Source organism: Phragmites australis, chromosome 10 (genome assembly GCF_958298935.1).
Source record: "Phragmites australis chromosome 10, lpPhrAust1.1, whole genome shotgun sequence".
Taxonomy (NCBI): Eukaryota; Viridiplantae; Streptophyta; class Magnoliopsida; order Poales; family Poaceae; genus Phragmites; species Phragmites australis.
Genome location: NC_084930.1, coordinates 17974732 through 18046820, shown reverse-complemented (window position 1 = coordinate 18046820; position 72089 = coordinate 17974732). Strand labels below are relative to the sequence as shown.

Here is a 72089-nt window from a genome sequence, read left to right as displayed (position 1 = left end):
AAGCTTCCAATTGATAAATGCAACACGGTTGGGTTTCAAAGATGGTAGAACAGGCGGTCTAGCCGACACGCACGTTGACATGGTAAAGTAGCAATGGTTAAACTTTAATCTAAACAAAACCCGAGAAGCCTAGAGGGCTGCCTAGCTATTTATGAGGATGGGATGATGGCCAAGGGGAACCCTAAGTCATCCTCCACCTGGTTGGGGCACACACACCTTGGGCCCCACTTGGGCCTAGGTCCCAAACAAATTTACAAGGCCCAAGGTACATTATACATGGTGCAGCACCTTTTTTCTTTAATTCCAGATAGCTCAAGATGAACTTTGAGGTGTGGCTAGATCCGTTACAAAGATAACGAGATAGGCTTCCGTGAAGTCGAAGAACATCCAAAATGGAGCTCGTATGCAAAAGCTACGGCCATTTGAAGTCAACGCTGTCCTGGGAGGTAGAATTATACTCAAAAACATGAAGCACTTTATCTTTAGATCAACTTTGGCCATAAACGACGTGGTGGCTTTGAAGAATAGTTGGAGAAGGTTCAGACTCGGTCCGTAGTCAATTTCATTCATCCTCCATGCATGTCCTCCTTCCTTTACATTAATCCATGCCAACACTTCTGAAAATGAAAACATACACAACTCAAGGACATACACAACTCAAGGTGCAACACCCATTGCTCAAATATATAAAAGGTAAATCTAACATAGAATGCATGCACCTTAGTTTCGTTGTTGTATAACATATGCATGGTCATATTTGAGCCAGTGATGTCCTCATCGTTCTTCCCTTCTTGATTGGAAACTGTCCTCGGTTTTGATTTGTCTTTAAGCTCAGTGTAGCTCAGAAGAAAAGAAATATCATTGTGCAGCATCACTTGTTCTTATGAAAAATTTACAACTGGAGGAAACCAACTCACTCTAGCGTTAGCTAGCACAAGAGATGGTGAGGCAGATTTCAGCGCGAAAGAATGGTTTAATTCTAATAGTTTTGCACAAGGAGAACATATTGTGGTATTTGGCTGCCCACAACACTCCCCTTCTTGAGAACAAACTTGTAGCTCATTTGCACAAATAGAGGAACTAGAGAAAGAATTATTAGCACTATTATGATCCTCTACACAACACATCTCATTATGAAAAAGCGGTATCTTCAAATTTAAATAAATATATACTCTATGCACAAGATACACTCCTTTATAATTATAGTTGCCAATGATATGGAAAATCGTATTAGCAGGACATCGCAAATTAGACCTAGCAAATAATTTCTCCTTTAAATTATTGAGCTCATAAAGATCAGCAAATTCAATATAGCCCCAAGTATTTAAAGAAGATAGTAATTCTAGTTCTTTCTTATCAAAAATGTGAACATGCTTATCTTCAGCAGCAACAGAAGATTCAAAAATAGGACTAACATGTTCATTCACTAATTTTGGCATGGATATAAGTGAAGCATCACAAAACTCTTCTTTATCACAAGGAATAGCAACCAAATCAACTTGTGACAAAGGAAATTTAGTAGGGATGATGATTGCTCAAAAATAGCATGAGTAGTGGATATTGATAGTTCATAGCAAACAAACTCACCTTTTGCTCAACTAGCTCATTCTCCTTCTTCGGATTATTCTTCACTTCCTGAAAACTGTTAGTGATAGAAGGAGACACAAACATATGTTTCATAGATTTTTGTTCTCTCATGTCTATTCCAATTCGACTTTGAGCTTCACAAGCAAGCTGTAGCAAATGAGAGAGAGCTATATGTTTCATGAAGAAGCATGTGGTGAATTTCTTTATTAAGTCCTCTTATCAGATCTTCGTAGCCTCTCCACATTCATCTCTTCCACAATGTAACAAACAATTACGCAAGTCTTGATAGTATGCTCTAGCAGTTTTACTACCTTGTTTTAAACATTGTAGTTTCTTGAAAAGGATATCAGAATAATACGTGGGAACATAAATATTCCTCAAATATCTTTTCATGGTTTTCCAAGATTGAGGTACCTTATCTTGTCTACAAGCATGTTGTCACTCAGTTACAGCATATTTACTAGAGGCAACCATAACTTTTTGCTTTTCACACAGGTCATATTTCTCAAATTCTCTACCATCCGCTAGCTCCTATTCAATATATGCGCCGACATTGACGACATTATCATCCTCCGAATCAGCGGTGTAGTTTTTGGAGTTGTCACCGTTGGAAGGTCCCGGGGCAGCAGCTGCAAGCATATCAAGTCTAGACAAAATGGTGGCAAGGGTAGTGCTAGCAACTCCCTGCACGGTCTCGATGGACCGGAGGCGGTCTTCTTGCAGCGACATAAGCTCATCCTTGCTAAGGCCCTTGGTGGTGATCCTCGTCATCCTCTCAAAGTGAGAAATAATACCCTTCGTGCGTGGAGAGTGTTGCTGCGGACTCTCGTTACCTGACATTGTTAGTAGAAGACAAAAAATACAAAGATAATGTTCCTATCACTACGTAGGATGTGGTGAAAAATGGCTTGACTCTCAAGCTTTAACTAAAGCTCTTACAAGTTGTTACTGTGCAGCAAGTGTTGTCGGCCGTTGGCGGTGTCAAAAGTTCTTCGAAGCTTGGATAGAGCGATTGACAAGGGACCGAACGAACGTACTGGGTAGAATGTAGAGATTGGATATAGTTTTCTCACGCTCACAATTTAGTGGCACAATATATAAAATAGTAATACACACTGAAAAGATGCTCAACCATTAGCCTAGTTGCTGATCAAGTGAAAAAGTGAAGAGTAGACAGCAACACACACACACACACAAAGATAATGGGACTATTGCAATCAATGGATGAGCTATATAAAAAAATGAGAGTGTCATCGAAGCTCGTATTGCAACAATTCAAAGAGAGACACTAGCAATTGCTCAAATTCGAAATAAGAGGGCACAAGATTGCTCAAAGACTAGCACGCCAAACAAAACTTGATGAACTACAACCCCAAACAAAATATACTTGATATAGAAAAACTTTTGTTCTCCTTTTTTTTCGATATATATTTTTCAGTTTTTTTCATTCTTTTTTGGTTTTTTTTTTGGCCAACACAAACTTGCAAAACAGTAGTGATCCTGAACACGTGATGATATCACAACTTGATGAAACAAAAACTTGTGGCGCACAACCTAGTCTCAAATAGGATCAAAGTTGTCGCAAAGAACAGATGGGTTAACAAAGAAAATGTGCAACTCAGTAGATATAAGTGATGTTTTGTTGTACAATCAGCAAAAACTAGCCAGTCCCACCAAACAACAAGATGATTGCTATACAATTTAGGGTGCACAAAACAGCAGCTAATAAGAGGATGAAAATTTTTGTGGCACTATTTTTGGTATTTTCTGGTATTGGAGGATACAACTAGATAGAAGATGACACAAGCTTTCCAACGGATCAAGAAACACTAGATTCCGATAACAAAACATGAACGAAACAACGAAACAGATTGGAACAAAAGGCGACGGCTTAAGTGACGCAAAAAGGAACAAGACTAGCAACTTCTAGATGGATGCAGCACAAATTCAACAATGCAAATACTAGATGATAAAATTCCTAATGGCTAAAACAATGGTTCGGTTGTTATGATCTAACCTAATTTTTTTTGGCTTTTTCTGGACTTTAGGGATGAAACAATCAACTAGTAATAAAAACAGGAAACTTCTCACCGATCAACCTAGAAATCTGATACCACTTGATAAGGGGAGTGGTCCCAATCTTTTGATGAGAGATTCTTTCGATTTGGTGGAAGTGACTTTGACGATCTGACTACATCGTACGATGACCATGCGCCTTAGAAATCGCTAAACCAACTCCGGAGGGTTGTTGACCTTGCCGTGAGCACGATCAACCTGAACACGAGGTTCAATTCCTGCGAGCAATCGAAGAACAAGCAAGAACTCAAGCAAAAGTAATCCGAAATTGCAAAGATATTAAAAAATAAACAAAGTGGGGTTCTATTGATGATCTTGATAAAGTGGCTGTCCAACACAACTCGAAGACTCAAAGTTTGCATGTAGCTAAACCAATCTAACAAAACTTATAAGGGTAGAGGGTGACCAAGAGTTGTTGGGGTCGTAATCCTACCCTAGGACGCACCCCCCATGGGCTCTACTTGATACAAGGCCCATCGGACCTAAATAAGGTGGCGCAGCACGTGTATGTAGAAACAGACTCGGTTTTAAATTGATAATAGCGATTGACTCGGGCTGAATTTGGGGATGAGGCCGAATCTGTTGGAAAGTAGACTTGATAAGCTTTCCATGAAGTCCTAGAACGTCCCAAACGGAGTCCGGATGAAGTCAGTATGGCCGAACTAAATTGATGTTGTCATGTAGCCGAATCTGAATCGAACTCGTGGATAGGACTTGTTTTACGCTTGGTGACTCCACTTCTGCACTTGGGCATGTTCAGCTCCTCTCCCTGGTTCCTAAGGACAGGGAAATTATCACAAGAATTAAATACTATCATGTTCTTTGAAATATTTGTATGCATCCCTAGGAACGTATTCACCTGATGATTAAGTTGATGAGCACAAGTTCTAGTGAGTGGTCCTTGTATTGTTGGAGAAGTGGTAGCAGAACTTGGTGTAGTGGGTGTAATAGTAGTGGAGATGTCCTCATCATACGCTCTTGCAAGAGTTCTTATCAATCACAGTAGTTAGCACTATCGGTGGCCGGTTCGTGATACTTTATCGGGTGCGAGTGAGGTAGTTGCAAGGGAAGAAACCGTTCTAATCGAGAGAAGATGTAGCTTGGATAAGAAATATTCAGTAGCAAGGAATATAAATAATTGAAATCAGATTAGCAAAGCTGAATAAGAGTCCAGAGTACTCGTCACAATTGCTGGCCTGAACACGTTCCTAGAACTAGCTCAAGTAAGCCGGAAACTATAACAGACACAACCACAATGGAACAAAATTCGCAATATAGACTATTTTTTTTAATTCTCTCTTTTTTATAAGCTCTTTGCTTCTTCTTTTTTTGAATGTGACACAAATTCAAAACTCTTCTACTGTCTTTTCGAAGACCTGCGAGGGATGTGGGTCACAAACTTTTTTCGGAGAGTAGGTATAAATGTAATAAAAAAAATACTCTCTCTCTCTGAACTTTGGCTACCTCTGTTTCGGCTATGGTGGTCGGATCTGAGAAGGTGGGTGACTCCGACTAAGTGGTCGCAGCGACTAGATGGTCGGACCCCGAGTGGGTGATCGCGGTGACTAGATGGTCGAACCCTGAGTGGGTAGTTAGAGGGACTACTCGGCTATAACAGATAAGGACTCGACGCTTGAAAAATAGGACATGATGACTTGACCAGCAACAAAGACATTGATGATTGACTCGAACTCAACAACGCAAAAACTAAAAACAAAATTACGAAGGGCACAAAGTGGTTTGGACAGCGGAATAACTATGATTTAAATCTTTTTGTGGGGCTATTTTCTGGACTCTAGGTAATGGAATAAAACTAAACAAAGGGGATAACTTAGAATATCTAACAGGCAACTGAAGCTCTGATACCACTTGCTGCAGGGATGTCTTATCTTTCGTAGGTAATATGATAAGTCAATTTGGTGGAGCTTCGATGTTGATGATCGAAAAGCTCCGACCAGAATAGATCGAGAACCCTCGCAATCACTACACCACTATGTGGTTATCGACCGTGCCAAGACGCGGTTGACCTCACTAAGAAATCTTTTCCTGTCAGTGAATCGAGAACACAAGCAAGAACAAGTAGATGCAATCTGAATATTGCTGATTACCAATAAAGTACTCTAATTGGGATTCAACAAACTGATAAATAGTAAAACTATCTAAAATAGAATAATCTAAGCTAAATCCAAGCCTAAACTATGACGACTACTGTATATTTATAGGGGGTGTGTGTGGAGGTTGACCTGGGGTTGTGTAGCCATGGAAAGAGGCGTACATAACTTGGACTTCGACCCCGACATGATTGCAAGACCCAACTAGGTCCAAAATGATGGTATATCACCTTATTCTTTGATTCTAACTGAAATCTAACTAAACTATAAGGAATATTTGATCTAGCTCATATCCATTGGAAAGAGATCATCGTAAGCTTTTCAGAATGTCCAAGATCGCTTAAAACGACTTGCTATGAGAGAGTTATGCCCGTTTTACTGACGTGTTATCCTAAGACTCGACCACAATCACGACTTCGACCACGACTATGACCACAACTAGAGCTCATCCTCGAGTCCAAGTAGACTTAGCCTTCGAGGGGTGACGTTCGAGTAAGTTTGTGGTGCTTCTCCTACGTTCCTAAGCAATAAAATATCCTAAGAATTTAGTAGTAATCCATCCAATAAAGTATGAATAGTGAGAGACGAGTTCACCTAGTGGTCTAATTGTCGTGCACGTGCTCTTATAATTGGACATTGTATGATTTGAGGATTATTGACAGTATTGATCGTATCTGAAGGAGTCATGGGCTCATTAATACGCCACATTCGTTGATTCTTCCCACGTGGCTTTTGAAACGGTAGTGATGCCTCATCACTACCGGCCCATTAGAACCTAGCAGTGATGGGCCAGCATATAAGCCTGGTTTGTAGTAGTGAGATATCTTGGTATTCCTATGCATCATAGGAAGATAACTAATACATATTGGTAATTAATTAAGGAATGCTTCCAAAAGAAATTGAGCAGTTGAAAAAGGAAACACTTGACTGTTGGAGGTTGACTTCTGCTAATTAACTCGATGTTAAGTAGTCTTTTGATGTACATGTTGTCCTTTTTTGAGGTTCCTCATGACGTACTTAAAAATTGGATTATTATAACTCCATATTATTTTGGTAGAGTGATGAGCACAAGAAAATTATCACCTAGCGAAATAGGAATCTTATATAACTCCATATTATTTTGGTAGAGTGATGAGCACAAGAAAAATTATCACCTAGCGAAATAGGAATCTTATATAGTCCCAAAGACTAGGACGGACTAGGTCACTACAATAGAAATAGTGAAAGTACATAGAGTATCATAGACAGTTTCCTTCGACCCGTCACTGATACAAATACATAGAGACAATTACTAAGGAGATGTGTTTGTAACATGACCTCCTGTCTGTGTGTGCCAGAACTGTGTATATGAAAATGCATCTGTGTATATGAAAAATGCACAAATGGTTTGAGGAAAACCCGTCTGTGCTAGTGTCACAGACGGGTTTTATCTTAACCCTTCTGTGTGTTTGGGCACAAGACACAGACAGTGTTGAGAAAAACCTGTTGGTGAAACGATCATAGATGGGTTTTATCTAAAATCATCTATGTATTCAAGAACAAGACACAAATGGTGTTAAGGAAAACCCGTCTGTGTTATTGTCATAGACGGTGTCTTCTAAGATTCATCTATAGTTAAAGACCCAGATAACTGTTCAAATGTGACCCCTTGCTTCCAACTACCCCCACTAAAGTGACGATAAGTTCAAGAGACCACTCATCTCCCTCACTCTCCTCACGGAACCACTCGTCTCCGTCGCTCTCATGCTCTAGTCTCCAAGTGCTAGTATGATTCGATCTGTGTAATACATTGTAGTGTAAGGTAAGGGATTGATTCGATTTGTGCGTAGTGTAGTGTAGTGAATAGTTAACTTGTAGGGTTTGATTCCTGGTTTGCTTCAATCTGTGTGTAATGTTGTTGTTGTGTGTGTCGCAGATCTCCAAACAATGTCTGGATCACTTTTTAGTGATATCAAGCGCTGGGAGGATAGAGTCGTTCCTATGCCTACTTCGACTGTCCGGATGCTTGGCGTCGATGTTGGTCTTGTGGAGCATGTGTTCTTCACTGCTGTGAAGGGCGACAACATGGACCGAGTTTATGTTCTAAATCACGTTCTTGTATCTTTTATGCTTGATAGAAATTTCTCTATTGGTGTTCGTCACAATAGAGATCATTTCGTCAACTGCAAGACTCCGTTGAACCGTCATCTCTTACATCACAAGGACAAGAGATTTGGAACCAATATTGTTTGGTTCTGGTACATCCAAGAGTTAGTCAGGATGGAGCCTGATCTGGATGACAGCAAGGTGTTGTATGAAGACAATTCTTTTGTTCATGCTTTGAGGATGCCGAAATGCAAGCGTCATTATATTTCTAATATTGGCCAGTCATCCTCAAAGGCGACCAAAGGATCTAAGTAGATTGTGTACAATGTGCTACTGATGGGGTTTAATTTACTTTTTGTGATGGTGTAAATTCTAAACAATGTGCTACTGGTGGGGTCTAATTACTTTTTAGTTTACGTTTGCTTATGTCTATTGTGGATTTTAAACAATGTGATGTTGCACGCTGAGACAATGTGTTATTATGTGTTATATATGTGTGTGTTGTTCTTATGAATATGCATGTGATGTTCTTATATGTGTGATGTATATTTTCCTGTGATGTTTTTAGGGTTCAATTATATATCATATCTGTGTTGAAATTGTGAAGAGAAATTCTGGACATATAGCAATTCTAAACATAAAATGTCTTCTGCAATGTGTCATAAGACACAAATGGGTTTCTTACAGCAACCGTCTGTGTCATAAGTCACAAGCGGTTACCTACGAAAAACCGTCTCTGAGTTTTTAAGACAGAGGCGCACATTTTTTATGTTGAGCAACCAATGTTGTCACAGATAGTGCCTTCTAAATCCATCTGTAGCCTTTACACAGATAAATTTGACCCTTTGCCTCCCATAAAGCGACAAGAAGTTCAAGGGACATCGCTCGTCTCCTCACTTGCGCAACCACTCGTCCTCACCCTTGTCTCCCTCGCTTGCGCAAATCGCTCATCACTGGCCGCTAGTCTCCAAATCCTTCGCTCTCCTTCGATAGAGGTACGTTCATCATCGATCCCTCCCTGCTAGTCTCCGGCCAAATCTCGGTGTGTAGTATATAGTAGGGTATAGGTTTAATTCGACATCTACGATAGTGTATGATAGCTAGGGTCACTGATCTGCATATAGAATGGCTTATTGGGTAGGATCGTGGATTGTTTCATGTTGTTCTTTGCAAATGATGATCATGGATAGTTTCATATTGCTCGCCATCTCTGTATTGGAGTGTAGAAGACACTTAATGTAATAATGGCACTTAGTATCTTGTGCACTCCATTGCGGAAGAGTGGATTGCTTTTGCTGCTGCATTACGTTCCTATCCATATTCTGATGCTATTATTGTTTGGTTTATTAAGTATTTTTTATCTAACAATTTAATTTTTATTTCTGAGATATTTTCGGTTTTGATGGCATGACAGAAACAGTAAGTTGGAGATAATGGAGAATTGTTTGCTTTATTCAGTGTTTTATATCAAGATGTAGAATGCTAGCACATACATAAACATAGGTTTTACCAGGTTGCTTTACAAATTAGGGAATAACAATACTTCTTACATGCTACTATTATACCTTGCAGGACAATGACTAATTTTGGTCCAGCATCATTCATCAAGATCTTCACTTCTTACAACATCCTTAAGATAGTAACTATATATCTACTTCTTGGAAACTTGCATAACCGAATAAGATGGTGGGCCTTCGAAACCCCAAAGAGATCCGAAGGCTCACCCACTCCCCATTACAGTTTATGACATTGTCCTTCTAACTACCACATTCTCAGTATATTCGTGGGTAATTCGGTACTTTCCTAATTACAACCAGCTTATTTACAATTCTATCACTTGTTGTCTTTAGGTGTCAGCAATGGTCACTCTTTGCTCGAGCTCTCGAAGGCCCACGCTTGGTGACGCCTTTGACCTCTCTTCACTCATCCTCCTGGTAGCACCAAGCGATGGTCTTCGACTAAGTATCGAAGACCCGAGGAAGGCTCTGCCTGCGATGACACCTTCGATGCCCATTTAGCTGATTCCCTCATGACACTAAGCGAAGGCCCTCAGTTGGCACCCAAAGGCCCGTGGAGAGGTTCCTGCGGTTCCAATCCGAATACTACCTTCAGGGTGTCGAACAATTCCTGCAAAATGACTAACCCACGACAACTATAAGCTCTGCCAGTAAACAGTGGCCACAGAGTTTTTGACCCAAGATCCGAAGGGGGCCTGTGAGACCATTACCCAACACTACTCCGTCACAAATCCTACATAACATTCTATTAAAACTTATAACATTTTATCGCAGGAATTCCCTTCTATATTTACATATTCCTTTGAAGGAGATATTCCACGCTTTGTCAAGGTTACCTCAAGGAGCGATGAGATTTTCCATGTGTACCTGACACAACGAGGTAGGACACTAGTTCTTAGGAATGGATGGATGGTATTTGTAAATAGGCACAAGCTCGAACCAGAAGAAATGTTGCTCTTTCAATACAAGAGACCTGATGACTTCAGCATACTGGTATTTGACAAGGATGTATCTAAGAAGCTTTTCTCGACCTATCTTTAGCAACCTCCACCATCACCACCTACCATAGAGCCTTTTGACCATTTAGAAAATACCATTTGAAAAGGTACGTATACCTTATACAGCCTTTGTTTCATACGAAGTGTAATTTGCATTATTAGACCAATAAGGTACATATGTCCACATGGTACAATCCTAAACTTCAAGTAGATGGTTACAGTGCAGAGGTGTATCAAGCACAAATTCTCTTCTGTGCCCCTCTACATTTCTACTATTCAAAAAAGCAACCTGCATACAAACAATCGTTGTCTGGTGAGTACAAACCTTTTCATAATGCAACTACATGTCTAATTGCATGACTAACAACACCTTAATATACATAGACAGAACATCTTTGAAGAATACGCTAGTGTCTATTTACCGTCCAATGAGAGAACTATGATTTTGAAACACAATAATGTTTAGTGGGCTGTTGAGTGTTAGGTCAGAGGGCAGTGCAGGTCCAAAAGGTTGGTCAAAGGATGGAAAGAATTTGCAAATGACAATGGTCTAAGACTTCAAAAGACTTCGTGTATCTCAAAGTATCACCGATAAGAGGTCTACACAGATTCAAGGTCAAAGACAAGCTTTCACCTCGGTTTATTGGTCCATACAAGATATTGGGAAGATGAGGATATGTAGCTTACCAGCTTGAGTTACTATAGGAGATCTCTGCATGCTCAATCTCCAAGGTTATGACAGCAACGTTATGATTGTTCACATAACACGTAGTCAGGTACATAATGTTGATAACACCCATGTAATACATCTCCTATGCATTTCTAAAGCAGCGCCAAGTATGAAGGACATCCTAACGTGCCGTCTTCTTCTAGCCCTGACATGCCATCTTCTTCTAGACATGACATGTCGTCTTCTTCCAGACCAAGGTTTATGTAATATATTTAGCATATGTACTATTTTCAGTTTATACTTTCCATCTATCTAAACTCTTTGTTTACGTCATACTAAGATTATGTAATGTCTAGAAAGTAGCCAGAAAGCAAAATGGCAGCTGGTGGGGAGGAACACACAGATGGTTTTTAAAGAAATTTGTTTGTGTAATTTGGCTGAAAGGTAATCTGTGTCATGTGACATAGATGGTTTCTTACAACAACCATTTGTTACTCTCTTTTGGTCATAGACAAATTGTTAACAACAACCATCTAAGACGTGTCCCACACACAGACGGTTCCTTAACAAAATCTGACTATGAGACGTCTAGAGCTGACACGTGTTCAGCTATATTACAGACGAAGTTCTTATGTAGAACCATCTGTGTGGAGGAATGTTATAGACGAAGTGATACCCATATGTGAGAAGATTGAGATCACAGACACTTTTGCAGAGACGGAACCAAAACTCGTCTAATAGGGTTTAAGAACTGTCTATGATAACTGATGAGGACATCACTCCTTCGGTTACACGCACCACAAATATTCCTCCTCCCGCTGCTGTAATTCAAGATCCTTTGACAAGAGCTCGTGCACGAGAACTTAATTATCAGGTGAACTCGTTCCTCGTTGTCCATACAAATGTTTCTAAGGATTGGATGCTACTAACTTATTGCGATGATTTTATTATCCTTAGGAACCTGAGAGAAGATCCATATAAGCACAAGTGTAACCGGAGGGCTACCGCGCATAAATCCAGTTCTGTCCCTAAGATCAATTCGGAATCGGAATTACAGACAGCACCAAATTCAAACGACCATAACTCTTGATTCCGAAAGGTGGTCGAGGCCCATGAGTACTTGTTGGAAAGGTCGCGGAGTCTACTTTCATACGGATCCGACCTCATCTCCAAATACCTTCTATGCTTTCCGGAATCGGCAAAACAAGTCGCGTTGCTCTTCCAGTCCGAATTAGTTTGGGCCTTGAGCCTTGTAATTGAGTTGTATTCGAGCTCCATCAGTTGTGGCCGAATCCTTTCTCCTCCTAGCTTATAAATAGATAGCCGCCCCCTCTTCTAGGGTTTAGTGTTTTGCTTAGATTACAACTAGACAATTTATCAGTTTTTCGCCGTTCATCGATTTGTGGAACCCCAACTTGTGTGCTTCATCTTTATTAGCAATTCAGATTGCATCTTCCTTGTTCTTGTGAGTTGCTTCGATTGCTTGCAGGAACTATAACCCTCATGGTAAGGTCGATTGCGTGCGAGCGTGGTTGATAACTACAGTTGTGCGGGTGTAACGAATTGCGAGGTGACAATCTGCGGGTTGAAAGCCTCCAAGCGTCAACGTCCTCATGACGAAATCAATCGAACCTATCGGAAGATCGGGCCACTGTTCTCATCATGTGGTACCAGAGCCTCAGTTGCCCGATAGGTAACTTTGTATCCCCTTTTGTTAGATTAAATTTGCCATCGTCCTAGAATCCAGAAAATTAGCCCCCCCCCCCCGCTGTCCTACAACCCCTTTGTGCTGTGCAATTTTCAGTTTGGTTTGCTTTTCTGAATTTTAGTCCCTCGTTGTGTTGTTGTGTTCGTTGTGTCTAGATCTTGTTCTTGGTCTCTAGTTTCGAGTTTTGCTGCCATTAACTTCTGCCTCTGATAAGTGCTTCATGTTCGTGCGAATTATTGTTCATACAGAGACAGAGAAAGCCGAATCATAGCAGGCTAGTTTGTCTTGTCTAGTCAATAGCGCTGAACGGAAAGGAAATTTTGCCTTTTTTTTATTGCTGATTTCGAGCAGGAAGTGCCAAGACCATTTTGCTATTCCTGTTATTTTGGTTCCTAAGAAAGATGGTAGTTGGCGAATGTGTGTTGATTGTAGAGCCATTAATAATATCACAATTAGGTATCGTCATCCTATTTTTAGGCTAGACGACATGCTTGATGAGTTGAGTGGTGCTATAATTTTCACTAAAATTGACTTGCGGAGTGGATACCACCAAATTAGAATGAAACTTGGAGATGAATGGAAGACCGCATTTAAGACTAAGTTTGGGTTTTATGAGTGGTTAGTGATGCCTTTTGGGTTAACTAATGCACCTAGTACCTTCATGCGATTAATGAATGAAGTTTTACGTGCTTTTATTGGAAAATTTGTGGTGGTTTATTTTGATGATATCTTGATTTATAGCAAGTCACATGATCTACATTTTGATCACATACGTGTTATTTTTAATGCTTTAAGAGATGCACGTTTGTTTGGTAACCTTGAGAAGTGCATCTTTTGCACCGATCGAGTTGCGTTTCTTGGTTATGTTGTGACACCACAGGGAATTGAGGTGGATGAGGCAAAGATTGAAGCCATCCAAAACTGGCCGACGCCTACTACTGTGTCACAGGTGCGGAGCTTCCATGGTCTTGCTAGATTCTATCGTCGTTTGTACGGGATTTCAGTACCATTGCCGCACCATTGAATGAATTGACAAAGAAAGGAGTGCCTTTGCAATGGGGTCCTGCACAAGTGAAGGCATTCAACCTTTTGAAATAGAAGCTCACTCAAGCACCACTACTCCAACTCCCTGATTTTGGTAAGACTTTTGAAATTGAGTGTGATGCTAGTGGAATTGGGATAGGTGGTGTATTGATTCAAGAAAGTAAGCCTGTTGCATATTTTAGTGAGAAATTAAATGGGCCTATTCTTAATTACTCTAATTATGATAAGGAATTATATGCTTTAGTTCGTGTTCTTGAAACATGGCAACATTATTTATGGCCCAAGGAGTTTGTTATACATTCAGATCATGAATCACTTAAACATATTAAAAGTCAAGCAAAATTGAATAGACATCATGCTAAATGGGTAGAATTTGTTGAGTCATTTCCTTATGTCATTAAACACAAGAAAGGTAAAGAAAATGGCATTGCTGATGCCTTATCTAGACGATATATCATGTTGTCCCAATTGGATCATAGAATTTTCGGTTTGGAGACAATAAAAAATTTGTATGCTACTGATTTGGACTTTAAAGAAGTGATAGAAAATTGTAAAGAAAGAAGAGAATGGAATAAATATGTGTTGAATGATGGTTTGCTCTATCGTACTAACAAGCTATGCATTCCAGCTAGCTCTGTTCATCTTTTGTTGTTGCAGAAGGCACATGGAGGAGGTTTGATGGTGCATTTTGGAGCAAAGAAGACTGAAGATGTGTTGGCCGCCCACTTCTTTTGGCCAAAGATGAGACGTGACGTCGAGCGCTACGTGTCACACTGCACTACTTGCAATAAAGCTAAGTCTCGCTTAAATCCATATGGTCTTTATATACCTCTTCCTATTCCTAGTGTACCTTGGGAGGATATTTCTATGGACTTTATTTTAGGGTTGCCTAGAACAAAGAGGGGGAGGGATAGTATTTTTGTGGTTATGGATCATTTTTCAAAAATAGCACATTTTATACCTTGTCACAAGAGCGATGATGCTACAAACATAGCGGATTTGTTTTTCAGGGAAATTATTCGCCTACATGGAGTGCCCAATACCATTGTCTCAGATCGCGATGTGAAATTTTTGAGTCACTTTTGGAGATCACTTTGGAATAAATTAGGAACGAAGCTACTGTTTTCTACTACATATCATCCCCAAACCGATGGACAAACGGAGGTCGTTAACCGCACGTTATCTACCATGTTGCGGGCTGTTTTGAAGAAAAACATGAAGCTGTGGGAAGAGTGTTTACCTCATATAGAGTTTGCTTACAATAGGTCCGTCCACTCCACCACCAAGGTAAGTCCGTTTTAGGTTGTACATGGTTTTAATCCACGTGCTCCTATTGATTTGCTACCTTTGTCTACTTCTGAAAGGTTGAATTTTGTTGCTAAGACACGTGTTGAACTGATTCTTAAAATGCATGAATTAACTAAAGAAAATATTGAGAAGATGAATGAAAAATATCATGCTTATGGTAGCCAGGGTAGGAAACATTTAACTTTTGAACCGGGTGATCTTGTTTGGTTACACTTGCGTAAAGATCATTTTCCCGAGTTTAGGAAATCTAAATTGATGCCTCGAGCTGATGGTCCTTTTAAAATACTCGAGAAGATTAATGATAATGCATATAAGCTTGAGTTGCCTGTAGATTTTAGGGTTAGTCCCACATTTAACGTTTCAGACTTAAAGCCGTATGTGGGAGAAGAAGATGAGATTGAGTCGAGGACGACTCCAATTCAAAAGGGGGAGGATGATGAGGACATCACTCCTTCGGTTACAAGCACCACAAATATTCCTCCTCCCGCTGCTGTAATTCAAGATCCTTTGACAAGAGCTCGTGCATGAGAACTTAATTATCAGGTGAACTCGTTCCTCGCTATCCATACAAATATTTCTAAGGATTGGATGCTACTAACTTATTGCGATGATTTTATTATCCGTAGGAACCTGAGAGAAGATCCATATAAGCACAAGTGTAACCGGAGGGCTACCGCACATAAATCCAGTTCTGTCCCTAAGATCAATTCAGAATCGGAATTACAGACAGCACCAATTTCAAACGATCATAACTCTTGATTCCGAAAGGTGGTCGAGGCCCATGAGTACTTGTTGGAAAGGTCGCAGAGTCTACTTTCATACGGATCCGACCTCATCTCCAAATACCTTCTGTGCTTTCCGAAATCGGCAAAACAACTCGTGTCGCTCTTCCAGTCCGAATCAGTTTAGGCCTTGGGCCTTGTAATTGAGTTGTATTCGAGCTCCATCAGTTGTGGCCGAATCCTTTCTCCTCCTAGCTTATAAATAGATAGTCGCCCCCTCTTCTAGGGTTTGGGGTTTTGCTTAGATTACAACTAGACAATTTGTCAGTTTTTCGCCGTTCATTGGTTTGTGAAACCCCAACTTGTGTGCTTCATCTTTATTAGCAATTCAGATTGCATCTTCCTTGTTCCTGTGAGTTGCTTCGATTGCTTGCAGGAACAATAACCCTCGTGGTAAGGTCGATCGCGTGCGAGCGTGGTTGATAACGACAGTCGTGCAAGTGTAACGAATTGCGAGGTGACAATCTGCGGGTTGAAAGCCTCCAAGCGTCAACGTCCTCATGACGAAATCAATCGAACCTATTGGAAGATCGGGCCGCTGCTCTCATCAATAACCTGATCTGAGGTAGTGGGTATCCAAGATTTAAATATTTAGCATAGTAAATGACTCCTACTGCTAAATGAAGATGGTGTGTGGAAGCAGTTACTTCAAAATAAGTATTTAACAAATAAAATGATAGGTGAGATGTGATGGAAACGGGATGATTCACACTTTTGGTTGGGCCTTATGAAGGTCAAAGACCAATTCTTGAATTTAGGAGCATTCCATTTGAATAATGGCACCCAAATAAGATTTTAGGAAGATAGATGGCTCGGCACACCCACCTTACAAGAGCATAACCCATCTCTTTATTGTGTTATAAGGAATAAAAATGTAACGGTTGTGGAAGCCATAAGATTGGACCCCTGAATATTTCCTTTCATTAGGCAATAATATGGAGGAAACTAACCGAATGGAATGATTTGGTAGCTAAAGTGACATTTGTGCAGCTTAATGACAAACATGATCCTTTTAAATGGTCCTTACATATAACTCGATTGTTCTCTGTTCATCCTATGTACAAGGTGTTAATGAATCATGACATTATTTGTCCAATCCATATTTTGTCGAAATCAAAGTTGCCATTAATAAAGATCCTTTTGTGGTATTTGATTAAAGGGGTTATTCTAATGCACAACTTAATTAAATGAAATTGGCAAAGTAGTGCTCGGTGTTGTTTGTGTTATAACTACAAGAATATCCAACATTTGTTTTTTCATTGCCAGTTTACTAAATTTATTTGGAGAGCTGTTTAGATTGCTTTAGGCATGAACCACCAAGAAGTGTAATACATATGTTTGGAGATTGATTATGCAAGATTGACCCAAAAATGATACCCCAAGTTCTGGTTGGGGCAAGTGCATTTGTTGGGTTATGTGGCTATCTAGGAATGATATTATTTTTGATAAAGCATAACTGCATTCTTACATGCAGGTGTTCTTGAGAGGACCTCACTAGATTAAATTATGGATCCTACTGCAAAAGGAGGAGGCAAGGGATCAGTGAAGTGGGCATGGCGTATACTGGAGACAACGATCATGGAGATATTTGGCAAACATGGGTAGATGTCTACTAATAGGCTTTATGTCCAAAGTTAGCTTTCCATCATATTTATGTTTTGCGAATCTTTGTTGGCCATTTGTTGGCATTTTATTTTCGCCCTTTTCTAAAAAGCATATGGGAATTTAAACTCACCTAAAGATTAATATTTTTCTATGCTACTTACATAAAGGAATTATCCTCACAAAGGACAATTTAGTGAAACGAAATTGTAAGGGTAGTGAAAAATGTTATCCCTTATTTATTTTTCCAAATTCATTTTGCTAGGTTCATTTGAAGAATAGTACAAATATCCTTTAGTTGAAATCCTCAACAAAGTGTCAAACACAAATTTGGATCATGACTTGATGGAATAATTGATGTCAATATCAAGAAATAAATTTTGGTTGGAGCAAGTGCTCTTTATTGAGTTCTTTGGCTCAGCCAAAGTAATGTGGTCTTTGATAAATCAAAAGTTCATTCTTCTTCACAATCTACAGGGGCACATATTGGATCAGATTCTAGACGTTGTCTCAAAAGGAGAGGGAGAAAATGGGATGGGTTTGCCGAGTCCTAGATACGATAACAATAGAAATCTCCTCCAAACCGCATGATGCTACCGCAATTTGATTTTGATGGAGAACCTTGCTATTTGTTACATCTTTTTTGTAGCCAGTGGCTATAACTTTGTATTAATTATTGTCTGCGTACATGCGTACATCCATGTAAAACGTAGAAGCTAGAATATGTTGAATCTTATTTCATTGTCTAAAAATAAAATGAAAACACTTTTTTCCCTATTCCCTGAGCATCCGGAGCACCTGCTGCAACGTTGGAGCAAATCTTGTGACGTTGAGCCTGATGTCCTGCTCTATCCAGTAATACCTCATTCCGAATTGCCACCCTTGCTTGTGTATGGACTCTGGGTCGCTGATCACCGGGTGGTCCTTGCCGTACTTGTCGTAGAGCGTGCTCTCCTCGGCGGCGATGCTGTACTCGACGTCCCGCAGCCGCATCTCCCTCGCCGGCCCGCCATAGAACACCATGGATGGGTGCTCCATGTACCCCCACGGCACCACCTGCAGCATTACCGCGTTGGTGCGGAGGAACAAGAAGTTGGTCAACCCGGCCCCGTGCGCGCCCATGAGCACGTCGCACGAGTCCACGACCTGGGAGAACTCCTCCAAGCTGAGGTCCCTGCGCGGCTCAACGGGAATGACCACGAATCCGGCATCCCGGACCGCCGCCACGATCTCCGGGAAGTTGACGAACTTCCTTGTCCGCCCGCGGTTGATAAGCATAAGCCGTGGCTTCCGTTGCTCCATGGCGCCGGCGGCGACGTTGTTCGCCTCCTTGTACGGGATATCGACGCTAGCGGGCGGCAGCGAGTAGATGTTGCGGATGTAGTGCCGGAAGTCAAGCATGCTGTAGTTCCTCGGCGCTTGGGCGGGGTCGATGCCAAGGTCGCGGTGGCTGCGAAGGCCGACGACGACGTGCGGGTAGCACCGAACGCCGTCGTCCTGATTGAAGTCAACGATGTCGTAGCGGGACAGGTTCTTGAGGATGAGCCTGTACTTGTCCACGAACCACGGCTGGAGGTCGGAGACGAGGAACTGGATCTCACCGTCTAAGGCTCGCGTGGTGACGAAGAGGGGGATGAGCACGTCGCTGAAGTCGTGCCACGGGTTGGACGTGAGCCCGTTCATCGCGAACACGACGGCCGGGACGGCGTGCCGGGAGGTGCACTCCGGCGCCGCCTGGGAGGAGTTCAACGACTTGACCGTGACCTTGTTGACGTACTCCAGGTACTTGCGGGACTGGTCCCGTATGTTCCATTCCTGGCTGTCCTCGCCGAGGTCGCCGGCGGGCGGGACGTAGATGACGGTGCGGTTCATTCCGATGGTACGCGCGTCGCCGGAGATCTCGCAAATGTCGTATCTGGGGTTGGAGAGATCGCAGATTGGCTTGCGTGGCGCATCTGCGGCAAAGGTTTACTGATTCAGATGATGAATAAGCATGCGCAGAAAATAGTTCATGGTGGAAGCACCACGAACCTGGTTCCATGTTGGAATCATTCTTGCTGGTGCCTTGATCGATTTCTTGCCGGATAAGCTCTTCCTCCATCGTGTCGCTATCATCGTTCGTTGGTTGACTTGGCTGCTCTGCATTTTCCCTTTGCACGCCATCTGTTTGACAGTTGGTCAATAAGTCAACAAGTTTAACATGGATATAGCTACATGATATACAATTATGCATACTACTCAACCAAATGTTGGATCAGTTCGGTACAGAAAGAGTCTCGAAACAAAACCGGTAGAGAATGGTCGATTTACCGAATTTGGCTTCGGTGCGGTTATTCTTGTCGGTTCCATGTCCATCGTATTGGGCACGTTCTTGCATCTTCTTAGTTGCATCGCTCTTCGGCCTGTCATCTTGCTCCATATCATTCCCATTCCCTACTACATGTACAACACCTATCAACAATTTGGTAAAGCTAGCTCTTGCAAATAGTGTTAACCGATCATCAGAGGAAACCTAGATCTCTTGATCGCCATATATAATCTCCTAGAGTGGGGTTGACTAATAGTGAAATGTCTGAAAATTTGTTTTCTTTCAGTCACCTTTTTCTTCGCCTTGGGATGTTGATCAAATAGCTTTTTATTTTAAATGCCACAGTGATTTTGCTGCTATCGGGTGGCAAGTCCTACAGCAAAAAATTCGTCTGAAGCATAAGTACTCATCAACTCTGTAAAACGTGTTTTTTTTACGTTTTGAAGTCAGTACGGTGTCACTTTGGCACTTCAAATATGTTGCCAGATAAACCTGTGAAACTGATTGTTTTTCAAAGCGTTTTGTAAAACATTACTCTCACATTCCATACATATAAATCACAAATTCAAACAATATTTTATGGAAAAATTAATATATTTAGGGTGTGTTTAGTTACTCCCATGTTTGAGCCTAGACCGTATATGTGAGCTAGACTTACCTCAGTCATGCTGAGTGTATCTAGTAGCAATTTATTTAGTTGGCTGTATAGGTTCAGTCTGGCTGAAAAAAGATTGTGTTTAGTTGCTCGTACACAGACATATTACATGAGATAAAAATATACAAACAAATGTTATTATGATATTTATTTTATATCATTATATTGTTATAGTTCTTAGTTTATCCTATTAAGTCTTAATATTCTTTAAAATATATTAATATCACTTATTATACACTAATCACATACAAATAATATCATTAACTGAGCACCAGAATATATCCAGCGAGCTTGGCTCTGCAGAAATGCCTAAATTTCACATATCTATGTACAGAGCCAGTCTGAGTGCATACATTTGTATCTCGAGAGCCAGGCTCAGTGTGCATACAAGAAACTAAACGTCTGCTACCTCTATCCTATGAGCCAGATTGAGCCATATACAGATAACCAAATACATCCTTTTCTAAGTTCTAGGACTTTATTTCCTCCTAACTGAGGAACTACGATAAAGGATATGCCGATAGCCTTTACGCTCTATTTCTAGACTCCGGTTCCATGAATTATGTTGACCCCATTGTAACTTTATTATGTACCAATGTTCTCACGCTCGAAGAAATTGCAAATTTGTGTTTAGTGGAAGGAGAAAGATTTTAGGGTGCGGACAATTGACTCCTCAGATTGAGAAATCATGTATGTCAATTCCCCACCTTCGTATTCGCGTGTCATTAGCATCCTATAATTCAAGGGAAGTGAGTGTTAACGACATCCAAATTTGTGATTATACTAAATATATATACGCAATCAAATCTGCCACCTCACACAATTGGATTGATAAGCATCAAACTTCAATACAAAGGCCAAACCATCAATCTCTTCTTAATTTCATTTTTGACGCTTCTCCCTTTGGCGTCTGGCAAAACGCCAATGTGTTGCATGTCACCTTGTTTGTTGTGATGAAGAAATATCTCTATCACTCACATCTAAGATTTATAAAACCGTTTAGCATTTAAAAACCGGGACTCAGCGATTTTTTAAAATTCGCAAAAACTAGAAAATTCAGTCCAAATTCGGTGATAATTTGCACAAATTCACTCGGTCAAATTTGTAAATCAGAAACAAAGACTGACCGAATTGAGTCAGCGAATCCAGTCGAATTCCACCAAAACCCGAGTGAATTCTCCAATTTACTGAGAATTTTTTTTTGAATTTTCTGCATTTTGAACAAATTCAATGAGAACCGATCGAATTTCCCGATTTGGCGAGCGCGTTTCTTGAATTTCAATAAAGTTTAACAAAAAAACCTAAAAAATAGCTCAACCTTATAAAATTAATAATTAATTCATCTAAGCTTCAAATAAAGTGAAGCAAATTTTGTTGGTTTCCCTGTAGCATGATCTACATGATAAAAGTATTTATACACATAAAAAAGTTGAATATTTTCTATGAGAAAATGTATTTGCTAAACCTAGTTAAATGCATAGTTAATACTTTGCTAATCCAAAAATAATGTAACCAATTTTTTTAGTCTTCTTACATGATCTTATATATTTTAAAAATACATGAACTCACGAAATAGTTATTTAACATGTAAAATTAGTGAAAATATGTTGCAACTAAATTAATTCATAACTAATCCATCAGACCGCCAAAATTAGTGAAACCATATTTATTAGTTTACTTATTCTATGATTTATATAGGAAAAATAATGGTAGCAATTAAAAATTTAATTACAGTGTTGTTACTTGACATGTTAACTTTATGCTTGTGAACTTTGTAAAAACATGAAAAAATTAATAAAACTCTAAATGAAGTGAAACCAAATTTAAACATCCTCTTAAGATATGACTTATATAAAAAAAAACATATGTTTGTATGTTAAGCTTTTCTTTAATGTGATGAATCATCATGTTCATACGGCCTATTTTAGTATATTTCTTTTTTTTTCAAATTTCCTCTTCATGAAATATGATGCAAACAATATTATTTTTGAAATATTTTTCACAGAAGGTCTTAGAGTTATCTCTAGTATTTTTATAATTTTGTGATTTATTTATTTATTTATTTTTAACCTTTCGAATTCAAATTCGAAAACCGATTGATTTCTAAATGCGGTGTGAACCGAATTAGCCAATATTCGTTAATACTAAGCGATTTTCCCAGATTTTTTAAACCCTGCTCACATCAATCATATGTAACAAATCAATTTCGAGTACCTTTCGGCTTTGCTGGTATATATAGCACGGAAAGCTAGTGTGGGCACGGGAGGACCACTAGGCAAAATTGTCCTGTACTGCTTGTGCAAGAAAACAGTGGATGAGAACTACTTAATACTGTCAGGACACTAAGCGGCATGATCACGACTGCACACGCTAAATCTCCAAGCTGTGCCGTGGGCCAAGGAGTTCGGTTGTCGCATTGTCAGTTCCTAGGCCAGTGTGTACTTCAATCATACTTGTATAGCATAGCATAGATAAACGATACAAATTAAATTCTTGGGCGTTTTATTAAGAATGTAGCAATCGCACTTAATCAAACAGGTTGCTGCAAGGTATATACCACGAGTCGAATTGTTAAGCGTCGACACCGGTGCCGTCCTCCTGGCGTTACGATTTGTATGCACGGCTGGCGTAGACTGTAGAACACCTGCACGCATCGACCGTGGCTTCAGAAACAAGAAAATTTTAAGGTCTAGTATGATGCCGACGGAAATGGAAAAGAGAAATGGCTAGTCAAACACGCAGCTTGCCATTCCACATGCATATCTTGCGATGCAACAACTATGTAATCTTTCTTTATTACCTGAAAGTAGTTCTAAACTTCTTTTAATCTAGAGAGAGAATTTCAAAGGAATATAGAACCAATAACGTCACCTAGTATACCATTGGGGTTAAAGAAGAAGAAAGGATGTGCTGACGAAACAAAAGAAACAAAGTTCAAGATTAAACAAGGAAGAAAGTAGTGGAGTTATTAGCAATACGGTGCGCTTATGTGATTTGGCAACGAATAACCGAAATAATCGGCAAGCTAGGATTGCACCCAGCTAAACATGAACAATAACAAAAGAAGAACGAGAGTACACGACTAACCAATGGTACCAGTACTGGACCCGAACTGGGAAGACATGGCGGTGTAGAGCAGCAGGACGAGGAAGAAGCCGAACAGGAACCCGACCACGGCCTGGTGGTGCTGCGCCACCGTCCTCGCCGCGCTCTTAGCCACAACTGCCGCCGGCGACGTTGACGACGAGGAGTCGGTGCCCATTATCCCCTGGTCCTAGCTCTGGCTGATCACCTCACGCCCCCCACTTCTCTTCTTTCGCCTACCTTCTCATCTACATGTAACTAGGAGTTGCCTTATGCGATGGGTATGTCTCTATAGCATTCGTTAGTTTCCAGCCCAAGGTTTGGGATACACATATTTTTTATACGCTCCCAATGGGATACCTTTCGCTACTTGTTCTCAATCATTTATAGAGGATGCTAACTCGCTAATTCATATGCCCATCTGTTTCTGATGGTTTGAATATTCCACATGCGGTTGGCCGCATGATTATATACTATGTGGAGTGCATTGCTAGCTCTCCTGTTCTTACACGTCTCCACGCGGTGAATCTTACCACAGCTACGGCTTAATTCCTTCCTTACATTCCTTGTACTTGCATGTAATTTTTCCCTTATTCATTTCTCAAATTCCAATGTATGGTACGCATACAAAATGACGTCGGCTAGGAATAATTTCTTCTCGATAGCAACAATTTCTCGTAGTGAATAGTCAATCTCCTGAACATGGAATGTGTTTACGATTTCGGATCACATAGTGTACGCTGCCCGTGGTTTACTGGTAGTATGTAATTATCCAATGTTTGGTGCTCAATTAGGCATGCAAGACGTTTACTGGAACGAAAGCGAATGGAAATGGGAGCATAGAGTTGAAACAAGGAGGGCCCCTTGATGGATACGCATATTGCTTTCCGGAATTACCGACTGATGAACTGGACCAAACGTAACTACCGAACTACTGTTGCCAGACAAGGACTAAATCCGCATCCGTGTAGAGAGAGCAAACTTTTTGCATTATTCTTACAGCCATAGAGATTTTCCTGTTGGTACGATTCAAAGACAATTTTGACCAATGACCTTATATGTTGGTCCAAATCCTCTTACATTGTGTCATTCCGAAACTGAGAGGAAGTACATACCGAAGAACCATGTGGCATATGTTCAGTTGTTGATTATTTATGAACAACCGATCTTACAAATTATGAAGGATATAGGCATACTTTCTGTAGATGACTCATACGCAAAACACACAAATTTATATATGTTTAGGCTTCTCGAAAGATAATAGTCCTATATTATGTGGTCTTATATTGATCTTTGAGATAATATTATAAAAGAGGTCTTAGCTAGTCTAGATGGATCTAAACCTAGTCGATGGTTCGTTGCATGTAGTCTCAGTGAGATACCGATGTAGATTGCAAGTACAGAAGGTTCAAGGGCTTGGGACTCCTGTAGGCTTAGAGCTTATTTGTTGGACTTGTCCTCTGCAGGGCCCCTGACTCTGTATATATATGGGGGTTGCCGTGTGGCTCATGTACTCTTTTTCGAGTAGGATTCTGTTATCCTATATTTGTAAGATACCTTAGTACCTATAGGTATTTTCTATATGTCTAGGGATTACCTTCCAAGGCACGGACGTATGTGCTGAGAATACACGAAACTCTAGGGGATCCGGATATATATAAGATGCTGATATATGGTAGCACTACGTGAAAAAAAGGGCTTCGGTGATGGGTGATAACTAGCATTAGTGACGGATCTCGCACCCATCACCCCAAGCGTCACTGATGAGTTGTCATTAACCTGTCACTTATGAATCATAGGTGACTTGTTATAACCATGACCTGTCACTTTTGAGGTCATAGGTGACAGATCGTAACAGTGACCCATCACTAATGATTGAACATAGGTGACGAGTCGTAACAGTTATACGTCACTTATGACTGATAAATATTTTCGCGTTTTTTGGACATGAAAAATGTCAAAAAAAATATTTTTTTTCACCCGAGCCATGCCAACGCATATGCTCCATAAGCATTGCTATTTCTTAAACTATTTTCCAGTCTGCGTTTTGTGAGTCTTGAACCCGCAACCTCCCATAGCGCACGTAACTCCCTTACCACCTCACCTATCACATAGTTGTGATAAACACCGAAGATTTTATCCTTTTAACCATCTTTGCCAAAGGTCATAGGTGACTATCAGAGGGTGAACTCCTCAAGCAGGGATCTGGAGGGACCCCCTTTGAGATTCGGCTGGGGGGATGATTCTGAATCTGTTTTGCAGGTGAAATAAATGGGCGTAAATGCGATGCAGGTGGGATGGAAGGATCGAATGCAGAATGCAGTAAATGCACTGGAGGTATTTAGACAGGTTCGGACCGCACTGAACGTAACACCCTACTCTTGTGTGTATGTTATAAATGCTCTGAGAATATCTCTCAGAGATATTGCTGGTTACAAGAATATTTGTCTAGCCTAGAACTTTGGGCTCCTTGTTCTTCGATGATCTCAGCTTCTGCGTTTGTACTGAGACTCTATCTTCTTCTCGGCCTCCTGTCCTCCACCTTCTTTTTGTATGTCTCTTTCTTTTTCTTACTCTCCTTTTTCTGTGTCAACCGGCCCCTCCTTAAATACTCACCGGCGGTAGCGTGCCCAGAAAGGGAGGGCACAAGCTCCAAGGCGCCATAAATGGAAAGCAACCATCATGGGCTGCTGCGCGAGGTGACGGGGAGGGTTGAAAATGCACCCCTGTCTAGTCTTGTTCGTCATGATGCCGTTCTGCAACGGGCGCCGCGGAGAGGGCCCACCGGGCAGCCACTGAACGGCCCAGCGTGCCCGCTCGGTCTTGTACACCTGACACAATAGGGCGGTAGGCGGGGCGCCTTGGGCCTCGCGATGCTATCCCGAGGCGTGCCGGATGTCTCGCGATGGGACCCGTGCATTAAATGTCCCCACGCCTCCCTGCCAGGCCGCGGCAGGGACTGACATCGAGCGTGGCAGGACCAGTTAGAAGTGACAGGCCATGCGCCCTCTTAAATGCGGCATCGGGCCTTTCACTGGTTGACACCTCACCGCTGGACCTCTATGGGGGCCACCGGCGAAGGACTTCTTAGGCCGTCGGGGAACCGAGTGCTCGAGGGTCACTGTTCACAGCCCCGAGCACTCTCTCCCGGATATACCCTTTCTTGGTCCTCGGGGAACCAAGTGCTCGGGGGCCACTGTTCACGGCCCCGAGCAATCTCTCCCGAAACTAACTTCCTTGGGTCCTCGGGGTACTCCGGTGCTCGGGGACCATTGTTCGCAGCCCCGAGCACACCCTTCCCGGTACTCGGCTTTTCTGGACGTCGGGGGACTTGAGTGCTCAGGCCACTGTTTACGGCCCCGAGCACTCTCTTCCCGGCGCTTGGTCTTCTCGGGTCATCGGGGAACTCGGGTACTCGGGGACTACTGTTCATGGCCCCGAGCACCCTCTCCCGGGACTTAGTCTTCTCGTACCTTGTGGAGATGATCCCCGCGGGAGGGCGCCATGTGGCAAACTACTGATCTGGCCTCGGGACTCGGGGACCCCTGGTTCCTGTGTCACCGACAGTGACAGGTCATAACCCTAACCCACATCACCTATGACCGATTAGTGATGGGTCAGAACTATAACCCGTAACTAATGATTGAATTTTAGTGATGAGTCGTAATCTTGACCCGTCACTGATAACTAATGTTGAAAAATTTCATCAAGCGTAATAATTTACATATAAATTTTTTCTTCATCCAAATTTATATAAATATTTTATAAATTTATGAATATCTTATCCAAACTATCATAACTTGATAGGTGAGCCGAAGTCCTTTCGGTAAAATAGGTATAACTTTTTTAGGCAGGCTCTAATTTTGATATTTTTTGACTCTACGAATATAAAAAAAAAGTTAGATCCATTTCTCCCCCACTTCGTTAAGTTCAGCAATTTTTTAGGCTAAATTCAGCTTGGAAGATTGAGTTCTCGCCCCCTAAAGTTTTGCACTATTTTTAGAACACGTGTTTGTGTCCATAGCTGTCATCCCTTACATCAAACTTGAGTAGAAATGTAAAATAGTTTCTATTCTAGTGCTGCTAAGGTGAGAAAAATTAGAAAAATAAAAAAATATAATTTTGAATTGGTCATTAGTGAATATAGAACAACTGGACTAGCTATTTCCTCTACAAAGCATTGTGGTCATTTTGTTGAAGTTAAAACTCTTTACATTGGAGTTGTTAAATAGTTCCACTATATTGCAATATATATTCCTTTTCTTAGGTAGTTTTCATGAACAATCACCTAAAGGCCTCAAAAGATCTAATAATGTATCTCTCCCATCACATTTTTTTCTCCATTTCTTTTGTTATGTTCTTGATTCTACTTACATGTGGATAAATTCTTACATTTTGCGAACTAGGATTTAACAACTTGTTGATTATGATTGGCTCAAATACCTTCAAATTTGGTTGCAATTAAATGCTCATTTGTCACATTTGTATTCTGATCAAGATTAGGCTTTCAGGTTTTCCTCCTATTTCATCCATAAGTAATTAGTGACAGGTTGTAACAGTGACCCGTCACCAATGAAGTCATTGGTGCCGCACTAATGACAGGTCTAGGATGACCCGTCACTGATGAGTCATCATTAGTGACAGGTCACAACTTGACCCGTCACTAATGACTAGCCTAGTATGATCTGTCACTGATGAGTCGTCATTAGTTATAGGTCACAACTATGACCTGTCAATATTATCATCAGTGATGGGTCATATTACGATCTGTCACTAATTTCGTATCTTCGTTGTTAATTTTTCACGTTGTGTAGTTTTATACTACCTATCGTCAAACCCATCATCAGTACGTGAAATAGGGCTTCGACAGATCAAAAACTTAGCCCAACAAAGAGAGACATTTCAATGGATTGTATCTTCGGGTCTTAGTTAAGTTTGTATGTCTAGCTGATATCTGGGAGTCCTGAGGTCATCTAGTCAGGATTGCGACTACCTCAAGGTACTCTTGTGGGCCCCTAACTTAGTACTCTATCCAAGTAGGAATTCTGAGTCATCCAAGAAATATCATTCAAACCTTTCGAGAGGATGGGGGAGAAAAGGCTCTTCACAGACTGGGTTTGAAATTTGAATTGTCGCGGTGGAATTTTTGCGTAGTAGTAAAATGATATTTGGAAATTGTGTGTATCCGGTGGGGTAGTGCGCCGTTTTCCATGGGGTACTGTTCCAACTACTCCCGCGTGCTTGAAAAGAGATTCAGAGCATTAAATGTGCAGAGATATTCACTACTAAAAACCCCCCTTCACTACCGACCCATAAAGGGGTTTCATCTGCCGGTTTTTGAGCTGACAATGGGCAACGGGCAGTGATAGTCCTATTTATCACTACGGTCCGGGGACCGGCAGTGAAAGGGTTGTCACTGCCGGTTGAAAGCTTTAGCTGGCAGTAATAATCGAATATCACTGCCAGTTGAAGGTTTTAGCTGGCAATGATAGTTGGGCGCCGAATCAATCTTTTGGGGGCTGAAAAAATTGAAAAAAAAAAATTTTGCACCTGAGGAACCCCCACCCCCGCGCCGCCGCGATTTGTGGCACTCAAACTCGGAACCTCTTAGCACACGCGATACGTCCTTATTATCCCACCAAAGAAGTACTAGTGATACTATTAGCATATGCAATCCTTTTGACATCTTTTTTCTGAAACTTCAAACGATTATTTGGATAATGACATCAAATGAGAAAGTTTTCAACTACAAAGTTGTAGATCTTGTCAAGGGCTACAGTTTTCATATAAAGTTTGTCCCCATCCAACTTCGTATGAAAAGTTATGAATTTTTTAAATAATCTATCATCCACTATCACAGCCGGCTCTAGCCACGAGTGATAGTGTCTAGAGTCGGCAGTGATAATGGATTTTCACTGCCAATTCTTTTTGAATGGTCTTTTATTGTCAGCTCGTAAGAAACCAACAGTGATGGCTCGGTATATAAGCCTATTTCGATAGTAGTGATTGGCGCAGGAGATTGTGGTCCCGAGTTGTAGTTGGAACTTTTACCATGCTAGTCGGAGAGCCGTCAAGCACCTCTTTGTCCTTGTATAAAAGGGATACTGAAGCATCTTCTGCGATGCTTACTTCCTCCATCTTCATCTTCCTCGAGCTATCTTCTCCTTCGCCTCTTGCTTTGTGCCTACAACTGCAACCAAAACCCTAACCTTGCATCCCTCACCTTCCGAACAACATGGGCCGCAAGAAACTAGACTAGACAGAGAGTTCCAGCGCCCCTGCCACCAAGTTAGCAATTCCGCCAAGGGTGGCGTTAAACGTCTCAAAATAGGTCTTGGCATGGCTGGAGCACAGCGAGATCATCTTTTCACACGCCTTGATCGTCTGCATGCCAGTAGAGGGTCAACAGATCCCTAGCCCAGACACAACCTAGGCTGTTGTGCTCGTTGATTTCTTTCATCGTGGCTTCCATTTCCCCCCTTCTAGCTTCTTTCTCTACATGCTTAACTTTTATGGCATCGAACCCATCCACCTCAATCCCAACTCCGTCATCATGCTCAGCATCTTCACACACTTGTGTGAGCCCTGCATGGGCGTGTGCCCATCCATCAAACTTTTCTGGTACCTCTACGTCTTAAATAAGTTATTGGATAAGGTCACCAACAACGCTGAATTCTGCCTCCATGATGGAAAGTTGGTGGAGTACATCAATTTCTCTACAGTGAGCTCCTGGTCATGGTCACACAAGAAATGGTTCTACTATCAGCCTCCTCCACCCGAAGTCACATATCAAGGACTTGCACCGCTTGCAAGGTAGGTGTGGATGGAAGCTCCAAAGACTGCCACCACCTTTCGGACCCTCATCACTGAGATCAGGGATCTGAAAGAGCGAGGGCTGATGGCAGGGGACGTCATTGGAGATTTCATCAAGGGCCACCTATGTCTTCTGTAATTGAGGATTTTCGGCGCTTGAGAGTTCACAACCGGAGAGGACCTAGCACGAGAAAGTGAAACAGGTACCCTCCAATCCCGAGTAGTTATCAGGGGTACAAAGGGTATATTTCTCATGAGTTGTTCTTATATGCAAATCTCTTCATGGAGTAAGTGGAGCAGAGGACAAAGTTCCTCTTCGTCGAGACCGATTTAAGGAACAAACTAATCTTATCTATATGATGAGCCCAGGAATCAATCCCAACATATAATAACTTCATTGGTGATAATCATTACAATATCCATACCTTAATCAAATAAAGAGTCTTATAAAAGTGACCTTCAAGGGTTGAAGAACCAAATAACTCTAAATGAACTATGAACACTATAATCCTTTACGACTCTTCCACATGCATGATTGACGTAGAAAGCATCTTAGAATGATCCATCCTCAGCAAACTCCTCAATACCTTCTCCATCTGAGTATTTGGTGATAGCAAGAGTGAGAGCACTTGTCGTACTCAACGAGCTGTGAAGAAAATAATATGCATACGAAGCCTTTAACAAGGATATGGCAATATGGCTCTTTCACATAAATCCAAAATTACTTTAAAAGCATTTGAAAACCAATATTATTTAAGTAAATACTAGTAATTGACCAACCACATTAAGATTCTAATTATCTTGACTTAACTAACTTTCCAACACCTCAATCAAGGTTCCCACCACCGAGATTGAACACACCTTAATCATAGTTCCTACCGTTATGATCAAAAACACCTCAACTATAATTCCCACCATCACAATTGACTAAGCTAACCACCATCAAGTTCTAATTATAGTAGGTTTTCCATGTCACTCATAATTTTGAGCACGGCCTATTAACTAGTTTTACAATCTACAGAGGTCACACACTTTACCCACGAGACGTTTCATCCAATTTCGCCAAGCATCCATTAGTCGATGGGGAACTCTTACATACATCCGAGGTGTGCGCTAGGAATCTACTAAAAAGCCTTTACAATGCCCCTCTTATCACGTACATCCCCGCTAAGGTTTCACCACCGCGTGAATACACCTTAACAACAGAAGCACCTTCTTGCGCCAACGAAACATACTAGAATTACACTCGTTCCACACCCAAATGATCTACACCATGCTGAGAGTATGCAAATTAACTGGCTAGGCCCATCCTGTACTAGGTTGGAGCAAGTGCTCTTTGTTGAGTTCTTTGGCTCAGTCGAAGTAATGTGGTCTTTGATAAATCAAAAGTTCATTCTTCATCATAATCTATAGGGGCACACATTGGATTAGATTCTAGGTGTTGCTTCAGAATGAGAGGGAAAAAATGGGATGAGTTTGCCGAGTCCTAGATATGATAATAATGGAAATCTTCTCCAAACATGCATGAAGGTTTAGTAATAGGATATGTGCATGATGCTACCACAATTTGATTTTGATGGAGAACCTTGCTATTTGTTACATATTTTTTGTAGCCAGTGGCTATAACTTTGTAATAATTATTGGCTGCGTACATGCGTACATCCATGTAAAACATGGAAGCTAGAATATGTTGAATCTTATTTCATTGTCTAAAAATAAAATGAAAACACTTTTTTCCCTATTCCCTGAGCATCCGAAGCACCTGCTAACCAGGTGGTCCTTGCCGTACTTATCGTAGAGCATGCTCCCCTCGGCGGTGATGTTGTACTCGATGTCCCGCAGCTACATCTCCCTCACTGGCCCGCCATAGAATACCATGGATGGGTGCTCCATGTACCCCCATGGCACCAGCTGCAGCATTATTGTGTTGGTGCAGAGGAACAAGAAGTTGGTCAACCCGACCCCTTGTGTGCCCATGAGCACGTTGCACGAGTCCACGACCTGGGAGAACTCCTCCGCGCTGAGGTCCCTATGCGGCTCAACGGGAATGACCACTAATCTGGCATCCAGGACCGCCGCCATGATCTCCGGGAAGTTGACGAACTTCCTTGTTCGCCTGCGGTTGATAAGCATAAGCTGTGGCTTCCGTTGCTCCATGGCGCCGATGGCGACGTTGTTTGCCTCCTTGTACAGGATATCGACCCTAGCGGATGGTAGCGAGTAGATGTTACGCATGTAGTGCCGGAAGTCAAGCATGTTGTAGTTCCTTGGCGCTTGGGCGGGGTCGATGCCAAGGTCACGGTGGCTGCTCAGGCCGACGACAAAAGTGCGGGTAGCACCGACGCCATCGTCCTGATTGAAGTCAACGATGTCGTAGCGGGATAGGTTCTTGAGGATGAGCCTGTACTTGTGCACCACGGCTGGATGTTGGAGAGGACACTACTACATAAACTCCTATATATACTGGCCCATCACTATCGGTTCCTAATGGGCCCATGAGTGCCCATGAGCGGACCGGCCCATTAGGAACCGGCAGTGATGGGGAATCGTTGCCGGTTCACAAGCCACGCGGGAAAATACAGTCATCATAGCTTATGAACCGGCAGTGATACCCTGCTCCATCTTCATTGCCGGTTTAATCCACCGACCGGTAGTGATAGCAGGGCATCACTACCGGCTTGTTATATCAGCCGGTAGTGATGTCTCGAGTATATAAAAGTCACCCTCTCCTTCCCCAAGCCCGAGCACACAACATAGAGGAGCTCTGTTTGCTCGGTGATGGCCATTTTTGGTCACCAAGTTCTTAGTGGCTTTAAAATTTTGAGGAATCCTCATGCACTAGGTGTTCCAAGGTATGTAACTTCATCTTCAATCCATTTCTAGTTGAATGTTATTTGCTAAATTGCTCTAGATTTTGAAATGATGGAGATGCACCTATGGCCATGATGTTTTAAGACAATGTAGATGAAATTATATCTCATTTATTATACGGAAGCATCAATTAGTAGCTTATGGTGAAAAGTGTCTTTATTATTGATTTACATCAGCTATAGGTTTGAGCATATTTATTTTTTATTTTTAATGAATTAGAAAAATTACCCATAAAATTAAGATATATAGCAAGCTTCAATTATATTTTTTATATTTTAATTAATTTAGCAAGCTCTAATATAGAAACTTTAGGTATGAGCATATTTATTTTTGATTTATAATAAATCAGAAAAATTAGCCATCATATTTATGTATGTTTCAAGCTCCAATTATGTTTTTATATTTTAATTAATTAGTATGCTCCTATATGAAAACTTTAGGTATGAATGTATTTATTTTGATTTTTAATGAATTAGAAAATTTCTCCATGATATTTAGGTATGTAGCAAGATCCAATTATATTTTTTATATTTTATTTAATTAGCAAGTTCCAATATATAAACTTTATGTATGAACGTATTTTTTTTATTTTTACTTAATTAGTCATACAAAAGGGTTGAATAATAAAGAAAATTTCTACGGACGGCACCAACAAATACTCATCGGAAGCGTATATGAAAGTACACAAACGGCGGCTCCTCCAACTCAGGCCAATTACCGGTAGGAGATAACGAGGTAATTTATTTGTTGGTGATCGCAAAATCTTCTAGATGTTATGAATTTGGATTTACAATAATGATATAATTGTAGATGGGCATAAGATGGATGTACGATGCGAGCCGTGTGAGCACAAAGTACAAGAACGGTGTGGATTGTTTCCTGATACAAGCCGTGGCGCACAAGTCAAATACATAGTCTCAATACATGTGTTGTCCATGCGTCGATTGCGAAAACAAGAAGCAGTTTTCCACCACCCAGCAGATACATTCCCACTTGATGCCAAGGAGCTTTATGCCTAGCTATACTCATTGGACCGAGCACGGTGAAGCTGAGATTGTACAGGAAGGGCAATACATTGGCAGAGAAGATGAAGACTTGTGCACCGATATTCCGGCTGACAAATACACCGATATGCCGCCTGCCGGAGATACGTTGGTCGATGATGATCTAGAGGAGATGTTGGCCGACGCCAACCCCGATGATCTGGACCAGATGTTGTGCGATGGGGAGGGGAACTTCACCAATAAAAGAGAGTTTCAAAAGTTCTAGCATATGGTAGAGGACTCTAAAACATCATTGTTCCCGAGCTACGAGAAGGAGCACACAAAGTTGCGTACCGTGCTTTCACTGCTACAATTGAAGGCAAGCAATGGATGATCTCATGCAAGCTTCACAGAGTTGTTACTGTTCTTGCAGAAATTGCTTCCAAAGGGAAATGTGCTACCAAAAAACACGTACCAAGCCAAGCAGATTGTGTGCCTATTGGGGTTGGAAGTGCAAAAAATACATGCATGTCCAAACATTGCATGTTGTATCACAAAGAGCATGCTTACTTGGAAGCGTGTCTCGTATGTGGTGCATCACGGTACAAATGTGACTGTGATGATATCGATGGTGAAGGAAAGAATAAAAGGCCTCCCGTCGAGGTGATGTAGTATTTTCCTAAGTCCCCCGTTTGGAGCGTTTGTTCGTGAACAAAAGGCATGCCGAACTGATGCGATGGCACGCCGAGGAGTGCAAGGATGATGGAATACTGAGACACCCCGTTGATTCTACGTAGCAGAGAAACATCGACAGGAAATACGAGGAGCCATTTGAAGAAGATGTGAGGAATATAAGATTTGGATTGAGTACAGATGGGATGAATCCATTCAGTAATATAAGCAGTAGTGATAGCACTTGGCCTGTGACTCTATGTATCTACAACCTTCCTCCTTGGTTGTGTACGAAGAGGAAGTAAATTATGATGCCGGTGGTGATACCAGGTCCGAAGCAACCTTGCAACGATATCGATGTATACTGAAGCCATTAATAGACGATCTTGTAATATTGTGGAACGATGGTGTGCAGGTATGGGATGCATACAAACGAGAGAACTTCACCCTACGCGCAATGCTGTTCGTAACAATCTAGGATTCATCAGCCCTTAGCAACTTATCGTGCCAGACTATCAAAGGCTATTGTGCATGCGTGCATTGTTTGGATGAAACAGAGAGCTTGTGGCTGAAGAATAGCCGAAAAATGGTGTACCTAGGTCATCGTAAATTTCTTCGCGAGAATCATATATACCGTAGCAACATGAGAGCTTTTAATGGGAAAGTTGAGACTCGATCACCTCCTAAGCATCGCACTGGGAGACAAGTATCACGAGGTGAATGATAACATGTAAAATGATATGAAAAAACAACGGTGAAAAATACATCTCAAGATGACATAGTGTCTTCGGCACATTGGCCTACAAATCATCTAGTACCTTGGGATCAATAACCTTCTAAGAAATTTTCTTGAAAAAGTAACAAAGCTTGATGATTGTGTCTCGGAGATATGTCGATTGGATATTTTAGATTGCAACAGGAAGCATTTGTATCAACACATGACAATCATGGGACTTCATGCTAACTAATATCAAATATTCCATCGACACAAGTTTTGAGATGTTGGTGGAGTATCGGACCAACTTTCTCACCATACAAGCACCGGCATAGTTTGGTTCTCTCATCCTGTTTCAGATTATATTAGGCTAGAGGAAGACTCATTCTGCCTTTTTCAGAGGGCTCAGATGCCAACTCGGGTCTGATCTTCATACAACCAAGTCAAGCCTTGCATTGAGGCTGTTTTTCATCTTGCTTGGAATATTAAGTAAACGACCAATCAAGCTTTTGCACACATTATTCTCTACATGCATGATGTCGATGCAGTGGCAAATTTTAAGGTGCTGCTAATACGGTAGCTCCTCACCACATCGACTAGGAAGGGGATGGCTTTGCCTAATCCAGGTTCTAAATCCTAATTTCTGCACTAATTAGCATTGTGTTCATGTGACTAGTGAAGATCATGCAACTTAGATGAGTTTTAAGTCTAACATTTGGTAATCAGAGCCTAAGTATTCATCTATTTACATGAATCATGCACAATTAGCCTGGATTTGCCCTCAATTTCCCCTTTTGGTAACCCCAACTTTGATCATACTGTTTTAGTCAATTCATGTCAATTCTCTATTAATTGCCATTAATTTGCTACATTTTCCACATAATCTAGTGTAACAATTTATTAGAATGGTATTAGAAAGGAACTAAAACCTTAGAATTCATCCGCGCCTATTTCTTCCCCAAAATCTCAAAACCCCAGTTTCGACCGGCACACCATTTACTTTTCCTTAGTTGCATAGTTGCATTTGCATGGCATATTTATTTTCTTATTTTAATTTCTTTATTTTCACCATTGATGCATATAAATTAGATTTTATTTTGAATATTCCTTGTACTATCTATGCCAGTCTTGTTGCATTATATCATTTTGCATTTAAAACATAGGATGACCGATCCAATGAAGGAAGGAGCCAACATAAAGAAGAAAACCAAGTGGAGTGTGAAGAGTTAAATGTATTCTTGTTATGAGGTTATTCCTAGCTTCCCGGAAAAGGAACAAAAAAAACTTGGCAGGAACGGTAAGCAATCATATGATACATGAGTAATTAGCTGACCTGCGGGTATCATTATGTTTAAGATCGTGTCAGCGCATCGCTATTTCCTACGGTTGTGAGCATGACAGTGAGGGAAGACATTGATACGCAGTCGAGGTCTAAAACAAAGCATTCTGTATTGCGTAAGGAATAGGAAGCAAAGGGCATGGAGGTTCAGCAATCAGACCTTATGCATGCACATTAAAGCTACAGATTGAACATTGGTAAGTACGTAGAAGCAGATGAGAGTTTGTTCAACTTTATTCTTCATCTATTTGAGATTTTCTTCTTGCACGGGCTTTATGCATTCCGTATTTTAGCAGGCATACACTAATAGCATGTAACCAATACTAATGACCATATACATGTCCAAAAGAAATACACGTCAATGCATACATAGCCAGTTTTCAATCCAAGATATCCAACCTTTCCCGAGGGTTACCATACTAAGCGGTCGACACTGCAGGAGATTTGCTATAAATCTTTTTTTATTAGGAATTCCTTGTTGGTCGTTCTTAGTCAGTATTTTTTTTTTTGTGATTTGTTTTCACCATTGGGAAATATCAAAAGTACACTAGAAAGCTATTGAGACCGGTCCAAGAAAACGATCAATCTCATCTATATGCTGAGCCCAGAAATCGGTCCCAACACATAGTAACTTCCACTACATAAGAAGCGAACATAGGAGGCACCGCATTAGTGATAGCTAACCAGAACACGTCACTAATGCACTATTAGTGATGGGTCCAGTGACAACCCATCACTAATGTATGGTCTAAGCTAGGATCTGGTGAAGACCCGTCACTAATGAGAGGTCTTTAGTGACAACGAGGGAATGACCCATCACTAAAGATAGTAGTAATGGGTCACCTCAAAGCCCATCACTAATGACATTATTAGTGACAGGTACACATCACTAATTGTAGCCTCCGACAGTTTACTGCCGGGTCCACTCATTTGTGATGGGTTGTGCTGAGACCAATCACTAAGGGCTCACTCATTAGTGACGGTATCACCCGTCACTAATGAGTGATGTTTACTGTTACTTTCTGCGCTAAGTAGTTCGACTAGACAGTGTCTGTCCACTGGCTACTTGGCATAGGGAGGAAATTTTTTGGTGATTTTACTGAGGACAACCCAAATCTTGGTGATTTGATGTTGGGATTGTCCCTTGTCCTTTTAAGATTTGCCTCTCCCTACCCCCTTCCTCCTCCTATTGTTCAAATGTGGTGAATTCTAGGGTTGGAGCTGGAATCAACAATTTTGCTCCTTCTCCCAAATCTTGATATATATGCATTGTCCCCCTTGGCCTTTGAAGATTTGCATCCCCCTTTCCTCCTCTTACTCTATTTGCTAGATTCTAGGGTTTGAGTTGGAGATCATAATTTCTCATTCTCCCAAATCTTGATATGTATATGGCACAATTATGTTAATTATATTTGTAAATGTGAATTTAGTTTGCGTAACCTACGTCTCCCATTCGTGAGTATTTGATTATAAATATAACTTAGCAATTCATCATATTTTTAAGAAGATGTTCTAAAATTGTCCATGAACTTTGGACAGTTCAAGAATATATGGCCCAAGTAGTAGTTTTTTATGCTCTTGTTTAGTTCTAGAGAGAATTTTAGTGGCATCTCCCTGTTGTTTCTCTAGATATACACCCTCTTGCCTCATTGTCGAGATGTGTATTTAGAAAATAGTGGGGAGATGTTGCCAAATTTTCTCTAGAACCATACAAGAGCATAGAAATATACTCAGGCCACATATCCTCGAATAGGATTAGAACCTATCTTTTCCTATTTAGAAATTAGCTAGAATCCTTCACCTTAGATAAGAAATTGGCTTGGATGTACTCTTCATTTAATTAAATTTAGTTAGAATTTTTATACTTATTCAATTGTATGTACTCTGCCATTTCTATTAACAATGATTTTTGTTCAATTTGTAGATTGTGGACCAAAGTTGGATGTACCTTGATTGATTTACTTGTAATGAGTACAAGAGCGTGGTGAAGTCTTTCATGAGTGCTGTGGTGGTGGATATGGAAGGTAGAGGTAAAACAGCATTGTGGTGTCCATGCTATGATTGCAAGAGTGAGAAGAAGTTCTCAAAACCTAATATTGTGTACGATCACTTGTTAAGGCGTGGATTTGAAGAGACATATCACATTTAGAACAAACACGGTGCGAAAGGCCTTAACGTAGGCGAAATGGATCATGTTCTCTCGAACTGCAGTTTGGATCAAGGACTCCTGCCAGCCGGTGATATGGATGATTATCTCATAGACGTAGATATATTAGGATTCAATATATCTACGAAGATGTCTTTATTATTGAGCATATCGATTTTTGATTTTTAATAATGAATTAGCAATAGCACAAGCTAGCACTATTGCTATGTATTACTATTTTTTATTTTTAATGCATTACCTATAGTTATGAGCATATTTATTTTTATTTTTTAATGAATTACCTATAGTTATGAACATATTTATTTTATTTATTTATTTATTAGAAAATTGAACCTGAAAATTTAGGTATATACAAAACATAATTTTGGTATATAGCAAGTTCAAATTTAAATAAATACGTACTAGGATTTTAGGTCAACATAATGTTAATAAGTATAGATAGTACAAATTAAATCGAAATCACTTGAGTAGCGCAACGTTTTGTTCGGTCTTACTTGTGCAGGTCGTGGTTCGAGTCTCTTCGCGCGTGCGCAAAACTTTGAAATTTTTTTTGCATCCTAAACCACCACCAGGAAAAGATATTTCACTGCCGGTGGACTTATTGGGCCGACAGTGAAGGTACCCTTTCACTGCCGGTGCTCAAATTGAGCCAGCGGTGAAAGCCATCCCCTATATTGCTCGACGCCCATCCTCTGACACTTAGAAAAAATTTCCCTGCATATGCCCTCCACGACACCGCCGTCCCCGCCGCCTCCTCGACACCACCGGCTCCTCCCCGACACCGCTATCTCCACCGCATCCTCCCCGATGCCGCTGTCCCCGTCGCATCCTCCCCGACTTCACCGTCCCAAGAGCCCTGTCGTCCCCATCCCAAAGGCCACCGTCCCTGTCCCGGAGGCCGTCGTCCCAGTCCCTGGAGCCTCGCCGTCCCTGGCCCGAAGCTGAGGCCGCTGTCTCCATCCCTTATACTACCGTTCCCCGTGCCCCTGTCCCCTACACCGTCGTCTTCATCCCCTACACCGCCGTCCTGTTCATGTCATCGTTGTCCGCACCCGCTTGCCTCGCCGACCGATAGAGCAAAGGTAAATCCCCCGCCCTCCTTGGTATTGGGTGCCTCGCCGACCGCTGTTAGTTTAGAACTTGGTATTGGGTGAACTATGAGCTATGCTAAAACACCATTGTGATTAATGAAGTAGAACTAGATGATAATGTATCATAGTTGCATTGGTAATAGACTGAATTGGTAACAGAGGTCCCTTTTCACAGTTTATCCTGGTAGTGGTGTAAAGTTTGTTCTGCTAGAGTGCAAAAACTAGCAGGCAGTTTGCTTGATGCAGTTAGTTCTTCACTGATGCAATTTATTTTCATCCATTGTGATTATTTTCATAGCACATGTATGTTAATTGCGACTGATATTTGCTTGATGCATGATATTATCGGCCAGTTTGATATGTGGTTATTGAGAACCAATAGGAAGAAATGAAGTATGATTGATGTATCAGATTGTCATCCAATTCAAACAACATCCAAATACAAATGAAACTTGTAATCCAAAATTCACAAGGGAGTTCACTACTTGATCATTGCCTAAGAGAAAATAATCACATTGCCAAGCATTGCATATTACTCATGTACGCATTGCACAAGGCTGGAGTCATGCATGTAGGAAAAAAGAAGAAGTACAGAGGGTGGCATGGTGATAGGAAAATATATATAGTGGCGATGATGATATGGCTTGAGGATGCTTCAACATGGCATGTTTAGAGAGGAAGCATTCTTCTCAAATCAGCATTTATGTACCAAGTCAGCCCAGGCTAAAAGAAAACTCTAGAGGTCAACCTCAGATAGGGCGTCCAGCTCGTCTTGAGAGAGCTGCTCTCTAAATTAGTAGGACTGGTAGATAAATGATGACTTGAGAAGAATGCTTTCTCTCCGAACAGGTAATCAGTACTGAAGTCCTAATAAGGCCATTTGCTAGAACCACTGTGCTGTAATATAACATGAACACAACCTTTTCTTCGCAGTAACATTTTTTGGTGTTAGTGTGGTTTGTAGTATATCATTTTTGCATATTCTCTGAAATTTAGGACTGCTATGACATGGTATGTTGTTTATCGTGGTCGGCAAAGTGGAGTGTTCTCCAGTTGGGAGGAATGTCACACACAAGTTAATGAATTCAAAGGAGCATGTTACAAAGGATACAAGTCCAAATATGAAGCTGTTGCAGCATACAACAATCAAGTCATCCAAGCTGAGCTATAATTGGCTAACTTTGAAAATAAGAAATGTGATTTCACGTGTAAACATGTCATAATCCTAGTTCTAGTTGTAATCATCATTATTTTGCTATGTAAGATGATGTGACTTGCAAGATCAATGTGTCAACTGTCAGTACCTTTATGCCTATTTTGCTTTATAAGATGCGACTTTTTTTTGTTAAATGTGATCGTAACCTGTCGATTCCTTCATGGTTATCTCACTCTTTCAACAACCTCCCTCCCTCCCTCGTCGGCTTTATCTCTATCTTCCTCTTTCCTCTGTTCTTTATATATAGAATACTCAACCGCTCGTCGTCATCGTATGCAGAACTCCCAAGAAGTGATGGCATCACCAACCACCAATCCAGGCTAGGTGTTAGAAGGAGATGCAGTACCGCTGTCAAACATTGAAGAAGGTAGTCCGAGCCACTACCTCAACCTGGACCAAACAAACGCCTAGGGAGGCGATGAGGTAATTCATAAGTAGATGAATGCATCTGTTGTATATATTATCGTATAGGTTCCCGATAGTTTTTTCGCTTATGCGCAGATGCTTGATGCTCTGGAGGGTCATGACAATGAGTAATCCCAAGAGTGGCATCGTGTCTGAGGTCCCTCCAAGATGCCTACGAGACGATTTGTGATCACGGAGGTCTCACCAGTATGGGAGCCAACTGCACTAGAGAGAGTTCTGGGGCCATACAAGTCAGTTTGTGGTACTGCTGTTAAGGATCACATGCCCATCAGCTACAGATTGTGGACTGGTGATGAGGTGATCCACACGTGGTTTCTAATTCGATCAAGAACGACATCTTGTGGCCCAAGATATTAGAGAAGTTTGACTTCCTTGAAGAGACAGATATGGAAGTAGTTAAGCGTAAGATGCACAGAGGTTGAGTGAGGTGAACAAAGCAAACTCAAAGAAGAACCTGTACCCCCACAGAGTCGGCAGTCGTTGGTACGTGAGAAAAGAAAGGTAGTGACAACAACAGCTAGAAGAACTATGTGAGAGAGGTGTCACACTTGAGACGGAGGGCTGGAGCGAACGATCGACACACTTCCTTCTTGGGAGAGGTGCTTCTTACTCGTTTGATGGAAGCTTATCCTTTATGACCTCCAAAGACCTGGAAGCGACAAAAGATCTTGCAAAAAAGCTTGCGGAAGCCCACGAGTAGTCTTCACAAGGCTCTTTTAAGCCAGACAGGGATAGAGACGAGCTCACCTTAGCCCTAGGAAACAAGGACCACGGTGGTCGCACACGAGGTATTGGGGTGATGGGTTGGAAATATGGATTCCAAGGCGACGTTGATAGTTACAAGAGTCAAAAGAGATCCCAAGCAGCGCGAGATGCAGAATGAGAGGCAGAATAAGCTAAGATGATGGAAATACTTGAACAAGCACTAAAAAAGGAGAGGAAACATACAAAAGAAAAAATAGCACAAGCAGTGTCCGAAGCCCTCATATGTCAATGGGGTGCCATTGTGAGCGAACAGGAACGACCGAAAGCGTCTCCTGATGGTGTGCGCTCCAGCCCCGGTGGTCGTTGGAGTAGCTGTGCGTCTACAGGAGTTCCAGGAGCTGACTCCATCACTTATCCTGTGGACCTCGTCACAGCATCGACACAGTCTGAAATACATATTGGTGCTAGGAACATTACCATCAAGGTGGCTTCCGGCGTGGCTTATCCCCGTGGCTCCCATGAATAATTGCACGAAAGTCCGATACCGGAGGGCTACACTGTCGTTGAAGTAGATGAGATAGTTGACTAGTACCGCTATGTTGAGGTGGACTACCCCGCAGAGGAGGGGCGAACACTATAGGAGAGAACGAGCACACATTCATCGCGTGGGAGAAGGCCTACATAGTGTTTTCACCAGGGACAGCTCCCGAGAACCTCTACTCTCCAGTACACCTCGGGCCGTCGTCACCTCTTAGATCTCCCTCTCCTCACCCATCTCCTAGAAGAAGTCCAACTTCTCAGCCATCGCCTCAAAGAAGTCCACCGCTCAAGAAGCCAACACCATCAAGAACCCAGCCATCAGCTCGGAAAACATGACCAGGTTCCGCAGCATTCAGCAAACGACGTCATATAAAAAGTCGATGGCATCTAAGAAGTTGATGGAACCCAAGAATGTCTATCCACTCACTGCTGAGGAAACCAAAAAGATTGCTGATGCCAGTGTCACGTCTCATTTCCATCCTCCACCACCTCCGCTGAAGCTTGTTGTGCCTGAAGATGCCGTGAAATTTTTTCACGAAAATGGCCAAAGTTAAACAGGTTAAACAAAAGGGGCAGCTTCAAGAAAGCCGCCGACTGACTATGAACGCATCAGCAAAAAGCAGGCCAAGAGCAAGTCAGACCCAATCATTAAGGATGCTCTCCAAGCATCGCGGACTTCCTAGCTGAACCAAGAATAATAGTAGAGGAACTAGCACTGCTTACTATGGGAGCGGATATCCAAAGGATGGATGTTACATGGCCGTTTGAGTTGACCAAATCTTTGGTCAAATCAGATATAGAAAGAAACCTTACAACTCAAATGCGCCGATTACATTAGTGGTACTTGGAGCATTCCAGACAAGGTTTTCATGCATTCCCCGTAAGAAATACAGATAATTATTTCCTCAACGGGGATGTCTCCTTCTAGGTGTATTTCAAGGACTTGTATGAATTGTATAAGGCAGATGCCCTCGATGTGGCTATAGTAAGAGTGTGGACTCTGTATGTGATTTATGCATATAATTCACGTTATATGATCTTGTACCTTAAAATTGCATAGCTAACTTCTCTCTTTTGTAGAATAGAGATCCAAGCATGCGAACAAGACTTAGATAAGCAGGTAGGATTTATCGATCCTGGGCTTGTGAAACAGAAACTTATAAGGGAGAATCCAGACTTCACTGAGGATTACTTATTAAAGTGTCTGCTTCACCACCAATACAAGAAATTCATACTCTTACCCTACAATTATGAGTACGTGTTTACGCGCCAAGGCATCCTCATTTTATGGGTAACTCGATCCTAGTACTACTTTGCTATGGTGACATATTTTACAGTTTTCATTGGATCCTCCTTATCATCCACCCAAACTTGAGTAAGATCATTGTCTTGGACTCACAAAAGAAAGATCAGATCACTTACCAACACCTCATCGACATGCTAAACAGGTTAACTCAATCATTTAATCTTCTCGACAATTGCATCTAAGCTTAATTGATATTCATATTTACGTACAGGGCGTACACAAGATACCGAAAAAGAGTATCATCTACTTTCCATTCAGGAAGCAATATGATGTAAAAACTGACTTTTCGGTACGCAGGGAATATTCATGTCTTGCATTTCCTACTAAATAAAAATGTTTAATTCATTCCACTGACAATCCTTTCCTCTTGAAATGTATGAGGTAGGCAGCCGACAATAATCTCTGCGCGTTTTATGTTGTTACTCACATGCACACATTCAGCTTGGACGGAGACGCTGTTAGGTTCAATGGTCTTGAGGTATGAAATAACATATCGATACCTTCTTTTCAATTTCTATACATGTTCAAGGACTAATTCTTTTGATTCTTCAAACGCAGCGCTTGAAACTATGTACAAATACGTTACAACATGCAGAAATACATGCCCTTCAAGAACAGATCGTGGGGTTCTTCTTAGAACATACTATCAACCCAAACGGCGAGTTTCATGAACCGATCGTGCTGTCCACGCGTCACAGATCTTCCGATGACATCATTCCTTCTAGTAGAGAGTATACGATAAAGAGGAAGGTTACCAAGGGGCTTGACAATGTATTATATTTCACCAAATGACACGATATTAATGTATGTCATCAATTACTATTTATTAATGAATGATATAAATTACTATGTATGATGCAAAGTTGGTATCGACAGGATGGCCTTCCAATGATGGTGCGAAGGAGGAGCAAGAAGCAGCAGCCAGGAAGCATGCTAAGGAGGAGAATGAGAGGCTAGCCCGTCAGCTGTGCGCTGTAGAGGAGCAAGAAGTTGCGTCCCGTAAACGTGCCTAGGAGGAGGACGAAAGGAAGGCCCGTTAGTGTGCTACAAAGGAGGCCGAAGGCTCAAACCGTAGAGGTGTTTAGGTGTCAAACTTCGATGTCTTTAACACGTCGGCGAGCCTAGAGCTTAGGCGACACTGTACTCGATTAGGCATGACCAGGTCCAACGCTCCACTACCATCGGCCCCCCGTGTCCCCAAATATACACATGCCAACAGTCGACAGTGCGGAGACGCGGTCCTCATCGTGGGAGAGGTAGAGGTAGAGGTAGAAGGATACTGGACTAGCTGAACTCGACCGACTTTTCAGGGGTGACGTATGAGAACTATTATGTATATATGTGTGTTTGTCGATGCTTATGACTTGAAATATATGTTCATTACTATGTATTAATGAGGATGCTTTTATTATTAATTTACATTAAATATATGTATTATTGTATACATGCATTGAGAGAGACGAAGAGATCAAGGAGTGAGAGGGAGTACAGAGAGGCCAGAGAGAGGGAGGAGGGGAGGGAGGAGAGGCAAACCACTGCCGACGGAAGGATCCAAGTTTATCACTGCAGGTTGAAGGATTTAGCTGATAGTGATGCTTTGGATATCACTGTTGGCTGAATCGAGCCGACAGTGATGCCTTGGGTATCAGTGCTGGCTGAATTCTTAAGCCGGCAGTGATAAGGCTCTTCACTGCCGGTCCACTGAGCTGGCAGTGATAGTCCACGACTATCGTGTTTACTACCTATTATTGACTTTAAAACCGATAGTGAAGATGATTTTAGAGCCGACAGTAAAAGAAGTTTCTACAATAGTGCGAGGAACTGGATCTCACCATCGAAGGCTCCCGTGGTGACAAAGGGGATGAGCACGTCGCTGAAGTCGTGCCACGGGTTGGACGTGAGCCCGTTCATCGCGAACACGACGGCCGGGACGGCGTGCCGAGAGATGCACTCCGGCGCCGCTTGGGAGGCGTTCAACGACTTGACCGTTACCTTGTTCAAGTACTCCAGGTACTTGCGGGACTGGTCCCGTATGTTCCATTCCTGGCTGTCCTCGCCGAGGTCGCCGGCCGGCGGGACGTAGATGACGGTGCGGTTCATTCCGATGGTACGCGCGTCGCTGGAGATCTCGCAAATGTCGTATCTGGGGTTGGAGAGATCGCAGATTGGCTTGCGTGGCGCATCTGCGGCAAAGGTTTACTGATTCAGATGATGAATAAGCATGCGCAGAAAATAGTTCTTGGTGGAAGCACCACGAACCTGGTTCCATGTTGGAATCATTCTTGCTGGTGCCTTGATCGATTTCTTGCCGGATAAGCTCTTCCTCCACCGTGTCGCTATCATCGTTCACTGGTTGACTTGGCTGCTCTGCATTTTCCCCTTGCACGCCATCTGTTTGACAGTTGGTCAATAAGTCAACAAGTTTAACATGGATATAGCTAGATGATATACAATTATGCATACTACTCAACCGAATGTTGGATCAGTTCGGAACAGAAAGAGTCTCGAAACAAAACCGGTAGAGAAAGGTCGATTTACCGAATTTGGCTTCGGTGCGGTTATTCTTGTCGGTTCTATGTCCATCATATTGGACACGTTCTTCCATCTTCTTAGTTGCATCGCTCTTCGGCCTGTCATCTTGCTCCATATCATTCCCATTCCCTACCACATGTACAACACCTATCAACAATTTGGTAAAGCTAGCTCTTGCAAATAGTGTAACCGATCATCAGTGGAAACCTAGATCGCTTGATCGCCATTATAATCTCCTAGAGTGGGGTTGACTTATAGTGAAATGTCTGAAAATTTGTTTTCTTTCAGTCACCTTTTTCTTCGCCTTGGGATGTTGATCAAATAGCTTTTTATTTTTGCCATAGTGATTTTGCTGCTATCGGGTGGCAAGTCCTACAGAAAAAAATTCGTCTGAAGCATAAATACTCATCAACTCTGTACAACGTGTGTGGTGTTTTTTCTTTAACGTTTTGAAGTCAGTACGGTGTCACTTTGGCACTTCAAATTTGTTGCCACATAAACCTGTGAAACTGAATGTTTTGAAAGCGCTTTGTACAACATTACTCTCACATTCCATACATATAAATCACAAATTCAAACAATGTTTTATGGAAAAATTAATATATTTACGGTGCATTTAGTTGCTCCCATGTTTGAGCCTAGCCCGTATACGTGAGCTAGGCTTACCTCAGTCATGCTGAGTGTATGTAGTAGCAATTTGTTTGTTAGTTATATAGATTTAGTCTGGCTGAAAAAAGATAGTGTTTAGTTGCTGGTACGAAACATATTATATGAGATAAAAATATACAAACAAAGTGTTATTATGATATTTATTTTATATTATTGTATTATTATAGTTCTTAATTTATCTTATTAAGTCTTAATATTCATTGAAATATAATAATATTACTTATTATACACTTATCACATACTAATAATATCATTAACTGAGAACCAGACTATATCCCGCGAGCTTGGCTCTACATAAATGCCTAAATTTCATGTATCTACGTACAGAACCAGTCTGAGTGCATACATTTGTATCTCGAGAGCCAGGCTCAGCATGCATGCAAGAAACTAAACATCTGCTACCTACATCCTATTAGCTAGACTGAGTCATATACAGACAACTAAATACATCATTATCTATGTTTTGGGGCTTCATTTTCTCCTAACTGAGGAACTACGACAAAGGATATGCGGATAGCCTTTACGCTCTATTTCTAGACCCCGCTTGAATGAATTATGTTGACCCTATTGTAATTTTATTATGTTAGATTGTGATCCGAATTTTTGTTGGGTCATATAAAGGACGTCTTTGGCTCATGTTCCGTAACAGTCCGTATTAGACTCGAGTCGTATGTGTCCACCTCTATAAATATATCTTATAAGCTGTTAGGAGAGTTGAGACATTCATTGTAATCCCCTATATTGTACACATTCCTGATATAGTGAAGATCACCGATTGGCGCCTGTGATTTTTTCCCTTAAAGGTTTTCCACGTAAAATATTGTATCTCATATTCGATCTTATTTTATTTGTTTTTTTACAACTAGTACCAGAGTCGGATTAGATTTATATGAGATTACGAGAAAAAAATAGATTTGTTCGTCTATCTCTAGAGAGACGATTCCTGGGAAGTCTCCGACGATCGACAGGCGATTGAGATATTCCTTGACGATTCTTCGCGATTGCAGCTGGTGGACGACCATTAAGCTAATCTTAAAAAAAGGCTGCCTACCCACGTGAAATGATGATCCAAGTCTCGAGTGACTTCCAGCTGCCTACCCGTCACATGAATGGAAAAAAAATCAAATTTTGCTACGTGCACCCGAGGAAAGGTACCAAGAGATTGGTTTCTGTTTTTATTGCTGCATGTACACGAGATTTCTGCAGTTTATTCCTTCGTGCATATAGGGTTGTACCAGAGGGTTGCAGCCTATTTTGTTGCTGATTATTCTTCGTCATGACTTCTTTGAAGTATAATATTCTACTCCTAGACCGAGATAAAGGTTTTCTCTATGACAAATCAAGATGCGAGCTATTCTTGCACATACTAATTTGGATGATGCGCTAGATAATTTTGGAAACAAAGATCAAAAGTCTTGATCTGATGAAGAAAAGAGAAAGGATCGTAAGGCTTTGTCACAAATTCATCTTTATTTATCAAATAATATTTTGCAGGAGGTTTTGCAGGAGAAACTCGCTGCTACTCTATGCTTAAAGCTGGAATTAATCTGCATGTCAAAGGATTTGACCAGCAAAATGCATCTGAAGATGAAGTTGTTCACGCACAAATTACAAGAGGGTTGTTCTGTGTTGATTCATCTTTCGGTCTTTAAAGAGATCATTGTTGACCTACAATCTATAGAGGTAAAGTATGATGATGAGGATTTGAGTCTTATTCTTTTGTGCTCATTACCCAGTTCTTTTGTAAATTTTAGAGATCCCATATTATACAGTCATGATACACTTATTTCAAAAGAAGTCTATGAGGCTTTGCATGCCAAGAAAAAGATGAACAGATGGTGTCTACTGATGGCTTGACTTCCAATGGAGAAGGTTTGATTGTGTGTGGCAGGACAAAGGAAAAGAATTCACATAATAGCTAAAGAGGTAGAAGTTCGAACGGTTATAGGGGTCGTTCGAAGTCTAGAGGTAAGAAAAAATTCTGCAGGTATTGCAAGAGAGATAATGATGATATATCTGAATGTTACAAGTTGAAGAATAAAGAAAAGAGGAAAGGTAAATTTAATGAAGAAGGTAAAGCTTCTGCTTCTACTTTGATAATAGTTCTGATGGAGAGACTCTCGTTATTTTTGTTGGATGTGCTAGTAGTGGTGATGAATGGATTATTGACTCTGTTGCATCTTTCCATATATGCATACATAGAGATTGGTTCGCCACTTATAATTCTATTCAAGATGTTGGTTCTGTTAGGATGGGTGATGACAACCCACGTCCAATTGTTGGAATTAGATCAATTATGATAAAGATGTATGATGACATTATTAGAATCTTGATAGATGTGAGACACGTTCCAAGTATGAAAAGGAATCTTATATATTTGAGTATTCTTGATAATAAAGGGTATGATTGATCAGGTGGAGATGGTATTTTGAAGGTGAAAAAAGTTCCCTTATTGTAATGAAAGGTGATTTAAAGTCTGCCAATTTATATTATATCCGAGGCACTACAATCACAGGTGATGCCACTGTAAGTTTACATTCATTATCAGATTCTGATGTTACTAATCTATAGCATATGCGTCTTGGGCATATGAGTGAACTTGGTTTGGCATAATTGAGCAAGAGATGTCTTCTTGATAGATAAAGCATCGGCAAGCTGAAATTTTGTGAGCATTGTATTTTTGGCAAGCATAAGAGGATGAAATTCAACACTTCGGTTCATACAACAGAAGGTATTCTTGATTATGTGCATTTTAATTTATGGGGACTATCTCGTAGTCCTTTGCTAGTTGGTTCTCGTTATATGTTAACTATTATTGATGATTACTCTAGGAGAGTTTGGCCTTATTTCTTGAAGCATAAATTAGAAGTATTTAAAGCATTTAAAGAATGGAAGGTTATGGTTGAAACACAAACTGAAAAAAAAAGGTAAAGAAACTTCGCACTAATACTAGGATGAAATTTTGTTCTGATGAATTTAATTCATATTGTAAGTCTGAAGGCATTGTTAGGTACTACACTGTTCCTAGTACTCCACAACAAAATAGTGTAGCTGAGCGTATGAACAGAACTATCATCTCGAGGGCCCTTTGCATGTTTTCTAACGCAGGTATGCATAGGTATTTTTGGGCTGAAGCTGTTTTCACTGCTTGCTATCTTAATAATTGATCACCAAACATTGTTATTGATAAGAAAACTTCAATTGAGATATGATCTGGTTCTCCAACTGATTATTCAAAATTGAGTGTTTTCGGTTGTCCTACTTATGCTCACATTGATAATGGTAAATTGGAGCCTAGAGCTATTAAGTGCATCTTTTTTGTTATAAATCTGGTGTTAAAGGTTATAAATTGTGGAATCCTACAACATAAAATGTGGTGATTAGTATGAATGTTGTCTTTAATGAATCTGCTATGTTGCCTAATGCTCATGTTCAGAGTCAGCAAAGTTCTAGCGTGCAGGTGAAGTATTTTATTAATGCAGAAAGTACACAAGATGCTGCTGTTCAAGATGCACCTATTGCTGAAAAATTATTTATTGATCATGATTCGTCTAGCGTTCTACCATCTTCTCCCATTGTGCAGTCTACACAATATTCTATTGCAGTTAACAGGCCTAAAAGATAAATTAATTCACTCAAGAGGTTAATTGAGGAGTGTAATATTGTTGTCTATGCTTTGAGTTGTGTAGAAGAAGTTGAAGGTAATGCAAAACCTTCTAATTATAATGAGGCTATTACTTCTTCTAATTGCAATAATTGGATGGCTGCAATATAAGATGAAATAGAGTCACTTAAAAAGAATGGTACTTGGGATTTAGTCAAATTACCAAAAGAGAAGAAGCATGTTCGTTGCAAGTGGATTTTCAAAAGAAAGAAGGGTATTTCTTCTAATGAAACGACAAGGTATAAAGCAAGGTTGGTTACTAAAAGGTTATAGCCAGATTCCAGGTATTAATTATAATGATGTCTTCTCCCCTGTTGTGAAGTATAGTTCTATTCGCACTTTACTCAGTACTGTTGCTATGCGTGATTATGAACTTGAGCAATTAGATGTTAAAACTGCATTTTTAATGGGGAGTTTAATGAAGATATTTACATAGATCAACTCGAAGGTTTTGTTGTTCCTGAAAAAGAAGACATTGTCTGTAAATTAAAGAAATCTCTTCAAGGTTTGAATCAATCCCCTAGATAGTGGTACAAGAGGTTTGACTCCTTTATACTCTCTAATGGTTTTAAGCGTTCTGATTATGATAGTTGTGTCTATTTGAAGATTGTTAATGGTTTAGCTATTTATTTACTTCTCTATGTCGATAATATGTTGATTACTGCAAAGAATAAATCAGAAATAGCCAAATTAAAATCACAATTAAGTAGTGAATTTGAGATGAAGGATTTAGATGCAGCAAAAAAAATTATTGGCATGAAGATCATAAAAGATAGGAAAGTTGGCAAGTTATATCTTAGTCAACAAGGTTATAGTGAGAAGATCCTTTGTCGTTTTAATATGCATGATGCAAAACCAGTGAGTACTCCGTTAGCTACACATTTCAAATTATCTTCAGCGTTATGTCCTGAGTCAGATTATGATATTGAGTACATGTCTAGAGTTCCATATTCAAATGCAATTGGTTCACTTATGTATGCTATGGTCTGCTCTCTTCCTGATTTATCTCATGCACTAAGTGTTATTAGTAGATTCATGGCTAATCCTGGCAAAGAGCATTGGAAAGCTATTTAGTGGATTTTTAGATATCTGCATGGTACTTTTAATGCTTGTTTGCAGTTTGAGAAATCTGGAGATGGATTTATTGGTTATGTTGACTCAGATTATGCTGGTGATTTGAATAAGAGGAGATCTCTCACAAGTTATATTTTCACCATTGTTAGTTGTGCTGTTAGTTAGAAAGCATATTTGTAGGTTACTGTTGCTTTATCAACTACTAAAGCTGAATATATAGATATTTTTGAAGCATGCAAAGAAGCTGTTTGGCTGAGAGGTTTGTACACTGAGCTTTGTGGGCATAATTCTTGTATTAATATTTTCTGTGATATTAAGAGTGCTATTTGCCTTACAAAGGATCAGATGTTTTATAAAAAAACAAAGCACATTGATGTGCAGTATCATTATATTCGAAATGTAATTGCTCAATATGATATTAAAATATGCAAGATAAGCACTCATGATAATCCTGCTGATATGATGACAAAGCCAGTTTTCGCTACTAAACTTGAGCATAATGGTGTTACAGTTTGAGTCCTAGAGATTTTTGGCGTCGGTGATATTTATTATTGAAGGGAGCTCATTGATGATTTTTTATTTGCTACAAGATGGAATTCGTCTCAAAGTGGAGTTTGTTGAATTATGATCCGAATTCTTGTTAGGCCATATAAGGGACCGCCTTCAGCCCATGTTCCGGAACAGTCCGTATTAAACTCGAGTCGTATGTGTCCACTCCTATAAATATATCTTGCAAGCTGTCAGGAGAGTTGAGACACTCATTATAATCCTCTATATTGTACACATCCCTGATATAGTGAAGATCACCGATTGATGCCAATGATTTTTTCTTGTAAAAATTTTTCACGTAAAAAACTATGTCTCATGTTCGATCCTATTATGCTTGTTTTCTTACATATTATGTACCAATGTTCTCACGCTCCAAGAAATTGCAAATTTGTGTTTAGTGGAAGGAGGAAGATTTTTAGGGTGCGGACAATTGACCCCTCAGATTGAGAAATCATGTATGCCAATTCCCCACCTTCGTATTCGCGTGTCCATTAGCATCCTATAATTCAAGGGAAGTGAGTGTTAACGACATCCAAATTTGTGGTTATACTAAATATATATATACGCAATCAAATCTGCCACCTCACCCAATTGGATCGATAAGCATCAAACTTCAATACAAAGGCCAAACCATCAATCTCTTTTCTTAGTTTCATTTGGACGTTTCTCCCTTTGGCGTCTGGCTAAACGCCAATGTGTTGCATGTCACCTTGTTTGTTGTGATGAAGATATATCTCTATCACTCACATCTAAGGTTTGTAAAACCGTTTGGCATTTAAAAACCGGGACTCAGCGATTTTCTAAAATTCGAAAAAATTAGAAAATTCAGTCCAAATTTGGTGAAACTTTAAAAAATTCACTTGATCAAATTTGTAAATCAGAAACAAAAAGTGACCGAATCGAGTCAGCAAATCCAGTCGAATTCCACCAAAACCCGAGTGAATTCTCCAATTTACCGAGCAAATTTTTTGAATTTTCTGAATTTTTAATAAATTCATCGAAAACCGATCGAATTTTCCAATTTGCCAAGCACGTTTCTCGAATCTCAGTGAAGTTTAACTAAAACCCCATAAATAGCTCAACCTTATAAAATCAATAACTAATTTATCTAAACTTCAAATAAAGTGAAAACAAATTTTTTTGGCTTCCTTGTAACATGATCTACATGATAAAAGTATTTATACTCATAAAAAAGTTGAATATTTTCTATGAGAAAATGTATTTGCTTAACCTAGTTAAATGCATAGTTAATACTTTGCTAATCCAAAAATAATGAAACCAATTTTGTTAGTCTTCTTACATGATCTTATATATTTTAAAAATACATGAACTCACAAAATAGTTATTTTAACATGTAAAATTAGTGAAAATATGTTGTAACTAAATTAATTCATAACGAACCCATCAGACCTTCAAAATTAGTGAAACCATATTTATTAGTTCACTTATACTATGATTTATATAGAAAAATAATGGTAGCAATTAAAATTTAATTACAGTGTTGTTTCTTGACATGTTAACTTTATGCTTGTGAACTTTGTAAAATCTTGAAAAACTTAATAAAACTCTAAATGAAGCGATGCCAATTTTAAACATCCTCTTAAGATATGACCTATATAAAAAATATGTATTTTTATGTCAAGCTTTACTTTAACATGATGGACCAAATCATCATGTTCATATGACTCATTTTAATATTTCTCTTTTTTTTTTAAACTTTCTCTTAATGAAATATGATGCGAATAATATTACTTCTGAGATATTTTTCAAAGGTCTTAGAATTGTCTCTAGTATTTTTAGAATTTTTGTGATTTATTTATTTATTTTTTAAAAAAATGAATTTAAATTCGAAAAACCAGTTGATTTTGAAATACGGTGTGAACCGAATTAGCCAATATTCGTTAATACTAAGCGATTTTTAATGACTTGTTAAACCCTGCTCACATCAATCATATGTAACAAATCAATTTCGAGTATCTTTCGGCTTTGCTGGTATATATAGCACGGAAAGTTAGTGTGGGCACGGGAGGACTACTAGGCAAAATTGTCCTGTACTGCTTGTGCAAGAAAACAGTGGATGAGAACTACTTAATACTGTTAGGACATTAAGTGGCATGATCACGACTGCACACGCTAAATCTCCAAGCTGTGCCGTGGGCCAAGGAGTTCGGTTCTCGCATTGTCAGTTCCCAAGCCAGTGTGTACTTCAATCATACTTGTATAGCATAGCATAGATAAACGATACAAATTAAATTCGATTGGGCGTTTCATTAAGAATGTAGCAATCGCACTTAATCAAACAGGTTGCTGCAAGGTATATACCACGAGTCGAATTGTTAGGCGTCGACACCGGTGCCGTCCTCCTGGCGTTTCGATTTGTATGCACGGCCGGCGTATACTGTAGAACACCTGCACGCATCGACCGTGGCTTCAGAAACAAGAAAATTTTAAGGTCTAGTATGATGCCGACGGAATGGAAAAGAGAAATGGCTAGTCAAACACGCAGCTTGTCATTCCACATGCATATCTTGCGATGCAACAACTATGTAATCTTTCTTTATTACCTGAAAGTACTTCTAAACTTCTTTTAATTTAGAGAGAGAATTTCAAAGGAATATAGAACCAATACGTCACCGAGTATACCATTGGGGTTAAAGAAGAAGAAAGGATGCGCTGACGAAACAAAAGAAACAAAGTTCAAGATTAAACAAGGAAGAAAGTAGTGGAGTTATTAGCAATACGGTGCGCTTATGTGATTTGGCAACGAATAACCGAAATAATCGGCAAGCTAGGATTGCACCCAGCAAATAAATGCTAGCTAAACATGAACAATAACAAAAGAAGAACAGATATACGAGAGTACACGACTAACTAATGGTACCAGTACTGGACCCGAACTGGGAAGACATGGCGGTGTAGAGCAGCAGGACGGAAGAAGCCTAACAGGAACCTGACCACGGATTGGTGGTGCTGCGCCACCGTCCTCGCCGTGCTCTTAGCCACAACTGCCGCCGGCGACGTTGACGACGAGGAGTCGGTGCCCATCCCCTGGCCCTAGCTCTGGCTGATCACCTCACGCCCCCACTTCTCTTCTTTCGCCTACCTTCTCCTCTACATGTAACTAAGAGTTGCCTTATGCAATGGGTATGTCTCTATAGCATTCGTTAGTTTTCAGCCCAAGGTTTCGGATACACACATATTTTTTTATACACTCCTAACGGGATACCTTTCGCTACTTGTTCTCAATCATTATAGAGAATGCTAACTCGCTAATTCATATGCCCATCTGTTTCTGATGGTTTGAATGTTCCACATGCGGTTGGCCGCATGATTATGTACTATGTGGAGTGCATTGCTAGCTCTCCTGTTCTTCACGTCTCCACGCGGTGAATCTTACCACAGCTACGGCTTAATTCCTTCCTTACTTTCCTTGTATTCATGCATGTAATTTTGCCCTCATTCATCTCCCAAATCCCAATGCATGGTACGCATACAAAAAAATGACGTCGGCTAGGAATAATTTCTTCTCGATAGCAACAATTTCTCGTAGTGAATAGTCAATCTCCTGAACATGGAATGTGTTTAAGATTTCGGATCACATAGTGCACGCTGCCCGTGGTTTACTGTAGTATGTAATTATCTAATGTTTGGTGCTCAATTAGGCATGCATGATGTTTACTGGAACGAAAGCGAATGGAAATGGGAGCATAGAATTGAAATAAGGAGGGCTTACCCTTGATGGATACGCATATTGCTTTCCGGAATTACAGACTGATGATGGCTCATTGCGTGTAGTCTCAGTGAGATATCAATGTAGATGGCTCATTGCGTGTAGTCTCAGTGAGATATCAATGTAGATTGAAAATATAGAAGGCTCGAGGGCTTGGGACTCCTGTAGGCTTGGAGCTTGTTTGTTGGACTTGTCCTCTGCAAGGTCCCCAACTCCGTATATATACGAGGGCTATCGTGTGGCTCGTGGACTCTTTTCCGAGTAGGATTCTGTTATCTTATATTTGTAAGATACCATAGTACCTATGAGCATTTTCCATACGCCCAGGGATTTCTTTCCAAAGCACGAACGTTTGTGCTGAGAATACACGAAACTCTAGGGAATTTGGATATATATAAGATACTGATATGTGGTAGCAGTACGTGAAAAAAAGGTCTTCGATGACGGGTGATAACTAGCATTAGTGACGAATCTCGCACCCATCACCCCAAACGCGTCACTAATAAGTCGTCATTAGTGATGGATTATAACCCGTCACTTATGAGGTCATAGGTAGCGGGTCATAACTATGACCTATCACTTATGAGATCATAGGTGACGGGTCATAACAGTGACCCATCACTAATAACTGAACATAGTGACGAGTCGTAATAGTTACCCGTCACTTATGATTGACACACATTTTCATTTTTTTTGGACATAAAAAAGTCAAAAAAAATATTTTTTTCACCCGAGCCATGCCAACGCATATGCTCCAAAAGCATTGTTATTTGTTAAACTGTTTTCTAGTCTATGCTCTGTGGGCCTCGAACCCGCGACCTCCCCTCGTGCACGTAGCTCCCTTACCACCTCACCTATCACATAGTTATGATAGACACTGGAGATTTTGACCTTTTAACCATCTTTGTCGAAGATCATAGGTGATGGGTCATAATCCTGACCCATCACCTATAACCGATTTGTGACGGGTCAGAACTATGATCTGTCACTAATAACTAAATTTTAGTAATGAGTTGTAATCTTGATCGTCACTAATAACTAATGTTGACAAATTTCATCGAGGCTAATAATTTACATATAAATTTTTTCTTCATCCAAATTTGTATAAATATTTCATAAATTTACGAATATAGCATCCAAACTATCGTAATTTGATAGGTGACCTAGAGTTCTTTTGGTAAAATAGCATAACTTTTGCATATGAGCTCCGATTTTGATATTTTGGGACTCTACGGATATCTATACAAAAAGTTAGATCCGTTTCTCCCCCACTTCATCAAGTTCGGCAATTTTATTAGGTTAAATTCGGCTTGAAAGATTGAGTTCTCGCTTCCTAAAGTTTTTGCACTGTTTTTGAAACACGTGTTTGTGTCCATAGCCACCACCCCTTACATCAAACTTGAGCACAAATATACAATAGTTCCTATTCTAGTGCTACTGAGGTGTGAAAAATAATAGAAAAATAAAAAATATATTTTTGAATTGGTCATTAATGAATATAGAACAACTTGGCTGGCTATTTCCTCTAGAAAGCATTGTGGTGATTTTGTTGAAGTTAAAACTCTCCACATTGGAGTCGTTAAATAGTTCCACTATATTGCGATATGTAGTCCTTTTCTCACGAAGTTTTCATGAGCAATCACCTAAAGGCATCAAAATATCTAATAATGCATCTCTCCCATCACATTTTTTCCCTCTGTTTCTTTTGTTATGTTCTTGATTCTGTGTACATGGGGATAAATTCTTACATTTTGCGAACTAGGATTCTAACAACTTGTTGACTATGATTGGCTCAAATACCTTCAAATTTTCTTGCAATTACATGCTCATTTGTCACATTTCATCAATCTCTTTTCATCATGATGATGTTTGGAAATTGTGTGCATCCGGTGGGGTAGTACGCCGTTTTCCATAGGGTATTGTTCCAACTGCTCCCGCGTGCGTGAAAAGAGATTCATAGCATTAAGTGTGATGAGACATTGGCGCAGGAGATCATGGTCCCAAGTTGTAGTCGGAATTGTTACCACGCTAGTCGGAGAGCCGTCAAGCACCTTTTTGTCCTTGTATAAAAGGGATACTGAAGCATCTTATGTGATGCCTACTTCCTCCATCTTTATTTTCCTCGAGCTATCTTCTCCTTCGCCTCCTGCTTTTTGCTTGCAACTGGAACCAAAACACTAACCTTGCCTCCCTCACCTTCTGAATAACATGGGCCGCAAGAAGGTAGATTAGACAGAGATTTCTAGTGCCGCTGCCACCAAGTTAGCGATTCCGCCAAGGGTGGCATTGAACGTCTCTCGAAAGAGGTCTTGGCATGGCTGGAGTGCAGCGAGATCATCTTTCCACACGCCTTGATCGTCTGCATGCCAGTAGAGGGTCGAGAGATCCCTAGCCCAGACACAGCTTAGGCTGTTGTGCTCGTTGATTTCTTTCAATGTGGCTTCCATTTCCCCCCTTCTAGCTTCTTTCTCTACATGCTTAACTTTTATGGCATCAAGCCCATCCACTTCAATCCCAGCTCCATCGTCATGTTCAGCATCTTCACACACATGTGTGAGGCCTACATGGGCGTGTGCCCATCCATCAAACTTTTCTGGTACCTCTACGTCTTAAATAAGTTATCGGATAAGGTCACTAGCGGCGCTGGATTCTGCCTCCATGATGGGAAGTTGGTGGAGTACATCAACTTCTCTGCAGTGAGCTCCTTGGTCATGGTCGCACAAGAAATGGTTCTACTATCAGCCTCCTCCATCTGAAGTCACATATCAAGGACTCGCACCGCTTGCAAGGCCGGTGTGGATGGAAGCTCCAAAGACTGTCATCACCTTTCGGACCCACATCACTGAGATCAGGGATCTGAAGGAGCGGGGCCTGATGGCAGGGGACGTCGTTGGAGATTTCATCAAGCGCCACCTATGTCCTTCGTAATTGAGGATTTCTGGTGCTTGAGAGTTCACAACCGAAGAGGACCTAACATGAGAAAGTGAGATAGGTATCCACCAATCCTGAGTAATCAAGGGTACAAAGGGTAGATTTCTCATGAGTTGTTCTTATATGCAGATCTCTTCATGGAGTAAGTGGAGAAGAGGACAAAGTTCCTCTTTGTCGAGACCGATTTAAGGAACAAACTAATCTCATCTATGTGATGAGCCCAGGAATCAATCCCAACATATAGTGACTTCATTGATGATAATCATTACAATATCCATACCTTAATCGAATAAAGCATCTTACAAAAGTAACCTTCGAGGGTCGAAGAAACAAATAACTCTAAATGAACTATGAACACTATAATCCTTTACGACTCTTTCACATGCATGATTGACATAGAAAGCATCTTAGAATGATCCATCCTCAGCAAACTCCTCAATACCTTCTCCTACTGAGTGTCTGGTGATAGCAACAGTGAGAGCACTTGTCGTATTCAGCAAGTTGTGAAGGAAATAATACACATATGAAGCCTTTAACAAGGATATGACAATATGGCTCTTTCACATAAATCTAAATTTACTTTAAAAGCATTTGAAAAGCAATATTATTTAAGTAAATACCAGTAATTGACCAACCACATTAAGATTCCAATTATCTTGACTTAACTAACTTTTCAACACCTCAATCAAGGTTCCCACCACCAAGATTGAACACACCTTAATCATAGTTCCTACCATTATAATCGACAACACCTCAACTATGATTCCCACCATCACAATTGACTAAGCTAACCACCATCAAGTTCTAATTATAGTGGGTTTTCCATGTCACTCATAATCTTGAGCACGGCCTATTAACTAGTTTTACACTTTACAGAAGTCGCACACTTTACCTACAAGACTTTTCATCTTGTTTCGCCAAGGTGGAAAACTCTTGCACACATCCGAGGTGTGCGCTAGGAATCCACTGAAAAGCCTTTACAATGCCCCTCTCAGCACGTACATCCCCTCTAATGTTTCACCACCGCGTGAATACACCTTAACAATAGAAGCACCCTCTTGCGCCAACGGAACATACTAGAATTACACTTTTTCATTCCACACCCAAATGATCTACACCATGCTGAGAGTATGCAAATTAATTGGCTAGGCCCATCCTATAGTAGGCTTGTAGTTGCACTGTTACAAGGTGAGATCACCGCACAAACCGATCCTTATATTTGAGCAAGACTAACACAAACGCAGCCGCACATCCTGTATCGGTCTCATCATACCACATGCTTAAATCCATATACCATGTTGCTACAAAACTTATACCATCATATTTTATCATTGTTGCATAGGATCATTATCAAGTTTAATAAAGCAATTATCATGATAACCATCCTAAAGCAAGGCTAAGCATCATCTGTCCTTCCATAACCCAAACTATAACTATGGCTATTGGGAAAACTAGGGTAAAGCCTAACTCTTTGGATTCCTAACAAAATTATTGGCATGCATGTTTGTGAAAGAAAATATTTTGAAAATTGGGATAAATATGTTCAAGAACGCAACTTGCCTTCACTGAACTCAGTTAGGTCTTCGAAGTCTTGATCCTGCAGTCCTTCTAGCTCCTCTGGAATGTTAGTGTTTGTCTACACAAAACATATGCAAAATGGCAACACATAAATACCAAGATCTAAAAAGAACCAAAGAACACTCAACAAACATCATCACACACACGATCATGTTTTCTCGGACAGTCTAGCGAAAGAACAGGTCAAAACGAAGCTACACCTTACAAGTTATGATTTTCTAAAGATCAAAATAGGGCTAAAAACATTAACTACAGATGAAATAATGTTGCTAGATAATTTCTAGAATTTTTCAAAAGTCATTTATAATTTTCTAGGACTTTCTAGGATTGTTTTGGAATTTTCTAGCATTTATTTGAATTCATAAATTATATAAAACTATTAAATAGAATTAAATAAACCTATAAAAATTATTAAAAAAATTCCTAATTATTATTATTTTTAGAATTATTTTACACTGGAAATCTATTAATTGTGCAATATATAACAATTATGGCTTTAACATCCATAAATAAATAAAAAAGAAATAAAAAAGCTGACTAGCCTTGACACGCAGCATAAATGTCCAATGTGGCACTACCACGCAAGCAAACATGCTGATGTGGCCTAACGGACGGTGTTACTATCCTTAACTGCACAATTAAGTTCATCAAATCCTAACCATACATCTAAGATCGAATGGCTCATGTCTATCCGTGAACCGGTATGCATCCATCTAATCACTACTGTTAACTCAAGATCGGATGGCTTACCATGATCGGCTTCGTCCCCAACGTTGAGAATAGCAACGTAGAGAGTTCCCATGGTGGTGCATCACCGGCGAACAACGAAAAGCTCATTGGCATGCTTTAAACGCTCCGACGAGCGGTAAAATAGGACTCATGCTCACTACGAATATGGATGGGTTAAAGGTTATTGTCGGTGATGTGCGGTTTAGGCTAGCGACGGTGAGCGGCAGCTTGAAGCATTGGCTCTCACTGGAGAAGGGGTTCTTGGTGCGCTTAAGGCTCGATGAGCTAGGCAACAGTTACACAATACTCTGAGGAGCTGATGGGGTCGCATATTTATACAAGGGTGACCCTGCTATCTCTTAATCGACTCGGATTTGAATGAGGTGACGGTGAAGGACAAACTCAATTCCAATGATTCAAATGAGCTGCCTCTTATCTCTTGGGCAAAAGCTCGTGTATGCTTGTAACACCTCGGGGACCAAAACAAGCCCGGAAGGTCACTTAGGCCAACCTACAAAATCTGCCGAAAGCTGAGGAAAAAATTCAGCAGCACCTCCCCTGAAAGTGGAGGTACAACAGGCAACAATAAAACCAGACAGAACAGATATAGAATATCACACTAGCAAGAATCAGATCCTAGCAAACGAGGTACAAGCCTGGACCAAACCACTGAACCACCATCAAACTTACTATATAAACATTACAGGGCAAAAGACAATATCTGACAGGGCATCAAGTTTAGCCCAAAAAAAAAGGTGAACGTGCAGGTGACGTGTAGCTACCCATCCCGCAAGCGATTGACACCTCAAAAGGAACCTGGAAAGAAAGCACGGGTGAGATTCGAAAATCTCAGCAAGTGAAAGGTACTTTAACAAAAGCTGTTTAGCCACAGATGAATGCGCTAATAATTCTAAATAGAAACTAGTAATGAAACAGACCGCCAACACTAGGAGAAAAATTATGGCTAAGCAAGTCCAACGATAACATTAATCATTTTAACATTCGGTTGGTATAAGCCTTCAGAGCCGCATATATATCTATATACAAGCTAACTAAAGGAAATAAGATTTGATGCGAATAACCCATTGAATTTCATAAGAAGACATAACCATGCACATGACATGCTCTCCTCACCCTTACCCCTCCTCGGGTAACGTAAGGGTGTGCACCGTACCCCTCCTCGGGTAACATACGGTGCTGTACCGGTACGGTCGCGGCCAGAAGACGACGACAAACTTCCAATGCATGAGATGTATATGTATGACGTGCTTCAAGCATAACCAACATAACTCCCGGAAAATGCTTGAGACTTAAAAAGAACATTGCATAAAATAATAATGAACAACTGCAGAATGGCATATCGTACTTACTGCACTTCATAAATCAATCATCGAGTAAACTTCTGGAAAAGTAAACAACATAGTAACCAGCTCATAATCAGTTATTCAGATCAGATGAATGCATTGTAATTAAAGAATGTAGGCAACCCAATAATAGATTAAAGCGTAATCATACAAGACATTCACTTGCCTTTACCGACGATGAAGCCGGGCGCTAGTCCTGACGTGAGGTCACACCACCTGAACAAACACACCATTAGCACAACGATGCCGCAACGATGAAATAAAAGAGGATGCACGTTAATACGCCAAAGGCACCTAAACCAATTACCGAAAAAGAATAACGTCCACGCCATCGGTACGCCTATATTTCGGAAAACTAAACAGAAACTGTATCACAAGAAATGATACACTATTTCCAATTCAAAGCCAAACTAAAATCTCACTAATTAGACTTCGCTCTGATGATCGAAATGAATATTTCAACTCGGATGTCGTATCTTCGAATCAATAATGATTATCGAAACGAATCAGACTATTGATCACATGAAATGATACGACAGGAATTGATTGATTTGATTTAATTCAACCACAAATGTCCAGAAATTACCGAGAAATTGCCTTCGAAAGATTGACGACGAATCCGACGAAAATCCGAAATTTCCAACTTTTCCCTTTTTCTTCTTTTTCCTTTTTCTTTCTTTTCTCCTTTTTTTTTTCTTTCTTCCTTTTCTTCCTGGCTTCTCTCCCGGCCAGCTGCTTGCTCCCTCGCACAGTGGCTAGCACAAAGGCACGGCGCTGGCTTGCCCGACAGGCGGTGGCGCCGGCGAGCAGCAGCAGCAGTACAGCGGCGCACGGCGGCAAGTGGCAGCGGCGCGCACAGCATCTGCGACGGCGTCGCACGGCACCGGTGAGCGGCAAGCGGCCGGCGCGGCGGACGGCAGCGGTGCCTGGCTCGCAGGCGCGCGACGGCGCAGGCACGCGACGCAGAGGCGCGGCGAGCCGGCGGAGACAGCACGGCGTGGCGACGGGGGGGGGGGCGGAGAGAGAGAGAGAGAGAGAGAGAGAGAGAGAGAGAGAGAGAGAGAGAGAGAGAGAGAGAGAGAGAGAGAGAGAGAAACACGAGCGTCTCGAAGTGTCTGGATGGATCGGGTTGAGGACCGATCCATCCGATACTTATCCTTTTTTTTAAAAAACAATAAACGGTCTAAATTGATTGGGCTCGCTACGGGTCTCAAAGTGCCCGGAACGTATATATGAATAGCAAAATGGGTTCGTCTCGACGAGATGAACGCAACCGCGGTCTCCGATCGTCCATACGAGCCACGGATCACAAAGTCAACATTTGGTCAACTCTCTCTCTTTTTTTTTCAGAAATTCGGTATTACAATGCTCCTTGGATTCTTCCTTCTTTTGATGCTTGGATTATCTCTAGTTCAATCTCATGAATTTGGTTGAGGTGCTGTGCGATGGGGGTTGAGCTCGCGAGGTCTTCTCGGGTTTGGCTCGGGCATTGGAGATTCCAACGTAGGCTTAAACGTGTAGCAGCCAGCTTCTAGTGCTACTGAGCTGAGACAAAGAGGGGAAGTGAGAGTGAGAGAGACCAACATGCGGGCATAGCTAGTCAGAGAGAGATGAGAGGGGATGGTGGGCTGGCCGAGCGGCCTAGCTTGGAGAGAGGGAGAGGAGAGAGGTGGGTCGGCCGGGTTGTCACATGGGGTTCGGCCAGAACACCTTTTCTATTTCCTTATTCCTTTTCTATTTCTATTTCCTTTCTGTCACCCAAATACTAGTATATACACCCAAATACTAGTTAGTATATACATGTACATATACTTGTAAAACATATACTCTTCTTTGTATACAATAGATTAGCTCACATAACTGTCACGTCCCAAAATAATAAGTCATAATTAAGCATCGCTTAACCGTTATCACATGTGTTATCACCGGTGTTGTTACGTAATTGTTCGACAAGTTTAGTTTGAAGGTGTTTCAAACACCCTAGAGATAGTTTAGAGCTCCTTAGAAAAGCCATTGATCCTTTGGAGAAGAAAGGGAAGGGAAAGCGGGAATACTTAGAATGATTCAGCACAAAACCCCTCTCGCGGTTTGACCGGGATCACCTGCGGTCTAATCGCTAGGTGGTAGCCATGTGGACTTGTCATGTGTGCTTGCTGCAGTTTGACCAGTGCCCTACGCAGTCCGATTGCCAGCACATAGAGGCTCGACTTAAGGTGGTCGATTGCCTCTTTCACTCTCTCATTTGCTCTTTCTCTCTCTCACTATCTCCACCGAACACTAGAAGGGAGAGGGATTCCTTTGTCATCGCTTTCAAGGGCCGGAAATCGGAGGAGGGGACTCTCACGAGCTCCCGAAGGACTTCCCCAAGCGTCTCCCCCTCTTCTCCCTTGCCGTAGACCTGCCATTCACCTCAAGCTCCATCACCACCCCTAGAGCCGATCCACAAATTGAAGCCTTCCTAAAGCAAACCCATCCGCTAGAAAGCTTCAATGCACTAAAGTGAGGCTTCCCTACCGTTTTCTGTTGTTTCCGAGCTTGATTCGATCCCCAGTGTCGTTTAGGCCAAAAACTCAACCTAGCCTAAGTCGAATCCATGGGGCATTTTGAGTTTAGCTCGGTGAAGGTAGTCCAAGTCACTTTAGAAACACTCCACTAGTCCCATAGAGCAATTAGGTACCCTCCGTGGTCGAGAGTCCCACTGGTGATCTCACCGGCAACCCCACAAGGGTACTGCTGGCAAGACCTGGTGGTCAGACTATCGCTTGGGCCAGTCTGACCGCCAGTTGGGACCGGAAGGTCCGAAGTGAGGGCTCTATACAGGGGTCAGACCGCACTAGGGGGCCATTGGTGGACGGTCTAACCGCCGGATCAATGTCGGTTTGAGTGCCAGTCCCCAAAACTCTCTGCTGACTACCGGTCTGACCGCTACCCTAGGGCCAGTCTGACTGCCAGTCATTGGTGCACTTTAAGTTAGCTTATCTAGGGTGATGAGCCCATGACTCCTTTAGATACGATCAATACTATTAATATTCCTCAAATAATACAAGGTTCAATTACAAGAGCACTTGTGCGACAATTAAACCATTAGATAAACTTGTTCCTTGCTATTCATCCTTCCTTGCATGGATTACTACTAAATTCTTGTGATATTTTATTGCATAGGAACATGAGAGAAGCACCACAAACTTACCCGAACGTCACCCCTCGAAGGCCAAGTCTACTTAGACTCGAGGCTGAGCTCTAGTTGCGGTCAAAGTCATGGTCGTGGTTGTGGTCGAGTCTTAGGACAGTATGTCAATAAAACGAGCATAACTCTCTCATACAAAGTCCGTTTTAAGCGATCTTGGACATTCTGAAAAGCTTATGATGATCCCTTTCCAATGGATCTATACTCAACCAAATATTCCTTATAGTTTAGTCAGAGTCAGAAATATGATGCTATGTCACCGTTTTGGATCCTGTTGGGTCTTGTAATCGTGTCGGGGTCGGAGTCCTGGTTGTGCACGCCTCTTTCCATGGCTGCACAACCCTAGGTTGACCTTCTCACATCCCCCCTATATATACACAGTAGTCGTCATAGTTTAGGCTTGGGTTCTACTTAGATTATTCTGTTTTATAAAGTTTCACCGCTTATTCGGTTTGTGGAACCCCAACTAGAGTACTTCATTGGTAATTAGCAATATTCAGATTGCATCTACCTATTCTTGTGTTCTCGATTCACTTGCAGGAAAATCTTTCTTAACGAGGTCAACCACATCTTGGTACGGTTGATAACGATGGAGTAGTGGTGTAGTGGTTAGGAGGGTTCTCGATCTATTCCTCAAATCATACAAGGTATAATTACAAGAGCACGTGCATGATAATTAAACCACCAGGTGAACTCTTTCCTTATTGTTCATGCTTTCTTGGATGGATTACTACTAAATTCTTGTGATGTTTTTTTGCTTAGGAATGTGGGAGAAGCATCATAACCTTACCCGAACGTTACCCCTCGAAGGCCAAGTCTACTCGGACTCGAGGCTGAGCTCTAGTCATGGTCAAAGTCGTAGTCGTGGTTGTGATCGAGTCTCAAGACAACATGTCAGTAAAACGGGCGTCACTCTCTCATACAAAGTCCATTTTAGGCGATCTTGAATATTCTGGAAAGCTTATGACGATCCCTTTCCAATGGATCTATGCTCAACCAAATATTCCTTATAGTTTAGTCAGAGTCAAAGAAATAAGGTGCTACATCACCGTTTTGGACCCTGTTGGGTCTTGTAATCAAGTCGTGGTCGGAGTCCAGGTTGTGCACGCCTCTTTCCATGGCTGCACAAACCTAGATTGACCTCCTCATGTCTCCCCTATATATACACAGTAGCTGCCATAGTTTAGGCTTGTGTTTTGCTTAGATTATTCTATTTTATATAGTTTCACCACTTGTTTGGTTTGTGGAACCCCAACTCGAGTAATTCATTGGTAATTAGCAATATTCAGATTGCATCTACCTGTTCTTGCTTGTGTTCTCGATTCACTTGCAGGAAAAACCTTCTCGGCGAGGTCAACCGTGTCTTAGCACGGTTGATAACCACGGAGTAGTGGTGTAGTGGTTGCGAGGATTCTCGATCTATTTTGATCGGAGCCTTGGATAATCAACGTCAAAACTCCACCAATCAACTTACCATATTACCTTCGAAAGATCGGGCAAAAGCACATCACAGGGTTTCATGCTTTGAAGCCCTAGTCCCTTAGCGGTCTTTTGTGAATATTTTCAAGTCTCAGCGCTCCACTATTACTTGAGAAAGCATTTTATGCATCCTTTTTGCATTGTTCATTTATTTATGCATTGCACATATGTTTCTTTTAGAGAGCGTCGATCTGGCAGTTCAGACGAGCGAGGGCGACACTGAGGCACCCCACTTCTGTGAATTCTGTGCGAGTAGCATTAGGCAGCCAGCAGAGCATCAAGGCAAGCATCTAAGCATATTGAACCCGTGTGTTGAATTGAATGAAGTCAAAATCTGATAAATTATGCTTATGTCGATGTTGGGCAAAAATAGGTAGAACCTATGTTGTATTGCATATCCTCTACTTTGAATTGTTGATTATCCTAATCCTTGTCACTCAATAATATTATTGATGTCTAGCCTAAGAGTTGTTCGACATGCTTAGCAATGCATAGGTCCTCGGTAGAAGTTGAGCGATGGTGATACCGTTGTTCACGAGCTTAGGGCTTACTTAATGTTTCACACTATTGATTATGTTGTTGAGATGTGAGAATAAAATGAGATATGGGCAGTGTTAGGGGCATCATCTGCCTTGGAGGAGGTTCCCGGGATAGTTCGAGGAGGGAGCCTAGATACCGTAGACAACCTTGCATTGGTTAAGCACCGACCGGTTGTCGCCCTTGGCTTTAGCACTTACCGTACTCACCACATGCTGATCTAATGGTAAGGTAAAATGAATACTTCTGTAGCTATGATCATTTGGGCCTGAACATCGACGGTTTGAGCAGGCGGGCGTGTAGAGGTATCTAGTTTGCTTCGGGAGTAGTTCTGGATACCTCCACGCCGAGCGATGTATGTATCAAATGGTTAAGGCTTATTGGGAAAGGTTGTCACGAGCACCCCCTTCTACGGATCTATGTGGTCATGCAAGTCGAATGGTCCTTATGTCGTGTGGATAAAGGAGTATCCCCCTACAGGGCATAAAAACAGTTCGAACTGCCGCGCTCTCAGTCATGAGCATGTCTTCTTTCCATGCGCACCATCCTAGTCACGAGTTATGGTTTGTGGTTGGATATGTTGGTTATGGGGAAGATGGTTCGTGTTACATACATGTTCATGATTGTTTCAGTTATATTTATGTGCAGTTGGTCATTGCAGGGTATAATGCTATTGTTGATAGTTAAGTTTAGATGCTCACACATATGTCTAGGTAGCTTAAGCATATTAATGTACTGAACCTTGAGGCTTTTTCTTGCTAACAGCTCAATGCATAATCCTTGTAGTCGAGCTATTTATATGTACTCTATATGGATTAAGTCTTGCAAATACCTTCGACTTAGCTACTCTATAGGTTTTGCAGGTGAGGAGAAAGCAGTGTTTGGCTACTTCACGTCTATCGAGGGTGGTGGCGAGCATGAGTAGTGCATCCTACTCAGTTGGCGTGCTTTTGTGATGGAGCCTAAGGGCATATGGCTCCATCCTCCTTTTGTCATTTATAGCTTTAGCTTTCGCTGCGTAGTTTCTTTTGATGGTTAGGAGTTGAGTAGGCTTTAGTCTTCTCCTAACTCTCTTTTGCTGTAAATTGTAATAACTTTGTAGTGCTTAAGACTTGTAATATAATGTTAATTATTTGCTCTTTCTTAAGCTGTGTTGTGATGCTATATGTTGTAAAGGCATGTGTTCCTATCTTATGCACAAAACACGTGCCGGGACTACCAGGATGATATTCTGGTTAATCATCAAGGTTGTGATCATGAATAATGATCCTCCTGGTGATTAATTAGAATATTATTTGGACGGTTCTGCCACAATAACAATCAACAATCAAACAAATAATCACTATATATATACTTTTATAAGAAAATATCCCTCAATGTATATACATATTTATACATCTAACACATGTACTCTCATATCTGTATATATGCATATGTGCACATATATAAACTTAGGGCTTCATTTTTGTTTTTCAAAACTTTTTATTCTTTTTGTAATATTTTTTTCTTGGGTTTTTGGAGTTTGGGCTGTTACAAAACCTACGCCCCTTAAGTGAATCTCGTCCTGGAGATTCAAACTGATCTCCAAACAGGTGAGGAAACTTTGCCTATCGAGGATTTGTTCCTGACAATGTGTCCAGAAATAACGGGGTTACCTTCGTGGGTCAATGATCGAGCATGAAGCGAGGCACACTCGATGTATATAGATTCAGACTCTGGTTGGAGTAATACCCTACGTCTTGTGTGGATGATTGTATGTATGTATTCACTCGACTACAGACACTGTGGCTAACCTATTACAAGGAGTAAATATGATCTAGTCTAACCTAAAGCTGAAGTCGTCGAGTTCCTCCTACGCCTAAGTCCTAATGCCTGCCTCCAATAGTCGAGAGAAAAAAGAGCCTCTCTCGGGGGTCTGGGTCCCCGCTTATATAAGGGTGATGTACCTCCTTCTATCCAACCGTAGTCAATAAAGAGTTATTTTCCTTGTCATCCAAATAGATAGATATGTCCTAGATTAGTCTTGTCGAGTTGGTTAAGAAATTGAGGCCTTCGTAGTATACACCTTCTGGATTCCGGGTGTATCAGGTACCACATATTCGGTTCCATAATATCCAGAGTTTTTAATTATGCACATGGCATACCCCGTCCATATATTGTATACTCCTTATATGTATATACCCCATAGATATATATTCGACAGTAGCCCTATAACTCTATTAAGTAGGGAGGATTTCTACAAGCACCTACTCAATTACCGCCAAGTCTAAACCTGGTCGAGTAAGGTAGATCGAACTCACAGTTGAAAGAATCGAATTAGAAGAGGCTTTGTTCTAAGTATCAAGTGAAAAGACCTTTGGGTCAAGCACCCTGTTGTTATCCGCACTCGAGACTCAATAAGGGCCAGTAATATCGACTTCTCGACATCCGTCTCTGAGTAGAGTTCAAAAACCTTTCGAAATTTGAAGTGATGGGTATAGGTGCATCTAATGCTTGCAAAATGCATATGGGCGTGCAGAGATTTGCATGATGTTATCATCTCGCTTTTCACTCCGATTGAAGCACCATAGTGACAAGAGTGGTTACCAAAGAAACTTTAAGCCTAAGTTATTTAACTGTAGTAATCGTTCCTCTCATAAAAACTTCCATGTCTCTCAGCCCAAACACACGCTTCCACTAGAAAACTTAGGTTCATGGATTCCAGTTCCTCTGCAAAGACCTCCGCTTCCTCCTTGCCAGAGAGATACTTCGGCGCGAAGGCTGCCGATATTGCCCCCGAGTATCTGGATGAGATGAAGCTCCTGACCGAATCTTTGGCGATTTCAACGATGCAAGAGTCTAGGTTGAAGGAACTTGAAGCAGAAGGAATAGTGCCTCATCAAGATCTGGTCAACTAGAGGCCTGCAGCGAGGTCAGAATTCCCTTCGTACCAATTTGATAATGATATTGTGGCTTTTGAATCATTTTTGTGTTACGGACCAACATTCCCCCTTCTATTTTTTTCCTCAACATACTCGACTGGTACCAAATTGAGCTCCACCACTTAAATCCAAACTCAATCACCATGCTTAGCGTTTTCATTCACTTATGTGAAGCCTTCCTTGGCATCAAGCCCAGCTTGAATCTATTCCAGTACTTCTATCATCTGAAGAGGAATAAGGAGAACAAATGTGTTGGAGGTTATGGTTTCCAGTTGCGGCCTGGAATGAAGAACTCCTATATTCCAGTTGCGTTAACCTCTTCTTCGAAGAAGGATTGGAAAAAACTCTGGTTTTACATCTCCAACCCTGACCCAATCCATTCTCCCTAATATATAAGAACCTTCTACCCTGCCAAAATCCATCTTGGTCAAAAAAGCACTGCGAGTCTGACCACACTGCCCACTATGTCACGATGATGAGTGAACTTAGGCAGAGTGCCTTAACCAGGTGGCATGTAGCCAAGGATCTCATTAGTCGAAGGTCAAGTCCTTTGAAAGCATGAACTCGCTTTACCTGGGAGTATTCTGGAGATAAAGACAGCTCCAAGGATGTGGCAGGAAGTAAGAGCACAAGGCACTTCGCTGCATCTATTGTCGTAGTTGAATTCTTTCGAGTTACTTCACCTTCTCTTTTCTAGCTTTGTCTCTTCAGGGTACTACGGCTCGATTGAACAAGCTCTTCTCTGACAAAGCCCAATAATGCTCTA

General features: G+C 41.0%; 1 protein-coding gene and 1 pseudogene across 3 annotated transcripts; both read right to left on the bottom strand.

Moving 5' to 3' along the window:
- Positions 1-18116: 18116 nt before the first annotated feature.
- Positions 18117-23983, bottom strand: LOC133883750 (alpha-1,3-arabinosyltransferase XAT2-like). Of its 3 annotated transcripts, none has more exons than XM_062323176.1 (5): positions 23539-23983; positions 23009-23095; positions 19799-19924; positions 19520-19651; positions 18117-19443 (listed from the first exon to the last, which is right to left on the bottom strand). In XM_062323176.1, the coding sequence occupies exons 1-5, from the start codon at positions 23711-23713 to the stop codon at positions 18263-18265; spliced, it is 1701 nt and encodes a 566-aa protein (XP_062179160.1). In that variant the 5' UTR covers positions 23714-23983; the 3' UTR covers positions 18117-18262. The 3 variants fall into 3 exon arrangements, with proteins under 3 accessions (XP_062179160.1, XP_062179161.1, XP_062179162.1); XM_062323177.1 differs by having other exon boundaries at positions 19799-19921; XM_062323178.1 differs by lacking the exons at positions 23009-23095; positions 23539-23983 and adding an exon at positions 20087-20168 and having other exon boundaries at positions 19799-19921.
- Positions 23984-29790: 5807 nt separating this feature from the next.
- Positions 29791-56154, bottom strand: LOC133930137 (alpha-1,3-arabinosyltransferase XAT2-like; annotated as a pseudogene).
- Between the last annotated feature and the right edge of the window lie 15935 nt (positions 56155-72089).

What these genes read in the sequence shown, in the direction of transcription:
- LOC133883750 (XM_062323176.1), bottom strand. Translation starts at nt 23,713, where the DNA reads ATGGGCACCGACTCCTCGTCGTCAACGTCGCCGGCGGCAGTTGTGGCT. An exon ending in GTCCAGTACTGGTACCATTG is followed by an intron (nt 23,096 to 23,538) that starts GTTAGTCGTGTA and finishes CGATGCGTGCAG; the next exon opens with GTGTTCTACAGTCTACGCCA. An exon ending in GCTTAACAATTCGACTCGTG is followed by an intron (nt 19,925 to 23,008) that starts GTATATACCTTG and finishes TTGTACATGTAG; the next exon opens with TAGGGAATGGGAATGATATG.